Source organism: Anticarsia gemmatalis, chromosome 12, assembly GCF_050436995.1.
Source record: "Anticarsia gemmatalis isolate Benzon Research Colony breed Stoneville strain chromosome 12, ilAntGemm2 primary, whole genome shotgun sequence".
NCBI classification, from domain to species: Eukaryota; Metazoa; Arthropoda; class Insecta; order Lepidoptera; family Erebidae; genus Anticarsia; species Anticarsia gemmatalis.
This window is the reverse complement of record NC_134756.1, coordinates 4,849,073-4,921,161: the sequence shown is the minus strand read 5'-3', so window position 1 is coordinate 4,921,161 and position 72,089 is coordinate 4,849,073. Positions and strand designations below refer to the sequence as shown.

The 72,089-nt window shown below is 35.0% G+C and overlaps 5 protein-coding genes and 1 non-coding gene across 13 annotated transcripts in view; 3 read left to right on the top strand and 3 right to left on the bottom strand.

Moving 5' to 3' along the window:
• Positions 1–24,049, bottom strand: part of LOC142976964 (homeobox protein unc-42) — a 26,818-nt gene extending 2,769 nt beyond the window's left edge. Inside the window, exons 1-5 of the mRNA XM_076120604.1 lie at positions 23,482–24,049; positions 9,882–10,051; positions 9,303–9,410; positions 5,135–5,302; positions 2,576–2,717 (exon numbers count right to left, since the gene is read on the bottom strand). Of these exons, the coding sequence (XP_075976719.1) occupies positions 2,576–2,717; positions 5,135–5,302; positions 9,303–9,410; positions 9,882–10,051; positions 23,482–24,004 (1,111 nt within the window). The 5' untranslated portion in view covers positions 24,005–24,049. The remainder of the gene's footprint in view (positions 1–2,575; positions 2,718–5,134; positions 5,303–9,302; positions 9,411–9,881; positions 10,052–23,481) is intronic.
• Positions 14,606–15,594, top strand: LOC142976967 (uncharacterized). The gene is made up of 2 exons (XM_076120613.1): positions 14,606–14,665; positions 14,856–15,594. Exons 1-2 carry the CDS (start codon positions 14,623–14,625, stop codon positions 15,458–15,460), a joined length of 648 nt encoding a protein of 215 aa, XP_075976728.1. The 5' UTR covers positions 14,606–14,622; the 3' UTR covers positions 15,461–15,594.
• Positions 24,050–28,159: 4,110 nt separating the features above from the next.
• Positions 28,160–28,232, bottom strand: TRNAR-ACG (transfer RNA arginine (anticodon ACG)). The gene has a single exon. It is a non-coding gene; the product is annotated as a tRNA-Arg (tRNA).
• Positions 28,233–37,154: 8,922 nt separating this feature from the next.
• LOC142976968 (multiple coagulation factor deficiency protein 2 homolog) lies at positions 37,155–41,746 on the top strand. The gene is made up of 5 exons (XM_076120614.1): positions 37,155–37,266; positions 39,704–39,860; positions 40,136–40,271; positions 40,364–40,454; positions 40,754–41,746. The coding sequence occupies exons 1-5, from the start codon at positions 37,254–37,256 to the stop codon at positions 40,885–40,887; spliced, it is 531 nt and encodes a 176-aa protein (XP_075976729.1). The 5' UTR covers positions 37,155–37,253; the 3' UTR covers positions 40,888–41,746.
• On the bottom strand, positions 41,747–70,375 carry LOC142976965 (uncharacterized). 8 transcript variants are annotated; one of them, XM_076120606.1, is made up of 7 exons: positions 70,044–70,375; positions 45,955–46,077; positions 44,703–45,822; positions 44,070–44,582; positions 43,591–43,714; positions 42,508–42,688; positions 41,747–42,225 (listed from the first exon to the last, which is right to left on the bottom strand). In XM_076120606.1, the coding sequence occupies exons 4-7, from the start codon at positions 44,418–44,420 to the stop codon at positions 42,114–42,116; spliced, it is 768 nt and encodes a 255-aa protein (XP_075976721.1). In that variant the 5' UTR covers positions 44,421–44,582; positions 44,703–45,822; positions 45,955–46,077; positions 70,044–70,375; the 3' UTR covers positions 41,747–42,113. The 8 variants fall into 8 exon arrangements, with proteins under 8 accessions (XP_075976721.1, XP_075976720.1, XP_075976724.1 ...); XM_076120605.1 differs by having other exon boundaries at positions 45,959–46,077; XM_076120609.1 differs by having other exon boundaries at positions 44,094–44,582; positions 45,959–46,077.
• On the top strand, positions 54,295–56,300 carry LOC142976963 (uncharacterized). Its single transcript, XM_076120603.1, has one exon. The coding sequence runs from the start codon at positions 54,400–54,402 to the stop codon at positions 56,035–56,037; it is 1,638 nt and encodes a 545-aa protein (XP_075976718.1). The 5' UTR covers positions 54,295–54,399; the 3' UTR covers positions 56,038–56,300.
• Positions 70,376–72,089: the final 1,714 nt, after the last annotated feature.

The following is a 72,089-nucleotide window of genomic DNA, read 5'->3' as shown; positions in this document are numbered from 1 at the left end:
TATTGACTTACAAAGTTATCGACTTATTTACGCGTCAAATTGTACACGAAAGAAACAAACGTCTACGATAAACTTTGTTCAATAAGACATTAGATATAGTTAGCTTGACTGGTACGTATTAAGAGTCTACGAGAGTTCGTAGCACTGCGCGCACGTTCGGTCGACTCGTAGCAACCTCGTAGCTATATCTATTCGATATAGGGAGGAGGGCAGGGAAGCGAATAGTGAGGTACTGAATCGACCCTCGCGTTTTCTCAAGATGCAATCTCGCCGCAGGAAATAAGATATTTGCCAAGACGCCGCGAGGACGCCCGCCAAAGTAAATGTAGTGGAAATTTTCTTATTAGAATATCTACGGTACGATGCCTCGCTTCCATTACTTGCTCGTTTTTTCTTACGCAGGAATCTTTGCGCCCGCGGCCGCCTCGTATTTCACGGTTTATCGCGTCGCGGCTTTTTCACATCTATTTTAAAAATAGAGTGTATTAAAGGGATTACGGTGGGGGAATCCTAACCTACTGATTTCGCTTACTAGGATCCGATTTGATACTATGTGATCTGTATTACAAAGTTAGCGCATCCAGAGTGAATTGAGCCTTGCAGTAGAATGTAACGTCCGCCCTCTATTTGTAAATAGACTAGCTATTTGTTAGCTACATTTTCGATAACTCTGTTATCTAGCGATGGCTCGGAGAGTGTATGGATGACATGTTATTTACGTAGAACTCTTGCTACTACCTAAATATTCTGTGCTGTAGGTAATTTCAGTGACTTGAAGCACGATCTTTGATGATATTGTGATACTTATATGAATGTTGGATTGGATTATAAGTAAGTCATTTTAAATTGAAACGTAATTTTGTTTTCCACTTTCAATAAATGTTGGAGATATTATAAATAATCTTGACCTAAACGTGGTCAATAACATAAATAACGAAGCACTGCTGTATTTACGAAAAAAAAAACATTGACCGAACATTTAGTTATAGAATAACTACATCTTATATTATCAGGGAATTTATCTAACTAATTCAAGAAATTAGTTCATATTACCGCGTCTTGAGTTGAGGATTGCAAATGGATAATCTCCGGCCGCGTGTCTTAAGGCCTAGTCAATTAGACAACACATACATCTTTGAGCCTGAATCTGTTTAATATAATAACGATGTATAATCAACGTGCTATGTATATTATATAGAACGACCACCATTAATACACATACGTACCTACATTTAGGCGCGCAGAAGACAAAAAGCACGAACAACAAAAAGCAATATCGGAATACCTCTGTCCTCTATAGAGCACACAGTGTTTTCATAAAAAATATTCCACTAGCTATAGGACTTTGAATAGCACAATCTGCGAATGAAAATACTGTTCATTTTCTAAGTGACTGTAACAAATATAAAATCTAACATGTGCGCTTGATTGCAAGCAAACGCAAAAGTTCAAATATTTTTTTAACCAATTTCAAAATGCGGAAAATCTAAGTCAATATTGTACAAAGACCAAACATTTAACCACTGACCCACTTTTAACTGCATTACAGAGCTCGCAAAGAATAATGTGAACCGGAGCGGTGATATTAATAAATTCTAATCAAGTTTTTTTTTCTTTCGCGATCATCTGTCGGAACTGAGCGGCTGTAGGGTGGGAGCAAGTTTTCCCATTATTACAAGGGATATTTGTATAAAAACGAGGCAGTGCGATCATCTTCGCTCCAGCCAACTTTATAATTGCCTTGACGGCTCTAATAGAAACTTGATGAAAGCTGCCGCCCGCCAACGTCTACCGCTTTTTGTTTTACGCTACAAACTTACATTTTAGTTCTTATCGCTCTGAGTAATTTGTTACATGAAAATATTTTCAACGTTGTTCCTTTATTATAATTGAAATTGTTGCACATTTTCTTTATATTTGATGATTTATGCTACATTTTTACGGAAATTACGAAATGTTGTGCCAAATGAAAAATAAAAGAAAACGTATAAGCAAATTAAAAGCATCGGCGTACTAAACTGAAGATAAAAACCAAAAAAAATTTAATCGTTCTAATGGCAGTTTGTCGATTGTGTTCAATGTACGTACGTATGATCAAGAAATACATATTCCCGGAATAATGTTACTCTACCTCGATTCACGTAAAAATTGTTTCAAAACGTATACTATCTATCTAGTTTTTCGTGGAAAAGGTCTTGAATACATAACAAGTTTATGTACAAAATGTTGTGAAGAAGTGTTTGTTTATTTTTATGCGATTTTGTATCTATGAATATAACGAGGATGCAGAGATTGTAAATAGCAGTTTGAATTGATTAATTGCGAAAATCGCTCCGTATAACAAGACAAGCTGAGTGAAATGCCTTAACAATGATTATGTCTTTCGGCCTAAATAGACAAAAAGCACATGTAGGCCAATTCTCTGAATTCTCGTCCAAAATATCATTCCGATCTTTTTTCATTCCATTGATGTCGTTATCCGCACACCTTGATTCAATAAATAACAAAAAAATTACATACGCTTCATTTAGGGTTATAAAAACACCCTAGAAAACTTAAAATAACAATTGCTTACCCATGGTATCCTGTCGCATGCCGACTGCGCTCATGTTGGCGCTGTGTCCCATCGAGAAGCCTTGAGGCATGGGATATGAGCCGCCGCCCATCTGAGACAGCGAGAATATGTCCTTCTGCAACTCCTCGTAGCTGCCGTGGTGCTGATTCAAAGAAAGAATAAATTAAAGAAGAGGCTTAAAAAGATTTTCTTAAGGGGTAAACAACATTGTAGAATGTAGAGCGCAACCTTAGATATTAGCAAATCTTTTCTGAAAACTATACTTAACGATACAAAACACATCAAATAATATTAATTGCAAAGTACAAATGTTATGGATATCTTTCTTTACACGAACTACAACGCGGGTAGAAGTTGGTACTTAAATCGTTAAAATGAGAAAACATACAGATTTAATCAAATGACGTTTATACATTAATAAACTGATGACAAAGGAACTACTAACGCCGCAACATCCTTCCTATTACATAAACTAACACAAAATTATACTGTCGTGTTTGCAATGTATTAAGGTTGTAGAGGGCCGCTCAATATCTCATTGTACCGGGAATCATTAGCTAATGCAGCATTTCCGTAAAAGGCGCGGTTAGAACTTACATCCGATTTTAGTTGCGATGTATGTTTAATTTAGTTTCAAGTCGCAATCCGTTGCTTCGTATGTTATATACCCTTAATAGCTCTGCAGTGTAACATTTCTCAACAATATACAAAAATAATTGGATTTCAATTTAATTTTAAAAATGAACGCATATTTTACTCGCATATAAGTAAAACCGCAACGCAAAAACTACTATCGTCTGATTGCGAAACCTCGTGATCGCATTACCGGCACGCAGGCGACGGTTGCGAACATAATGATTTTTCCCGCCCTGTTTTATGTTAATCGCGTAAATGAATCCGCGGCTTTATGTTTTATACCGATTAACACTTTCGTTAATGGGATAGCGGTGCGAAATTACGTTAGGTCACCGAGCGCGCGGAATCATGGTTAGTGCGCTTTATAACTTATTATTATGTTCTCTTGTACAATTCATTTATGTTTTTGAAATTAAAGTTTTATCTAAGCAACGTAAACAATTTTATTTTTCTAATGAACTGAGTTAAAACTGATAGATTCTATCCTCTCAATTCTCTATGAGAAGTTATTGACAGTAGGGATATACATATTGTTCGTCTCGGAATACCTGTACCGACCAAACTATTATGGATTACGTACTGAGTATAGAATTAAGACTCCTACATATTTTGTATGTACACTTGCAAACACTAAAACAGTTTTACCACTCAAACCCAATTAGGCGGCTATGAACTTGCCTGGAATTTCGAGCGATTCTAATCAGAGGCCTAGACAAGTGTGTGACACAATTCTGCGTATACAGTGTTTCTCGTTTATAGCACAGTTCGGGCAGGATTTGCATTATTTTCGGGCCGTTCGGTTCAGCATTCCAATCACATTATGGCGTAATCACAGCGACTGATTAGCGCATATGGTAATGAGCGGGCAAATTGTGGCGAAAACGAACGAGGCTCGTGTGCGCTTTTTAGTTAATCAGCGTAATTATTGTTCGGCCAGTTAGGATTAGCGCAATATCACTCAATAGCGTTGCTGAGATAACGAGATGCATTCGAATATGTTCGTACGTGTAACCAATGGCAGCAATTTTGGTAAGTTATTTATATCACTGTTATTTTGCATTTTAGTGCGTTTTCTTAACAACATTATTTCTTTTGAGTTAGGAAATGTAACGACCCCACTTAGTTGATTGTATTTAATACTGATATTAAATTACGTTTTCCTGAAAACGGTAGTTTATTCCTATTAATTGATTTATGAATTAACTTTTAATAAATATTATTAAACACTTTATAGAATAATTCACTTGATTTACAGCAACGCTAAATATTTTCATCTGCTGAATGATTTAAAATGTAAATTGTTCTTTTATAGTAAGTAATACATGTATACTTGGTCGTTGTTTCGATTGAACCAGTGTACAACACAGCCAGCAGCCACGACCCTTTGTCATTTACATAGTTTCATAAAGGAGGGATCGCCAAAAATTAATATCGTTATTCGAAAAATTTTACATTGCAATAATGCGTATTAAATGCACTTTTCGCTTCGCGCCGATGAAAAAGTTTAAAGCAGAATTTTTGACGATGTAATTACGGCGCTTTGCGTGGTTTAATATTGCCAAATAATTTGATATAACGCCGTGCCAGAGTTTTACGTGAAAGGATCTTTGTTTTATTTAGCCGTTTTTTTACTTTTGAACGTCATATGAGATTGTCTAGAAGCTATTTTACGAAGTTTTTAAATGTGTTTGAAATAAAGTCTATAGAGATTGAGTACGTTCAAACGGAACACTTAATTATTATTTATTGGAGAGAACAATGAATAGCAGTTTTTACGGATGTATTGTGTATCCCCGATTATTATAAGATTAACTTGTATTGCGACGATTTAAAGTTCTCAAGTAAACACTGTCAAGCCGAAACATAAAAAAAATCAATGCGAAAGATAGAAAACAAATAATAGATTGTTTAAAATATGCTTACCTGTGGATATCGATTTATGGTGTTAGGATGTGGATAAGGCTGGTATCCTCTGTAGCCCTGTATGTTGCGCATCATGCCGTTGCAGCCAGGGAGCACTGCTGGAGCCAATGCTTTCTGCAACTGCTTCTCTTGCTTGCGGTACTTGGCGCGGCGGTTTTGAAACCATACCTGTGTGAATGATGATAGAGTTTAATTTTGCTTGATAGATTTCGTTTGGATCAACGTAAAGCTAGCATGTCCTGTCAACTTACTGTAATATTTACTAAGGAGATATACAAAAGTAATAGTTGTACACAGTAGTTTTAATAATAACCGACTCCAACTGTTAGGAAACTAAAAAGGTTCCACACGCTTTTCTAACGATTATGTTTTATATGTCCAAACATATTGGTTCGAAATAAGCGACATGAAGAATAATATTTTAACGTAGCATAGTTAATAATATGTAGAAAGAAAATGCTCTAAATCTAAACTGAGGATCTAAACAAACTATGCATACCCATACGAATTAATTATGAAATAAAATGTAATTACGGTCTCTTGTGTTCATCATTTTGTACATACATAATACATATAATGACAAAACAATGGACAAAATACACGAGCCCCTAATCTGTGTGTTGTCAACGGGAATGAAAGCGTGCGTCGTTTGATATGGTGATTAGAGCTGATTAGAGGGAGAGGGTGGAAAACACCCTCGAACCTCCCCCTCGCACCCACCGCACGGCCGGAGGAGGGGCGCTGCGCCCTCCGTACGCACTCTCCATATAAATAAACCGATATACCCTATACCTAACCGTCAGTGAACCCACCCTATCCAAAATATATATGTTGTAGGTGTTTTCTATTTGCTTTCCCAGCAATTTTCCCTTTTAATTCTATTGAAAAGCAATTAAGTCTTCAAAAATAGAAATTTCACTAAATTTTTTCAGTGTCGTAGTTTCCTAATTATACCTAACATATTAAGTAAACTAAATAGACATACATTTTTTTATTATAACATTAATTACTAATCCTATCGTCAGTTACCTGACAACAAGAGGAGACTGTTACTTGCTACAAAGTTAAACATCATTGATAAATGTTTTCAGATACCATAATCAATTTAATATTTATAGAAAGTACCTACTAAAAAGATTTGTCAAAGGCGACATAAAACACTCTCAACTCTTGGTTCAACTCATCGCCAAACAATTGCTGTAGGTATATATTTTCTATTTTCCGAGCAGGGGTTGATCCCCACAGATTGAGAACCGCTCCCACATTACATACGTATAGATAGAGGGAGGAAACATAAATGGGATATTAGTTTTTTCGCAAAGCTACCCAACATCCGCCCCAAGCGCGTTGTAATGAAAAACGTAGCAATTTCCTAACGGTTTAAAGAAACGTATCGTTCGTAATGCCTATTCGATTAGGGTGAACATATCACTGTGCCTATTAAGTTAATAATAATATCTGAACGGCTTACATTAGGTTGACGACGTAAATTTAGGTTTAAAAGAGTTTACCTTCAAGGTTTAACTTGAATTCCCGACTGAGTTAAGGTCGCTTTCGATCTCCGCTTTGTTTATTACAAGTGAATAAAGCTATAAAGCACAAATCGTTTACAAAAGTATGCAGTTTAATACGCATATTATATGCATCAAAAATTCCAATATCAATCCTGAAGTCTCATGGTTTAAAGTGAGTTTTCCTCAAGATTATTTGTTCTGGGAACAGATCAGTAGGTGGGAACGATCATCTTCGATTTCAAGTAGAAAATAAATAGCTTAAGTACAATTCGCTATTTGTAATTAAAAAGTTATGATAAGCATTTGGTTTCCTTGGTAAAAATATAGATTGTGTAATAAGTAGACCGCATAGTGACTTTTTTGATAACTAACGTCTTTAACACTAAAGTTTTTATTTAAAACAGGATCGAGAGTCGAGACTACTGAACCATTTTTTTTCAACGTTTTACCTTTTCTCCATCCTAGTCTATTTCTAGGTAAAGTAGGTGTAATGATTTGGATCCCGCAATAAACTTAATCCAATGAAAATGGGAAACCTTTTCTAGCCGGGAAAGGGTTTTCATGTTGTGATCTTTCTATTTAATAAAGTTTTATTCTTCCCTCGACTTAGAATAAAGATAAAAATAGTGTGAACTTCGACGTCTAAAATACTTGGATAATCGTTTTAAAGGAATTAATAGGAGAATAATTTTGATCTACTTTAAAGATAGTTTACTGTTTTTCTAAAATATATTTTTTTTACATAAGTTATATTCAAAAAGAAAACTATAATATGCGATGAAAGCGGAACAGTGTATCACTGAATCATTAATTATCGAATAGTTTAACTAGTAATTTCTATCCCAAGATTCAAATTAATAGGTAGTTTTGTATCGAATAGTAAGCTGTAACCTATTTGATAATTAGCGAAAATAAAATATTTTTATGTTCCAATATTTTAATGTTTTGGGTGATTTGGATGTTTTGAAGCTGATCGTAAATCCATCTTTAATGGTAATTTCTAGTTATATAATTATATTATATGCCGACGTAATAGATCTCAATGTCGCAAAAAGTAAGTCAAAAGTACAAAACTCTTCATAAATAAAGAATCAACAAGAAACAATTTCCAGATAGAGTTAATTCAGTGAAGATCCTTGTTCTAAAGCTCTTTGTAAGACAACATCAATCGCTACCTATAGCTATCTAACATCGTGACAGAGTACCGAGTTATCCGAAGAAAACGGTCGCCTTTAAACTGAAAAAGCACGGGATCCAACAAAACATTTTCTTATTTCCAATTGTAGAATTCATTTGAGGGCAGAGACAATGTCGAGAGGCGCGCGGGGAGGATGAGCGGCTAACTTCGTTACGGATCCATTTGATGGGATTGCAATGCCTCAGGGGCCACCCCCTCCCGCCCCGCCTCGCCTCGACCCTCGCACGCCCGGCGACGTTGTATTTTTATATCGAAATTTCCTCTAGAAGGAGGGAGCTCGACGTCGCTGTCGTCTTTAACGTTTACATTCTTATGTAGCGTCGCCTAAACGTTAATAGCCTCCTACGGAGCGCGCGTGCACGAACATACAGAGCTCGTGTACACATACTACACATACGTACATGATGTACTTAGACGTATACATGAACATGTACAGATTGTACAGAACAGTGTGCGGGCATGTGTGGAGCGTGGACTCGCTACACAAGTGCGCCGCGATACACGCTCGCCTACGCGCATTTCACGTGCTTTTAGCGTCGCTACCGACGTAAAAGTATGAAATAATGTCGTTTCGTTCAACCTTTCATTTTCTTAGAAAAGCTTCATCATTCATTGCGTTTGAAAGAAAAGAGTAATTGTCCTCCTGATGGAGCGACAGTGAATAAAATATCACTTGAGAGCTACTTCATATGTATGACGGTTAATACTTTATGATTACGTTACTTTTAGAAAGACTTTTATTTTCATTGAGGTGCGGTAATAGCATTCGACATTCGAAAAATAATTCATAGGTAGACGTAACTTTAATAGAGGATGCTAAAAGTCATGTTCTGAATAAAACATCTAAAGCGGCAAATTAGGTGCTCCGGGGACAAATCAATATCGAGGGTCCCGGGGGATTGAGCAATTTTAAAACTGAGATAAAGATCTCTCGCGAGTTACTGTAAGCATTTCGTATTCATACGGTCGAGGACGACAGATGGCGCTTTAATTCAATCCGCCTCCGGCCTACGCTCCAAATTGTATTATCCGAGTATTCGCGCATCATTGATATTTCGACAATTCCATCCAAGAACGACTGGCGTGATACTATTGTGCTGCCTACAATATTTCGTTCTGTGTATTTTTTTATTCGCACTGCGGGTGGTCCATTTTCCCCTGAATTCCTGTGTACGTTAATCGACTTTATATTGAGTATGAATATTTCCATAATACAAAGGTTAATTTTATGTTTTGTGAAAAGGAATTGACTTTTGTTGCTACGTTGAGAGAAACAAAGGTAGTCAAGTTTTTATGAAACATTTTAAGGGAACATTTATAAAATTTTATTTTTTGGCATAAATATCCTATGTATTATTTTTATGCGATTTTGCAACAAAATTAAGATTTTTACGGTAATAGCGGGAAGTTATTAAATATTCAACAGAAAATAATAATGCATAATCGGGTAACGAACCTGTATCCTCGCCTCGTTGAGTTTGGTCGTCCGCGCCAGTTCCTCTCTGCAGTAGATGTCGGGATAATGTGATTTGGCGAATGCCGCCTCTAATTCAGCTAATTGTTCCTGCACCAAGGTAAAACACAATTTAATACTTATTTTTGACCTGCTTATGCTTATTTGTTAAGCAAGAACGTTTTCATGGTCATTATACATGAAGAAAAGGTTTGAAGTCTTCAATGATTCGGCATGCCTTAGCTGCCAAAATGTTATCAATTTTTGTTTTCATACACATATTGGCTTTCTTAAGACGGATAAACTGTACCGATAGGACCTTCTACTCTACCACTTAATAATTAATTATTCTTACAAGTGGGGAAAGTAACCGCTGGCCGTATATTGGTATCGTAGTTCGTAAGATACAAAATGATTGCAGGTTCGACCGATCAACGATTAACCTGGAGTTCTTTATATGGCTAAGAGACATCAAAATGTAATATATTTTACCTATTATAGAGCCAAGTGAAGACTCAAGAAAAACTATATTACAGAGATTTAAGAAGCGAGCTGGTTCAGAAATAAGTGCAGGCTCCATACCTGCGTAAAGGTAGTCCTGTGTCGACGTCGTGCGGGCGTGGGACACGACGCTGTGGTGGGTGTGTGGCCGGCATGCTGTGGACCAAGTGCTGGTGACAGGGCTGATGCTCCACCGGACGCACCGCCGTTCCCACCAGGCTCCGGCTTTAATTTTTTGAAAGCACCTTCCGCTGTTGAAGAAAAGTCATTGTTAGATTGTTTTTATACTATTTCTTTGTATGTCGGTTATTTTCGTTTTAATGCTGAAACGGCAAAACCTATTTATAGGTTGGGATGATTATAGCTTGGTAAAGGACTTACCTGAGTAGGTAACCTTTTCAAATAAAAATCAAAACAACAACTTTTGAGTAAAGAGTAGATTCCGCTCCGATTCTTTCGATTGTAAATCGCTTGTTTTATAAGATATTCAGCCAGAAGATAACACAGAAAACAGTACAAACACTCATAAGTATCATTTCCAATTGTATAACTCCTTCAAACATTTTTTAATAAAAATAAAAAATAAAAGGCGGTCCCCATCTTTGTTCGTTACCGCTAACATCGAAGTACCTTTACGTCGTTGAAGCAAACCGCAATCACGTCCACTCAAAGAAACGTTCTTATTTGCATAGCGGGCGTTGCGCATCGACCCCTTGACGTAGGTCAAGTTCGCGCGGCCCGCGTAATTGTAATTGCGTTGCTTTAACTAACGCTGTTAAGGAGCTAACGATTCGACACCGAGAGGTTCCCGCAAACGTTTTGTGTTGGCCTACTGCTTCACTGAGACTGTTTGTTCTACTGATAGTTGCCTGACTTGGGGACAGAGAGACAGACAACTATTTGGGGGTACCTAAATTATGAAATCTTTTGTCTTTTTTTTCTACGGAACATAAGTAGCTAAGGGCAGAGACTCTACTTTTAGAAATGTTACCATAAATACTTATTTTTTTCTTCAGTTAATTCTAATTCCGAGTCTTACGAGTTTTGATATTGTTATTAACAAAAAACAAATCTTAGAAGGGTGTCATAGTAAGTTTACACAGCTTTACTTGGGCCAAAAAACAGTAGAGTCCCGAAAATTTTGGTAGAACATAAATTGTTTTTCAAAAATATGAATATATTAGTAGTAGATGGTAAATATTAAATTATCTGTTATCACATTAAAGCATGCAAGGTTAAGTTATGTATGGGTTTATGTTCAGTATATTAGATCTTGACGGACAATACGTTTATATCAATTAAACTGCATTAATCTCATCTGTCATAATCCATTTCCGATTATAGTATTAATCGCGTACTATTCCATGTCAAAGCAATCCTATTATCAACATTAACTAACAATAACTGTGAACTAAAGTCTTTAAAAGAGTATTTTCAGAAAAGAATCGAGTTTCGTAGACGAGAGATGTGAATAGTGACAAAAAGAGCGCGTGGAACATAAAGTACTTAATACTCATACCGAATATCAAATAGGTGTCCTTAGCTCGTTTTAATTGTGTTCCCACATGGCGTAGTATACCGAGATGCCTCAAACGTAAGTTGATTTTCGTGAAAAATTCGCATATTGGCGACATAATCAGTTTACCTTCGGTTTCTCTGAGCTTCTGAATTAAGTGGGGGAGATTTTAAAAGCACCGTCGGAGGTCGGTTTGGGAAGTATTCATGCATTCCCTTTGACGCTGTTCCCGGCTACTTACTAATTAACATGGAGCTAAGTGTTTGCGTCCGCGGTAAACGGGGCCTTTTAACGTTTAAAAGGTTGTATTTTTTTATTCGCTTCTATGTTTTTAGGGGCTTTGATGGCGAATATATTGGTTTCGCTTTTTACCTGACATTTTTCCGAGATGCGATTAAGCCATTAGAGATAGAAATTAAAATTTTATTTTTAGGATGTATCGTTTAAAATGTTGGTTTTTGCGTGGTTTGGTGAATAACTTCGCAAAAAAATATTTTGACTGAATTATATTATCTTATTTCACATCCAATGTTATAAGCTCATTCAAAATGTTTTCTTCATATAAGTAACAAAGTAAAAATATTTCACTTTCCAAAATCACCCAAACAATTTTATTTCGGCCGAATCTAGAGGGGCGCGAAATTAAGAGGTATTGCGACAAGTCAGCGAACAGTATTTATTTGTGAACATTTGTTCGGGGGCGTAAGAGAGATTCAATGTAACATGTCATTAGGGGGCCGTAATCCCCTAATTATGACGATTGACATGAAAGGTACATCTGTGGCCGTGGAGAGGTGTCGGGTGACTGCCCTCGAGTGTCGGCTGTCCGATACTTTTGTGTAAATTGATTCGTAGTTTTGACTTTTTTGTTTTTATTTAAACTTGGACTTGTTGGTTAAGAATACAGATGAATGCTACGTGTTTTGTATAAAAATAAAGCTTATTTTGTTTTGATGTAGTGCTTTGAACTTGCGTTACATAGCTTTAGTTTAGTTCAGTGACTTAAGTATTTCAGACCAAATATGTTCGTACATTTTAAGTGATCCTGAAGTTGTTATGCTAAGTTAAAATATCTTTATTATACTAAAAATTGGAAAGGACCACTTAATTTGTGGTAAACACTTGTAATAATATAGACATTTTTCATTTACGTATATATGTATAACGTATGTGTATTTAACGGGTCATTCTACTAAGATTTTTCTGGCAAATTGAACTTAAACCAATCAAACAAAATTCGCAATCAATTCTTTATAAAAACTACATTTTCGTTTGAAATAAAAACTCTTATTTGGGCACATTGTGAGTGAGGACCACCCCGAGCGAGCCGCGGGGCACCCCCCAGCGTCCATATGTTGTTCGCGATAATGCACTTGTGATAGAAGCAAATGACGCAAACGCCGCAAATCCGACAGATTGAACTTTAATTGTTCATTTGTAATGACTGTAATGAGGGATTGAGTAGAATATATCTCAATTATGGATCACAGATGACTTTTATCTGGGCTAGTTTGTCCTATTTGGTAAATGCAAGCATGTACGAGCTTTTAATGTGAAGAAAGAAACTGAAATAAACAGACATAGACAAACAATAAAGAAATATTTGAAAACTAAATAACGATTACTCATGAGCGGTAGATCACTTCCAACTAAGCTAGTTTGAGCTGCTCGGCGAGTGTAGATAATGTGAACCTGAGTTTTCATGTGTATCGGTACTGATTTATAGTTTTCCAGTATTTGATAATATTAAAAATACTAAGATACAGATTAAATGAGCACTAAACAAGTAAAGATAAATTGCTAAGCAAACAAATTCTATTATCAAAAATAATTACAGCAAAAAAAATAACAAAAATCAAAACGATCGTAAAATATGTCAAAACACTTTCAAATCATACATTTATAACCCTTTAAATAACTTTTTCGAGTGCCAGCTGATTCGGAGGGGGCTTGATGTGTCAATGTGTGAACGACAATAGGCTTAGCGGAGTTAGCGCGGGGTGCGCGCGCGCCGGCAATCGACACTCCATTATGTCGAGAGCCTCTTACAACCAGATTATTATGCGCATATTGGTTAGCTGTTTAGGGGATTAAAGAGAGTTTTTTCTGATGTTTTTTGCAGAAATGTGCGGTGTGGTTTAGCGACGTAGCGTTGTGATTTATTCTTTAGGGAACTATTTATGAAGTATTTATATGAGTTTTTAGTCAATTTATTTCTTAATGATTACAATATTTTTGCTCTACAGGAAGTTATAAAAAAATATATTGAAAAAGTATTTCTGCTGATATTTCAGAAGATAGAAATCTGAATATAGCATATAAAAAAGAGTACATGAATAATTTAAAATTTTTCAGCTTAGTCGTTTAAATAATCCTATAGGACAAAGTTGCAGTTAACAATTTTAGCCATCAGAACTAAAAATATTTCTAGAGTCCCATAGTCCACTTATTCTTAAAGCATGAAACCATAACGGGTTAAATTTTAAGCTCTTTTACCATAAAATTTCGTTCTTAAGCCTGTAACAACGATTAAACATCTGCAGTCAGACAAATGACCACATCCGGTTTATTTCGGACATGTATGTAATGTATGTATGTAGCAATACGACAACAACAAAAACGGACAGGTGTGAAGTACGCGCGACCGACACGCGTCACGCATTAACCGTGATTAAACGTTTATTTTGTCATACATGGTTTGATATGAAACTTTGGGTTGTATAAATATCATAGTCTTTGCAATTTTACAATTTTATTTAGCAATTGTAGGTTTCTTTCAGTAGATGAAATCTCATTACAGGATGTTTTTGATGCTTCGTCTGGACTAAGCAGCGTTGTTGCAATTGTTCTTTAAATTTTAGTTTAGCTGCCATTGCTTAGGAATAAACGATAGTTACTTGAGTTATTAAAAGCCATGCTTTGCATTAAGCTACCACAGGAACATGCAGATATAGAGTGTAAATTAAAAGGTGAATGAATCTGGTGTAAATAGGGAAGATCGAAGACGATCGGTTAACAAAAACCTTTTTTTTCAATCTTATTTTTCTATTGCGAAACTAAAAGGTAAAATAGAATAAAATATTAACACAAATTGAGCAATATTATAGAAAGCTATACTCGACTTACCAATAAATTCGATCACTTAAAAATAAAACCTTTTCCAATAATTTTGATTCCGGTTTATAACGTCAACAACAAAACTAATCTAGCACTCTAATCATAATTATAACAGCAATTAATTTCTAATTTAGCAGTAAATAGTATTGTCATTGTATCAGTATGTGTTAAAACTCTGATGGAGTCAGTATGGAATCATTTCTCTTGATCGTTACCATATTAATGGTGTTAGGTAAGTGTTTTTTTTATTCTAAAGAGTGTTTCGCGTATTTATATCCCAGGTTTTTTTCAAGAAGGGAAGTAAGAGAACGTAATTAAAGTCAACTATTTTGTTTGGCACAATAAGAAGTAAATGTATATTATTGGTATTAAAAAGTAACGTTTTATCTTTGTTGTATCTCATTATAGTTTTTAATTTATAGGAGGTACAATACCTAAGACCGAGGCCGGTATTTTTGATCCAATCAGGAACATATTCGATCCAGCAGTGCATAATGAAGACACACCTGCAAAAGTATTTAATTCGTTTCTACCGCCTTTCCGTAGCAGTTCTGAAATCCAAGGATCTCCAACCCGTCGCCCTAAAGGCAGAAGTCTTAGGAATTCTAGAGCTTGGTGGGCAATGGATTCCACTCCTAAGGCGCCGTTGATACAGAACATATTCAACGATCCGTCAACGACTACACCAGACTATGATAAAATAGTAGCTGAACGTTTCCCCGAAGCAACAGATTTGCTCGAAAAATTAAAGGAATTGAACAGATTAAAGGAAGAACAGAAACAAAAAGAAATTGCTGGTGGGAATGAGTTTGGTAGACCAACGAGCAAACCACCTATTTTTGGTGGACAGACTACTCCTCCTTATGATAATGGCAATGGGGGGCAGTCGGCAGAGAAAATAACACCAGACGGAAAGTTAATAATGAGACCAATAACGAAAAGACATTTTTATTTCCAAGCAGTGCCTGTGAGACCTGAAGGAGAAGATAACAGTATTAGTGAAACTATTTACTATGTAGATATGTAGAAGTAAATAGTGGTGATATCTCAATATGCTCGAAGGAGACTGTCGATATGTATCTACACAGACTACAACAATTTTCGAATAGTGATAAAGTTTTATTAAAATTATGTTTTCAATGTACAAGTGTTTTCTTTATTAAAACACGTACACCAATATAAATTTTATATAACAATTTTGTGTGGTTTTGAATAATTGGAGTCTCAATTACTATTTTCATTAGTTCGAATATAACGGGGCCTCTTTATCGGTTTATTTTGATTGTAGTAAATTTATTTTGTAATTATTGCTTGTTGATTAATAACATGCGTAGTTCAGTTTCCATTACGGTATCATTGACATTAGAATTTATCGCTATATTAAAACGCCAATATCATTAATCAGTAATTTGCCATCCGACATTTTGGTTTTATTTCGATGAGGAATGTATTCACTTTAGTTTATAGGGCAATATATGAATAATTAATTAATTTAATCAATATGTATACTATTTCTTTTTTATGCGTGGAAATGTTAGTAGAAATTTTCAATAATGAAATAAATGTCAGTATTTTATTGGAGGAAAATATAACAATATAAAAATAATTGCAATGAGTTTAAAATCGTGCTACGCATACTTTTACGACTTATTTTCGGTTATTAAAGTATATCGTAGCAATTTTTTGTTTTGCTGATTTGTTTTTTTCAGTAGTTAACGCAGGAAATATACAATAGATTTTATTGTTTCGTATTTCATAAAAGAGTTTCGTGTAGTTGTATTCAAAGGACAGTGTGGAGAGCTGCCATGTTGCACGTCCAGCCATTGTTAGCGCTCACTACGTGACAAGCTGCCCAGGACTGGTACAATGTGTGTGTGCTTTTCTTTTATAGCAGTACATACATAACAAAAATTTGAAACATGTAATGTTAGATTTGTGTATAACAATAATATGTGATATCATTGAAAGTAAAATGAGTGTAATATTTGGTTACTAGATTATAAATTTTCAGCATTCCAACAAAATAATGGAATGGGTAAATCAGTATCTTTGCAAATACGTTTAGACGGTTTTGACTTGATATAGATGATTGGTAATTTTCAAGGTATTTAGAAAGTAAGCAGTTAAGCCCGCTTCAAAATCGAATATCATATTTAAATTTCGTACAATATAAGCTGTGACATACACGACCATCTATAAGTATGTCAAACACTTCTCTGAATAGGGTTAATCAAAACCCTTTAACTATATCCCGTCGACGACAGTTCGAAAACTTTAAATGATAATTTCCCTGCGCCATACATACATAAATACCAACATATTACCGTGAACACATTTTCGTCAATGTTACAATTATTATTCAACGTACATTAAACGCGTAGAACGTATATTCAGCGCGGCAACCCGAGCCGCTTGAAAATTCAGGCTTCGCTCGCGGCCGGGGGCGCGTCGGGGCGGAGGGGGTGTGAGGTGCGGGGTACGCGGGGAGTGCAGGGGACGGTCGTTAGTGACATTTCGTATTCATGACGTCACCCGCGGGCCGATTGTTTGCAATATTACTCTAATTGGAATTGTAATTATACGCACATATCCCGTGTAGTGGCTACCTACGTGCTCGCCTAGTTGCTTCACTCGTTATTTGAATATCACTGTGCTATATTATAGCGACGTGACTATGTTTCCATATCCATAGTATCTGTCTATATACATAATACATATTGTTATTCAATATTCAGAGAGTACTTTGATGTAGTTATTTTTCATATTCGAATTCTCCAGTATCTATGTCGATTTAACGTCGTTATTGGCATTGTTTTCTAATCGAAAAATTGTATTTCAAACCTCTGATACGGAATGTAGCTGTCCGGCAGATAGAGGCAATTTTCATTTTCCAGTGTCAAAAATCGTGTTAGGTATACTTGAAAGTCCTATTTAAAAATGTCATGTGCTTAGAACAATATTCACTTTTAGTATTTAGTTAGACATAAAGTTTTACTCTCGTTGTTCGATACGAAGCTTCATAAACAGGTAGTTTCGATTAAACAATCTTCATTTCGTAATTATTTTATTTTGGTTTCAATAAAATTTTGGAATAAATGCAATTGTCGAAATACCGAGTAATTGATTACGTAGAATTCTGATTTAAGATTTATTAGTCTTCTGTATATTTATAGCTCTATTATTTTAAACACGATTTATAAATCAGAATGATGGACGGATACTCTTGTACACCTATTGAGAGAAGTTGTGCCGTATTTAATGTCTTGGCTTTTGTTATATGACTTGAGATACAACTAGGGTTGCCAGATGGCCGGGATTCCCGGGATAGTCCCGGAATTCTACGTGCTGTCCCGTGTTCAGTAATTTTACTTTGCTGTCTCGGATGGATAAATAGTAGGTTTTAACAAAGTTACTATCCTACGTCTGCGAAAGTCAAACTGAAAAACTATTTTTTTCATGAACCTATAATTCTAGGTGATTCCTTTTATTTTTTATCATTCTTACTTAGTGTATACTCGGACCGGAGACCAAAAGAAAAACTCAGAAATGCCCCGGAAATAATCAGCTTGGATCTGGCAACTCTATGCACAACCATAGTGATATCTATCACTAAAGTTATATAGAAACTAGCGGACCCGACAGACGTTGCCCTGTCTTCACGTCTTTAATTTGAAAATTTTAAACTATTTTTAATAATCTAAACCATTCTCAGATTCCCTTGAACACACACAAAAAAATTCATCAAAATCGGTCCAGTCGTTTAAGAGAAGTTCAGTGACAGGAGTTACGTACTAAATATATGGGTCTAATTTTATGATCAGAGTTATACATAGTATTTATTTTTGGACTATTGATCGCATTTAAAAACCACCTCAGTATGAATTTAACAACCCCACAATTAAACCGATCTTACTACGAAATCATATCCAGCTTGTACCTTATATTAAATCAATAAAAAATAAGTTTTATTTTACTTTCTTAACTATTGGCATATTATACCATGCTTGGAACAAATACCTATTGAATTATGTAAGTTTAATCTAAGATATAAAATTCTCGCGTCACAGTTTTCGTTACCATACTCCTCCGAAACGGCTTGACCGATTGTCATGAAATTTTGTGAGCATATTGAGTAGGACTGAGAATCGGCCCACATCTATTTTTCATGCCCCTAAGTGACACTTCTTTTTTTTAAATTTTTATGGCAAAACAGCGTTTCCCGGGTCACCTAGTCAATTATAAAATAAACCGGCCGTTACTACTCTTACTCATTTTCTTCTTAACAATTCTTGTTTTTGTTTAAAACTCCAGACATCAAAACTTAAAAGGTCTTTATTAGACCTGAATCCGAGTTAAATTTCAAGCATCGTTTGGTTTCCGTCCTATATTTAACCTGTTAATAACAGACTTATGTTTAAAGTTAGAAACAGTGGCTAGTATTTTATAATATAATTCTTATGATAATTTTATTAGCATGATATTGAATAATTTCTTATCTTTCTGACTACTAAAGATTGGCGAGGATCAACGACTGCCATTGACGCTGCCTAACTTTAAACAATATTCTGAAACTCGAATAGTCACAACATGATACTCAATTTAATCTATATTATCCTACTACCTATTTATCCTACTACAGGCATGTGATACAGGCTTTTACTTAACATCTTCAGCGTATCTGTACAGCACCCATACAGGATCACTTTTGTACATATTATATCTGACAAGATCTCTAATTTCGGGTGCACTTTAACATAATCTAGTTCAAACTCCACGGCTTCTAGAAGTTATGTTAAAAAAATACTTTTCAAGCAACGCAGTATACCTATGCCTTGAAAAAAGCATATTTAGACTATCAAGAAATTTAAAACGGATTAGGTTCTGTCTGTTGGCTTAGAACTACGAAGGTCAAGTAACTTAGCTATTAGTACCTCTACTTATAGTTTTAGTTAAAGTAAAATACCATGAAATAGAGATCAACGTACATTGTCCACAATTGTTCCAAAATATTGTTATTCTGTACGACGCATAATATGAAAAATATCTTATTTTATACGGAACCCTCGGTAGACGAGTCACGAGTCTATTTGTCTTATTTAGTTTTTATTTTTAGGGTAACTTGATAAATATTGAATTCTATATTCTTCTATTGACAAATTTTATCATGTGTGGCCTGTATTCAGCTAGCAAAGATTTTTATGACACATAAATTAATAAGAATAACTAGAAAACCTTCAGCAAATGAAAAAAAAACTATCATATTAATTTCTATCTCTATATCGCCTTACCTTGTATACAAGTTTTGCGGGTGAAGGAACACCCGCAAAACTTGTATACAAGGTTTGTTAAATTTAGAATTTAGATCATCAGTGACTTGCAGACTTATAAAACTGTCTGTGGCCTGCCCGATAAAGCTACTTCATTGTGATAAATATACTTGGAAAAACGCAAATTTTAATTTTAATTACTAGGCCTACTAATGCGTAGGACCACAGTTTTGAGTGATTGAAGGTAATAAGTAGTAAATAACATCATAAACTACATTTTCTTTTCTAATTAATTACCTAGGTCAAGAGTTTTCCAATAAAAAATAGTTTCCGGTGAGGTTGAATAAAATCAATAACCTTATTAATCTTATTAGGTGGATGAGTTTGTGGTAATTTATTAAGTTGTAAGCCGATCATCTTTTGACCACCGCTAAGGATATCATTGCAGACTGACCATTGAAAAACCGTTCAATAATTTGAAATGAATGTTCCCTGCCGTTTGGTTTTGAATGATTTCATTACCTATCACGAAAATAAAAAAAAGTATGCTGTTTAAAATTTCATCGCACATAGGTAAATCTTGAGCGACTGGTTTTTGCTTGCATTTAAATAACTTGAATCTTCATTACCGTTTTATTTACTTGCTAAAAATTTTATTGCGCCGACGGATATTCACGATAAGACGCTGCGCCGACGCGACGGACGGCAAGTAGTTATTTTTTACGGGCGATTTGTCATACTCGTATCCGTTCCGCCATAGGTAAACTTTATTTTTCATTTATACATTTTGTTGCCTACAGTCAATTCGCTCTTTGTCAATGTATTAATTGGTTGAACAAATCTCGTTAACTTCTAAAATATGGGCCATAATATTATTTTGTTATTTCGACAGCTTCAGTTTCTAAATAGTATTTTGCGATAAGTATTGATACGAGAAACTCTTTCATTGCGAAGTTTTATCAACGTTAAAAATTGTGAATAAAATTAAAGAATAATTTAAATTCCTATAATAGAATATGATCCCAAACTATGATAATCCAATTTGAATACAGTGTTATGCTAGTTAACATGGCGGGTCAGAGCCCATTCGTCCCCTAAAATTCGTCCCCTAGTATAAAAGTTGTAGATTCGGCCCCTACATAGGTGCCCATTGGTCTCCTGGTAGGGGACCAATTAATATTTTAATAAAAAATATTATTTTTAAGGTACCCATTCGTCCCCTCCAATATATATACAATATAAGTTAAAGATTCGGCACCTATTCAGGTGCCTATTGGTCCCCTGAGATAAAATTAGCTATATTTTACATAAGAAACGGTTAACATAATACACTTGTGAACAGTTTATTAACGGAATTAATTTAATAAATCATAACAGATCATTGAAAAAAGAGCTATGATTAATCCTGAATCGATTGAAAATGAAGCGAGAATAAATCGCATAATTAGCCAATTTTTTGAAAATCAGATTTCACTAGGCCACTGCATGGAAAAGCTATGCATATATTATTAATTTAAAATGAAAAAACAAATATAAGATTAGTTTTGTACTAAAATAATGTTGATTTGTTTAATCTTCAATAATTATTGTGATTTTAGTCATTTTTTGTTATTGTAGTTATAGTTTGTTAGATTTAAGTTATTATGATTTTGCATGTAGTTGGTAAATATACAAAAAATACGGTGATTTTAGCCAATTTTTATGTAGGTTACTTCTAGTTACAATTTATTAGATTTAAGTTACACATATACATGTACTTATATTAGAAGAATGAATAAAAATAAATATTCTTCAGGGGACGAATGGGCCCCTCAAAAGTTCCAGGGGACGAGTGGGCACAGGGTGCGAATCTTAGGGGACGAATGGGCTCTGACCCACATGGCAGGAACTCAAGGTATTATCATGAAATTATATCTATAGACAGATAAGTAGTCGATATGATAGTTTTAGGAAGGCTTTGGTTTAACATTTTTTTCAGAAACTCGATTATCAACCCTGTATAAGACATATTCGTTGCCGAACAACAAACAATTGAACAGCAGCGGATTATATGCGATCTATATTCGGTTCTGTCGCGTATCGAAAATTATACATTCAAAATGTAGTAAATAGTCAAAATAGTTTTTACGTCGCCCGTTAGAGGCGCTGATCAGATTTTTATACAAAATTTCTCTATGATAAGCCGGTTGTCGGTAGTCGATAGTTGTAGAGAATCGAGCTGCAGAACCAAATATTTTCTCGAAACTTCTAAAGATGGAATTGGTTATGACCAATTCCATCTTTAGAAGTTATGTTCTATTTTAGTATCTGATATGTCAGATAAACAATGATTCTCAACTTGCTAGAAATTTGGTATATGTCTAGTCTATCGCATAATGCGTCGAACGTTGATAGGTACTGTATACAGAAGAAGAAGAAGAAAGCAAGAACTTTATCATGGTTTGCATTACTCAGTTATAGATTGTTGCAAGTTAATCAATACTAAATTTACAACTGTACCGTATCTCTTAGTTGCAAATCTTAATAACGCGAATGAATCTTTATTACTCTATCACTAAATATCTTTATGCGAAATGGTTAATACACGAAGTCGCTAATAGAAACAATGGGCGAACAATTATCACGAGTTGCTGAAATACTTTTTTATTTAGCTGATGTGATCCAATTTTTAGAAAGTCCTAGTAATTATAATATTTATTAAAGTTGTAGTAAACCTAACGAAGAATCGATGTTTCAATCGACTTAAAAAAACAGCAGAGGTATTTTTAATAAACAACCAACAAAGGCTATTATAACAAGTTTTAGAGACTAACGTCATACCATTTTCAGCTGTTAAAAGAGAGGAGATACAGGTTTAGTATATAGACCATGACGTTTCTTGTCAAAAATTCTGGAATTTCCTTGGCAAATGAGAAGGATTTTAAAAATATTATGAAACTATAAGATTTATACATAAAAATGACGGTAGGTATTTACATGAATCAACTTCTAAATTGAGAAAGGCTTCTAAGTTGAGGAATTTACAAGGCATTTTTAAATTCATATTCTTCTTACATGTTTACATGTCGTTTAACGGATTAAAAAACAGCTGCTGAAACTTAAAGACACAATAGCATTGTAGAGATCTGTATGTCATGCAGTTATTCTAAATAAGAAAAGCAAAAATGTTGTTGACGGAGTACCATTAAAGAGACGCTAACACGCGTTCATTAAATCCAAATCAGAGAGCGGTTCAATGCCGAGGAAGGATGCAAACTTCAATAAAAAGAGTCTATAAAGAAATATTAATACTTGGTTGAAAATGTATTAACAGAAGAAAAATATCCGTTTGTTTAGTAATTTTGCAGCGTAAAAGCTTAAAGTAAGGAATAATTACAAAAACAAATAGATATAATGAACAGATGATAAGAAACAATACTAAACAGTACTGGGATGACTAGCCAATTGGGTATTTGAACTGTAGAGTGGAGGAATAAGCAATTATGAACACACGCAATGTTAATATTACTTGAGATTAGTAGGCAGATTCACCGCTTAGTACTTACTTAAAATATTTAGAGAGGAGTGTGAGATGAATAAGGTGTATGTCGAAGCAAAGAGCAAAAGAATATAACATTTATGGCAAAAATCAGCTGATTCTGAACGTTTCACAAATGACATGCCTCTATAACATCAAAAGACAGCTCTTTGTTAATGTTCTACATAGCGTAGTGATAGATTAGGACATTTGAAGTGTTTAGGAAATGTCATTTGATCAATTCATATCGAAATGAGTACATACCTGTGTTGTCTTGTAACGATCGACTTAGAGGTGGCGCAGGCGGCGTTGCCGCGTGCTCTCCTCCGTACAAGCCGCCGAACTCCTCTGCTGATGACGAGGACGCGTTACTGCACTTCCGTCCCTTGTCTGGCGTGTATTTACTCTCACCACCGGAAGGCAGGAACTTGGCGTCTGGCTGGTGCTCGTCTAGAAGTCCCGGCACGCCGAGTAGGCCGCCCACGAGGTTCGGTCTTAGCTCCTCCATGATCTTGGAGCCCTGGCCGCAGCCGCCGCCGCCGCTGAAGTTGAGCTGGCGGCTGAAGAAGGCCGGGAATATGTTGAACTGCTGGGGATCCGGCAGCGCGGCGAGAGGCGGCGCGGGTGGCTCTGCGGCCCCCGCGCACGCCGAGCTCTTGAACTCCACCGTGCTGTGGCCGGCGCGTTGGCTGAGCGACCAGCGCGGTTCTCCCGCGCTCCTAACCTCGTGCTCCGTACCGTCGCCGTCGCCGTCGGCTCGGCCCCGACGCTCACTGACTAACCACATTATAGTGACGTCGCACGTCGCGCGCCGCGCACCGACCACGCCGCCCCGCGCGTTAATTGTTCGCGACTGCGCGAGAGGAACTCACGTCGCCGCCCACGGGCGAGACAGAAACGGCCTGCTCCCATACCCCCATAATCGATGTAAAATCTTTATAGGGATGCTGCGTCTCATTCATCCGCGGCGGGAGCGCGGCCGGCCGGGGCGGGCCGATGGGGCGGCGGCGAGCGCAGCGCGCTGATTGGCTGGCGCGAGGCACCGCGTGCCGCCCGCCTCGGTAACGCTCCGGGCCAGATACGCTTTTCTTTGTTTTATTGTCCCCACGGCTCCTCGTCGATCTTGCGTTTAAAGTTTATGCATTGCACTATGTTTTGTTTCACAAAACGCAAAATCATGTATGGAAGTTCTTGAGGTAAAACGTGAAACAGAGAAGGGTGGATGCTTTTAATGCAGCGAGTGCTTTGTGCCGGTGATTGTGTCTGTACGTCTGGCGCCAGCGACGTACGCGATGACAAATCTTTGTTAAATTTTCAGCGCAATCATATTACGTTCGCTTGTATAGTCATGTTGGTCGTACTTTAACACAGTTCTTAACTTGTGAACTGGTACCTATTGTCTTGCCGCCTGCTTTAACATTAAATATAGTTCATCATAGGTTATTTTTAAGTTTATTACGATAAAGTTGATTGATGTTTTTTATTACATTGAAAGTATTTCTATTTTAGGTATGCTACTGACTACGTTTAACAGGATCATAAACTACCAAACTACATTTTACAATAAAGAGCTAACCGCATCAAATGTTACTTGACCACCTACTTCCTTAGAAATACCTATTACCTACATTTCCTTAAAATCTTTGATGCAGCATCTTGTGGTCACGCACAGGCATGCAACACAGACCTGTCAGCTTCCTTAAGCTTCCGTAATCTGTATGTAAAGAATTATACAAAGCAACTATTACCAAAGATACCTTAATGCATATTTCAAATGTGAGTTGGATCCAAACCTGAAAAAGTTTTCATAACTATCAACTTTGATTAATTAATCATAATATAGTTAGGTTACTAATTATAAAGAATATCTAGAAAATAATATCTGTTTATAAATAAGCTTAAGATGCCTCTGATAGTCCCCATAATTCTCGAATCCTAAACCACATTTTACTATTATTTGCGGTTTGCATTACGCAAACTTACAATAAAATTACTAAACTACCATATGGATATAAAAAAGTAAACTTATCTCTTAATCTTGTGAATGGAGCAAGTGCGTTACAAAAGCCTGCAACCCTTTGCATACGACCCCACGCATCGGTTATGAATATCATTACAGATATCAAGTTTGAAGCCGATTCATTACTAGATGAAAGATAGTCTAATTGATATTCAATTTCAGATACAGATCACTTTGAGCCCCATCTCACCGCTAAATGATTAATACTCGATAAATTATGCTCGAGATATGAAATGAAATGTTGTTAGTTGCATTGATTTGTTCGGGCTTATACGTTTTGCAGTTGTAAATCTAGGTGCTACGATTTTATTATTGTTGTACACATAATGGTTAAGCTGGTACTTTATCAAATATCGATTTCATTGTTTGTGTCGATAGAAATTACTTAGAATTTGTACATAATAAATATTATTTTCTTTTCATTCTCGCTGCTTTTTGGCGGACTTCCACAAATGAACTTAATGGGGCTTTACGTATTTTACTTAGTATAGTACTTTTACTTTTACTTTGCTTGAGTAATTTGACGGTCAATACGAACTTTATACTGTATAAATTATGTTTTTATAAAGGTTAGTCGTTGGAGCCCAAAAACTCTAACTTACTGCACACATACAAGTAGTAATTTTGAAATAATAGAACGTCATCTATTTTCTGTAAGTACTTAATAACTGCATATCGTTATCTTTATAAAATGTTGCAAGTGATATCTTATGTCACAAGTCATGACCTTTTATTATCTCGCGTCTATACAGAGATACGCCTATAGATAATGCATTTAAATTAATATGCAAGTATTTAAATTACCTCTACAAAAGTATTTCCCCTTATATCTAAAACAATTCGTGTTCCTAATTAATTTGGCGGAAGGCAAAGCAAAATAGAATTCATCTTATAAACTAAAGGGAAGTTTTCGGCGAGTAAGTAGGGAGTAGAGTGAAATGTCTTAGAACTTTATTAGTAGTTTTAATTGATTCCCCGCTCCTTGAAGTGAGACTGGGAGCTTTGGCTAAGTTTCTCTAGGTACACGATGTATGTGTGTGAGTTGTTCGTAAGAAACGGAAAGTATACAAAGGTTAGGTGTTTTGGTAAATAACAATGAAGTTATCTTTGATGTTTTGTGTTAGAAGGACATTATATTGATTTGGTTTCATGAACACGACGTTTTGGTTTATATAAACATGGTACTCGTTATTTTAACCTGAAGATTTAAAACTCAGTTCTATTTTATTCATTGTCGAATATTGTATACGTTTCTTTGTTGTCTTCGCTGTTCACTGTCCAAAACATACCTACTGTAACAATCATAAGTGAAAAGTTGTAATTGGCCGTCTTCTACTGTTTATACTTATGCATTAATGTGTTAGCTGTAAGTTTTCCAAAAATGTACAAAATAAAAAAAAAATCACTGAAATAATTATTAATGAGGAGAGATTATTACTTTATGTAGGAACAACATTGAACAACAGTGGTTGCTTGTGCGATACTTCATGATAAATGTAGTAGTATTGCACATGCAGCTACAATGACAGTAATATCAATTTGTTAATAGTCAGCAACTCAGCCAATCTCTAGGACATTTTAACGACAGGTACTTACAGCCTGTAATTTATAAAGAAAGCTTTAAAAGAAAGACAAGATTCATCTTCAATAACCCTACAAATTTTAAATGCAAAAGATTGTAAATATAAAACGACATAGGTAATATGTATGTTTGTTACTCGGGTCCGAAAAAACTACAGGATGATTTTAATCAAATATGGTACACTTATAGCTGATAACCTGGTTTAACACATAGGATAACACAACACATGGGACCTTTTTCATTGGGAAATCTTTTCACGCAGATGAAGTCGCGGGCAGATGCTAGTAATCAATATGAATGAAATCTCATAACTTTTAAACTCTCGCGTTGCATGTTTAATGTATAATAGAATACGGGAATTAACACGTACACGCATTTTACCTTAAAATGCCTATTTGCATTTAAAGGGCCTAGGCATTTTAAGGTAAAATGCGTGTTCGCGTTAATTCCCGTATTCTATTATACATTGAATGAATTATCTCCAAATCTCAAGCCGTCAAGTAACGCGCAACACATGAAGCAGACTAAAGATTTGCCTTAGCTATTCAAGTAAGGACAAGTTTTAATGCCGCTTCGTTGCTTCCTATAACTTCGCCAAGTGTGAACGCTTCGTGTGAACACAGTCTTATAGTAAAGCCTTTGTAAAGGTGAGATTACATGGCATTTTTATGAAATCTTGTCTCTTCTGGTTTGCGCTTTTTCATACAAATCTCTTGACGAAATAAGTTATTTTTATAACTCACACTTTTATCAGAAATTATGGTATTTTATGTCAGAATTAATTCTTTACATTATAACACAATTTTTAAAAACAGGCCGTTCTCTTATATTTGAAAATTTTGAAAAAGTAAGTAGAATAAACGCCGTTTATTTATTTTTTATTTACGTATTAAGCTAGAGCAGTGATAGCCGAGTGGTATAAGTTGATACCTCCCACGCATGTGGTTGCAGGTTCGAACCCGAGGCAACACACCAATGACTTTTCGAAGTTATGTGTGTATTATAAATAATTATCACATGCTCCAACGGTGAAGGAAAACATCGTGAGGAAACCTTGCATGCCTAAAATTTGTTTAATACATTTATTGACGGCATGCAAAGTCCCCAACCCGCACTTGGCCAGCGTGGTGGACTCAAGGCCTAACCCCTCCCTCATTACGGGAGGAGACCCTTGCCCAGCAGTGGGACAGTAATGGGTTAAATTTATTTATTTATTTACGTATTAAAGATATAGTAATAGAAGTCTTGGATCATTTAAACCATTTAATAATACGTTAGCCAAAAATATGCCTAGTTTATAGAAAAAAAAACGTAAAATACATTATCAAAAAGTACTTTTGCGACCCTGCCAGGATTCGAACCTGGAATCTTCTGATCCGTAGTCAGACGCGTTATCCGTTGCGCCACAGGGCCAGATGTCTGTATTACAGAATCAGCCGGCATAATATATTTATTCTATTTATAACTACTATATACTCTTAACATTTAAAAAAACTAGCTGATTTTTGTCCGACAACGGCCAGCAACAATCATAACAAACTGTTCTGTCTTCTGTCCCATTCAGTTATACATACTAATGGTATTCATTTATGACGCGTTTAAAAAACGATAATTCCTATTTTTAAAAACAAACTACGTACATACAAGTAGACTGGCTGGTAATAACTTCCTATGGCTTTTTATTTAAGGTGTAAGACTTGTAATAAATAAAGACCAGTTTCACAGCTCATGAATAAGTGTCAGATAAGCTATCTGCTAGATAAACTGACGGAAAATGTACCTAAAGAGCCATCTGATACTTATTCAGAAATTATGAAGTCGGGCTTAATTTGAAAAGTGTCGCATCACCTATCGGATAGAGAAAGTGTCAGTCGATGTTTGAAAACAACTAAAAACCATTCTACCTGATGAGACAATCGATTCTCCGTCAGAATTGGTGAAACCAGGGTTAAGTCTCAAGAAGAATAAGCAAACCTTGCTGGTATTTAAATAAATTCATGACTAGATGCATATTACACACAATATGTTTCCATCTTATTAACAAGCGTCGCGTTTAAAACTTATCCCGCAGAAACTATGGCGTTTGCTCTCTTCGATTTGCTTTCAGATGTTGTGTATGTATGTGTATGATGTAGAATGTTTTCAGATTGCATAAAAAAATATAATAATCCATAGGCAAATGGGCAATACCAATGAAAGAACCAACTCTCCATTTCCTTTTAAAATGTAGGTATAAGTATAAGACTGTTTCGTGGTTAAAACCATAATTTGATGAATTGTCATTCAAAAGAAAGAACGAGTGAATGTTAACTTACATCGTTTATGACATCTCATCATGTTTAACATGTTTATGCTTGAAACAACAAGACAGAGACCTTTATCCAAGACAACGTTTAGGCATTCGATGGCAAGAACAACGAGTAAGATCTGAGTCCGATCTGACCTTTCAGAGGAACAATTGCAAACGATCAATGCATTAAACAAAATAATATATATCTTTCTTGCCGGATGTGTTTGTACTGCCAAGTGAGAATTAAATACTAAGAACCGGTGGGCACGTATGACAAAATACCGTCAAAACAAAGGAAGTTTCCATGGATCATACGACCAGCAAGAGGCAGGCTATGGTCTCTTGGTTCCTGTAAGAAAACGAGTGTATATTTAAGTAAGTATTTATTACACTTTGTTAACAGAATTGATGGGCCAGTATGCTTATTATGTATCTCAGTTGACAGCTAGTCTACATCATGCGTCAGTTTGAAAGCCACTATGCAACACATTGCTACTTTGACTTAACAAATTCATAGTCATTATTTTATCATGGAAACAATGTACAGAAAAGTCGCTATCAAATCGCAAAGGGGATACAAATTAGTCTCCTCGATCTGAATGTATACTTATTTCTAAGTTTATCACTATAGGTCCTTGCCTCAGTCAGTGCAACGTCACTTACATGCAAATGTCTATAAGTTCGTATGTATACTATGCAAATGCTCGGTCTATCTTCAAACGGCGAACACGCACTCTGATTCCCTTGCGTCTAAGATTTGTTGAATGGAGATTACAGATTCTTTCACACTTTGTAAACAAACGTGTTTTAAGTTTGAACTTATTTGTAACGATGTAATAAAAATGTACTGTGTTCTATTAATCCAATGAATTCTAATCGCTTACACAAACGTTCATACGAGCAACTCAGAACAGTCGTTTGTGTATCCGAAAGTAGTCAAACAAAAAGTGTCTAGCTCTTTTTGAATGCTGCCACTGTAAATGGCTTCTTTTCAATCAATTTGCTTTCTGTAATATGCATTCTTATCACGTAAATGATTGATACAACATTACAGTTTCTTCTGTATGTCCATAACTCATACCTATACTTACTGAGTTTTTATTTACCTGACTGTTTTAATTCAATATTAAGTATTTTTTTAAGCTTCTTAGCAAGTCACTTAATGCATGGGTTTGTCTCTGTCTCAGAACTACATAAAAAATCAGAAAAGAGTAATTTTGATAACATTAGTATAACATAGTCACCACTGATTGATACAGTCAAAATATGATATTAGTAAATTCGCGACATTTGTTCGGAACATGTGCACGTCCCGCCCTCACACGCCCCGGCCCTTACGATAATACTATGTAATACACGCTACAAATCAAAAGAAATCATAGCTTGGTGCCGCGGATAATAGAGGCAAATTGCATAGCTTTCAACTCCAATGTTTGGCGATATGCGACTTATACCGAATTGTTTTTTGTCTAGTGAAAGGAAGAAAATCTGAAAATATTGAGATATTGCTTATTTATAAACTTTTAAAAGATACTTACTTAAGTGTGAAGCTAATTTATCAATGTAAACTAGCTACAATGTAAGTAGAGCTCCCATTTGTATAAATTGTATATTTAGATTTATTTTATGTCTGATATTTTCTTGAAATATATGTATAAGACGGAACGTAAAGAAATCGGTTGTATTGTCAGCTATATTTTGTAAACATATTTATAGACTTTTAAACACCATCATTATAAGAAATGAAAAACCAATGTCAATATAGTAACCAATAATGGTACCAATTCCAAAACTAACTAGGTACTTAGAAAGTAAATCTACTAAGTAAATAAGTAATAAGTAATCTACTTCTCTACCACTATAAATTAACTCCGTGCATTGAATCATTCAACCGCGTAGCTCCGATTTCCCTGCAATTTGGTCCTAATAAAAATCACTTCAATATTTTACTTATATCTGTTGAAAATATAGTGAATAAACTCCGTGCTGGCGCGTCGACGACGTGACTGCTTCCTGTGGGCCCCGCATCCGCGGCTTCCGATCTTGCGGCACCCGCCGACGGACGCCGACGTCTCGCTTCACTTGCTACCAATATAATAATATTTATATAGACTACTTCAGAAATTGTGTGTCGTTAAGCATGTATACGAATTGCAGAGTTAAAATTAAATATAGTTTTCAGAAGTGTTCTTCGTGATAATTAGTTTGCCAGCTCTACATAGTTCAGTTTTGCGGTAGAGTTATTGAAGGAATTTTAACAAAATAATGCAACATAGAATCTAGTTTCATTTAAGATCGGAATTATAATAAAATGTTATATATTGTTTATTGACTAGGTATTTATTATCTCGTGGACGTGGTTTTGATTTCGTTATAAGTTACCGTAACGTTTATTTCTTAGCTTACGAGGGACATATGTATTTATAACAAAATATGTCGCAAAGTATTAAAATGTAGAATAGAAACCAGAATTGGATATGAATATAACGATATATCATTGTTAAAGCATTAGTCTTAACACATAAGTACAAATTAACTTAATCCACGTTTCTTTGACATAAGAGTGCGCATACAAAATGGCTTCAGCAGCATTATTATAAGTGTACACTACAGGCGACAGGTGGGGGCGGTGCGTCGGGTGATAAAGTTGGGGAGGCACGAGTAATTGCTCGAGATGATGTTTAATAAGTTTTTAATGGCTGTGACGGTGCGGACCCCGCCGTTTAACCATGCCCGAATACATCAATTTTTAGAACCAGTTTCACTTGACACCTCAATCTCCGAGCTATTTAACATTTTCTGCCTGAAACTGGAAGCTCCACAGATCACTTTAAGTTGGACACGCGACTTATCTGTCGTTCTTAGAAACGTTTCAATTTTACTTTATAATGTACCCCTTACCCTTTAACTTTTCGATTTGTTTTCACGAAATTATTGATGCTCGTGCTTTATGTAAGATGTCTTTTATTTTAAGAAACCTATATTTTGTCTCATCGTTTCTTGCACAATCCGGGAACATTAAAAAAATACTACATTGACTTTTTTGTTGATATCATTTTATTCTCTTATATGTTCATAATACATCTTAGTACACAATAGTATGAAAGTTTCATCAAAATATATCACTGTTGATGTAAAACTTTACTATAAGTCCACTTATGGAGTATCCTTTTACTGCGAAGGGACTGAATTTACCCACGACTGAGTGTAGGCGACCCTTGAAAAGGGTGCCTTCACCTGCCCTGCTCCTGAAGTGCAAAAAGAGACAGAAACATCGTGTGTAAAGCTCTTAAAAGCACACCCTTTTCGGTCGCCACGAAACGTTTGAGAGGTAATTTTATAATTCATCCTTTTTGGACCATTTTCACTGATTAATAATTTATTTAACGATCCAGATTTGTTAGGCAGGTCAATTAAGGTAATGAATTATTTCTGTCCGCCGTTGAAATATATTTTTTAATGTTGACGGAGCCCGTTACGTAAAAGGCGTTGAACATTTTACGTGAACAATAAAAGTAACTATTATGCTAATTGTGGTTTTGTTTTGTTATTTGAAAAGTGGGTGTTAAATATTCCTATACAATGTGAACAAGTCAATTGTTTGCAAAAATATTTTGACAAGGAAATTCTAAGTTACCCCGCTGTCAAAATTGCCGCCTAATTTGGCGCGCGCGCTCAGTTACGCCCACTGTTAATTTGAAATTAGAACTCTTAACTTTTTTATTGTAGCCACGTGGCCTGGCACGCTGCCATTGTGTCTCGATATAATTCTTTTCAACAAGTTTTTTTTGGGGTATCATTATTGACATAGTGTTAACTAAACAGCTACGTCGTAAAGTGTTCGTTTTCTATTGTTTTAAAACGTAAACGGACATTGAGATTCAATACTCTATTTTCGAAATTTTTCATCGTGCGTAGTTTGCTACAGCTAGTCTACAACAAACTTAAAATAAAAAAAACATATCTGCAACGATTATCTTTCAGTTTGATTAATTATTCACCCATTTCTCTCAGAATGACTCGAAGTCACGTCTAGAACAAGCCCATTTCATAATTTTACTTGCGTAAAAGTAAATTTCACAAAAGTCCTAAAAAACTTTCACATGAATTCAGCTTAAAAAAGCGTACCTCAATTTGAGTAAAGAGTTTTTATGCAAACTCAAACGGCGACTGGCCGGGCGATATTTTTTATTTGTTTGTAGTTATTTTTCGCGGCAAAACGGCTCCATATTCGTTTTAGTCGTCGGCAGTGTACGGACGACGTCAAACGAACGCGTGGCAGTCTTAAAAGCTCACCAATTAGGGGCTAAAAGCACCTTCGGGCCCAGCTTGCTTGGCGGCCGCGTGGTTACGTTCCCTCATCAATTTTGTACGTAGCTCTCTCGCAAGTTAAAAACTTTACATTCTGTATAGAAAAAATATGTGAAGCGAGCTAAATTGAGCTTTTTCCTTTGCAAAACATGTTGAAGGTTGAAAGAGATTTGACTAAAAGGAGATATCCAAGGTTTTTGTCCTAAAATCGTTACGGGTCGCCTGACCGCACTCAGGTTTAATACTTTCAACGATCTCAAATAAGGCTGAAGGGAAACGTCAGTGATTTGTTATTACTTCTAACCGGGTAATAATAGATATTAGGATCTTTTTTTCGCTTGTCTTCTGTTGTAAGTACTTACTAGCATCAGAAAATCTCTTAATAAATTATTAATGTTGGTTCGTGTAATGTACCTACTTCCCGGTCATGTTAGCGAAATAAGAGGTAACTAATTGTTGTAAACAGGTTATCCTCAATTACACATAGTCGCCCTTGCGTAAATATGTGTAGATATTATGAAGCTCATTTAATTATGAGTTAATTATTTCAGTTTCTTAGTATATTCTAAAAATATCACATGTATTTTATAAAATCAAAACCCATTTACATTCGTATATTTCAATGCTATGATATTTTCTTATGAACTTCGCTCTAATTACATTATCCAGGCGCTTGGTACATCTTATGTAAAATATATACTTTTACGAGTCAAAGAATTTCCTTATATCTGCTTAAATAAATTAGGTTTCGTAGAATCTTTCTCTGGATAATTTTAAGGGCACGTGTACTTTATTCATGTTGTTTTCGTCGTAAAGAGGCTTAAAACAAAAAGATGGCGAATCCGAGAGCCACAAGCAAACCTTAAAAACTTTCCGACATGAAAGTTTAAAAGTGATCCGGGATGGGGGCAGGCGGGGAGGTCGGCGAGGGGGGGTGTTGCCTAGCAACGCCGCCCACTACCGCCCTACGCCGCAAATCTCCGTTTGATACAGAAAACCGAAAATTTATTGTTCCTAACATACAGATTTATGATTCATTTGGGATATGTGTACCTACTATTTATATATGTATGAAATTATTATACAGAGTGGATTTCTCTAATTGGGGTTATTTTAAAACGTTCATTAGTTTTGATGGAGTTTGTGTGATATTTTGGTATCGCGGATCTTTTTATCTACCTATGCATTTATACGTTTGAATCTTGAATACGTCACATTTGTAGTAGGTTTGGATAGTAAAATTGTGTAAGGTATATTTTTGAGGACGGTAATAGACTGTAATAGTCAAAATGTAGTAGGAATAATGTAAATTGGCAATTTTAGTCATAATCTGGAAAACAGATTTCGAATAACCGATGTAATCATGAGTTTGTGGTGACTAAATAGCAATTTCAGTTAGTTCAGTCGTTGTTGTTGCTAATATTAGTAGATTGTTCTATTTGTTGAATTACGTCTACTGAACAATTTACTTGCGTAAAATTACTTGTGTACGTATATTTTTCGTGCCCAAATTTTGTTGTGTAAAAGTAGTCGCTCTATCTATATATAAAAAAATGAACCCCGTTTTCCTTAGTCACGGTATCACGCGTGAATGGCTGGACCGATTTTACTAATTCTTTTTGTGTTGTATTTGTTATTATTAGGAGAAGGTTCTTACGTAAAAAAAATATTTAGAAAATCTTTCAGAAATATTGAAACATAGACATTTAATTTTGCATATTTTAGGCGGTACGAAGTTCGCCGGGTCAGCTAGATTAAAATAAGTATACCATCCCTATAAAAAAACTTAGGATATTTTTTTTCAGACATTCTAGTGTCATGAAAGTTTTTAGTAACATATTGTCTGAAAAATAAAGAATGTTATGCTCTCCACATCTCTGACTTGTTAAACAAAATGTTTAATTCAAAAGAGGTTTTATCCAGCTCACTAAGCTGTCGTCTTCACAACGCGGGAAGACGTTAATTCGTCTCAATTTACGTCACACACGAGACAAAAGGAACGCTCCGAGTGGAGAAGTCAATTAACATGCAAATGTAAGAAAACGACCATTAGGGAGGCCTTCAGTACGAGTACCACGCAGTCCCGCTCATGTATTGATCATACAATCCCTCACACGCTTACATACACCCGTCTCTTTTTAACTTCCCACAACAGATCGCTATAAACATAAACATTTTCATACTGAAAAGCCTTCTATTGATGCTCGTTTCAAACTAATTTCAACCCTATTTATCTATCACAAAGATCCAAAATTTAAACATGCTTGTATGAGAGAATTAAGACCTTTTATCCGCAGAAGAAAGCCTTGTTGTGCCAGCAAATTCTGTTCCTATCTTTAAAGGAATAAAGATCTATTTCAAAGTGGAGTTAAGAGAAAATGAATCGTATATAGAAATTTCAAAGGTGATTATCGACGGGTGTAGCAATGTGTTCAGTTTCCAGTTGTTGACAAGTGTGCAGCTATAGTGTGTTGGGGTGCCTATGTAGGACCAAGACTGAGGGTTGTAAACACCATGATGAGTTGCGGCTTTTATGTTAGTAGATAACGCTGTGTTTTTCACATATAACAATAAGTCATTGACTATTTTACTTCAATGAGTAAATATATCTATCTTGTAATTACGTCAAAATTAAGCTGTTCCAAATGTTCCGAAAAATATTTGATCCTTTTTTTACAGTTTGAGATATAAAATATCGCACTGCGAAATGAAGACAGATTAATGTCGCGTGAATTCAATTGATATTAGTATTATACAAAATTAAAAAAGAATTAGCACGCAGAAGAGTTTCAAAAAAGTTAAACTTTTGTTAATTCATATTTGTTTATCATTAGACATTACGATTATGAAGTCTTTTTTGTTGTTAACTAAACAACAAAAACGCCTTCAAACTTCGTCTTGCTTAAGGAATAGCTTTTAGTTTATTAGGTGCAAGCTATAAAATGTGAATTCACAAGAATAGAAACAGGAATAAACTAACAATTTTAAACACAGGATAAAAAAATAGGCATGGAGGGAAATGCTATTTCTTCGAAAGGAAACATACTTTTAATCTTTTCGAATAACGCACACATTGTTCAATGCACATATAAACGGATAGTGAATTTCAATACCCTCCTCGCTCTAGAAGTGAACATCTCTATACACAATGATTGTAATAGAATTGACTTAATCGTCTAACTATTTCACGAGAAAATCTCAAAAATCAGCAAACAACACAATTTCTTAATGGAAACTTTATTTGATAGGAATTTATGTATATAGAACTGGTGTGTTAATAAAAAGCTTGACGATATTTTCCAATTCTGTGTTCAGGTAGAACAATGTCTCCCGGGGTTTTTCTCATGTCTTATATTATCATGAATCTTCATTAACGCCAAAATCTGGGAATAAGCACCAAAGTCTTTAAAATCCGATAAGTGAGTTTCAATTATTTGTTAAGTTTACAAGGTGATATATGTACAAGTAAGTAAAGTGGAGTATCTAGCAGGGCCTCTTTATCAATGTCCCGCATCGGTGAATCAAAGCGTTGCGAAACAACACATTTAGCTTCTTACAAAACACCTACTGCCATCTTGTGAGGGGTAACGTAAACTTCAACAGCCTTCAAGAACGAAAATTGACATGCGCCAATCTTAACTAATATCACAAGCTAAAATAGTCTTTATGCCTCAAAGCTAAAGTACAATTTTCCGCGAGCTGTTTGCGCGTGCGCTGTTAAATTGATTTCTAATGTCAGCCCTTGACAGATGCGAAAAACGTGCTGGGAAGAAACAGTGATGTTATTTTGTTTTATAAAGATAAATAAGTGAGAAAATAGTGATGCTCCAGACATGAAAGTAGAGGGTAAGATATTGTTCGTATTACTTCATAAATATGGTGTAAAATGGCTGCTTGAGCTTGTATAACGTCGTTTGATTCCATAATGATTCTTATGATAAATTAGCCGGAAGATATGCCGAAATTATTTCAATATTTTTGGTAATATAAAGCGGTTTGCACAGTTCCATTATCTGTTTTTAATATGTGAATGTCTGCCGAAGGTTTTGTTTTTCTTAACCATTTGGATGAAGTGGAACTGTAGCCCAACCAACAATAATCAATTAAATAATAATCGAAGTATCTATGGTAACTATTGGCAACACTAATATAAAATACTTTCGAGTTGCAATGTAAAATTGGAACAGTAAATGAGAACAAGAAGAACAATAATTCATGGTCTACCTTGTAATTTTTATATTCTATAGAAAAAAAAACCAATTAAGTACTCTTAAAATGACTCATACTTGCTTAGAAATCTAACTACAGTATCTTGATTTAAAACAACAAAAATTACTACGACTTATTTGAACATTGTGCGTTTTATCATTACTATTTCATATCACAACCTTCATTTGTCTTTCTATGTCGAGTTTCCTATCACCAACAGCCACTACTACTGCGTAAAGCTCTTAAAGGTATTAGAGTATAAAACCAAAATGTAACCAAAGCTTTGAATAAAGGAATCTGTGACCCGCTGATGGATCCATTGTAATCGCATGGGATTAGGGTGTTATCACGCGATAATATGACAGGACGGACTACAACCAACCCCTGCTTCGTTCATACGCGTGACATACTGGCTCTTTGAATTGACAAGCTTTAGTTTGTAGAGCACTGTTGGTAGTTTTTGTGGTATAATTTTTAGGACGCGTCAAGATATTTTTTTGGACAATTTTTATTGGTAATTGAGCTTTTTTAATTTTATTGGCCTGTTTCTTTCCTTTTTTACATAAGAAGATGATGTATGAAATATTTCTCGTGATTCTTGTGCATATGTCGGTAGAAAACATGAGTCTGTTACAAATTTTGCGATTGAAAGTTAAGCAACTATACGATATACACATACATTTTCAACTTTTTATGTGTCAGAGGTACAGTGTGCAAGAATACTACCAATCAATTATTTAGTTCCATTGCACAATAACTTTTAACGTTGTCCATTCTTCTCATCTGTATGTCTACACACTCGGGCACTCCGCTTGCTCCGGACACCCTGGCATATGGACCGCGCACTTGTCGCACAGCGCATAATTTGTCCTCCATTACGACCCTATACTGCCCTATAATAAACCAGGCTCCGATTAAACACCAGTCTCGTCTTTCGCTCATACCAACTGTTCTATTTTCCGTACAAAATCGAGGGGACAAATAAATTATTCATTCGATACATTGAAAGTCCTTTGTAATAGATTTTTTATCTAAAGGGTGAGGGCACCTGACTCTTTTTGTTTTAGAAAAATAATCTGGTTTTTATTTGGATGTGTATTTTATTTGTTTCATGCTCAAGGTACGAGTGGAAATAAAATGTATATCTATAAAATTAAATAAATCTGTATATAGCAGATTGAAGTTTCAACGTAATTTACTTTGATAAGTAGAATATACATTCTTGTCTGATAATGTTTTAGTTATTACTCTGTACTAGTTCTAAAAAATACCTTTAAACATTTTTTTTTACCAAGTTTCAAGTTTGGTTTGACCAGTCTATTAAACTCTTATAATCACATGTAATTATTTATTTGGAACGCATAGATATTTTGACGCTTTTTAACCAAATATTATACAATAAAATTGTACAATGTCAAACATACCAAGCCAATTGACCCACCTCTTTAACATAAGCCATTCATATTTAAATCTAAAAAAACAAAATAAATCGGCTAATTTTAAGCTACTCAAAATATTCAATTCGTGATTTGAGTGAGCGATGACAAATGTAATGGGCAGGCCCTTGTGAAATGAGGTGTGAATATTGTGTCCCTGCGGGGTACAGCGGGGTACAGTGGGGCACACTGGACCGCATGGGGTACCAGCTGCGAAATACCCTTTTATGTAGCAAGTACAATGCAGCACAAATTATAGACAGGTATTAAGTACTGTTGGTCTCATGATTGTTATTTGACAATTGTTGTCATGTATTTATTGGCGGCGCGTGCAGTTTGATTTTCAAAAATACGGAAACTTTAGCTACATTTTATTTAATCGACCGTAAGGTCATTTTTAGTTTCATTGAGAACTTAAGTGGATTATTCGAGACTTAATACAGTATCTTCTTTATAGTTAACACATTGAAACTGTAATAGACATTTTAATTACAGGATTTATTACAATCGTTTTTTGAAGATTTCGTTTAAAGAAGTAAGTCTTCTATAACACTAGATCTCTATAGGTCTACTATAAAGATGAAGTGGCTAAACTTCATAGAAGTTATATTGGATTAATAAAAATGTATTTGTTTCAGCATGTCTAGTCGTACTACTGAACGCGATGACGTTCGGTCTCCGTCGCGGGCCGCATCACCCGCACGGGCAGACCCCGGTTGAACACCAACATCATCACTACAAGCCCAGAGGCTCGGAGTCACTCACTGGAGACGCACAACTTTTACATGACACTAAGTAAGGACACTATCTTCGTATAATTATTGTTCTGTTTCAAATATCTCAAATTCATATGAACTTTATCTAGAGCTTTAACACTTCTGCCTGCTTTAGAGTAGGTGTAATAAATCAGCACAGTAGAATATTACGGTAAATTTAATTAAAGATGATATAGGCAGTCAAGATAAATTGTCGTTGACAAAACCTGCCACCTCACTGGCCCGAATCAGTTACTATCATTGTTATTTTGCTTTGGGTTAAGAAGTAGAGATATGAATTTCTTTTGTTTTCAGACATTTAGAAGAAGACACAGAAGGTTTAACAGCCGAAGCGTTGTCAAAGATGACGCCTGAAGAATTAGAGTTCCATTATTTCTCTGCTCACGACTTTGACAAAAACTCCATGTTGGATGGCCTAGAGTTGTTGAAGGTAATAAAGTCAAATACTACTTTTCTTTGCAGTAGCGATGAAGTGGATTGCACAACTGAGGAATATTTATTGTTAAATGTTTCGATTTCTAGGCAGTTTATCATACAATAGAACATGAAGCACCTGATCCGGATGCTGATTCATCGATAGAACCAGAGGCAAATGATCTTGACGCATATATTGGTAAGTAGATTTTTATTTCTCAACATTTTACCCAATACAATTAGGTATAAAAGAGAAATACACTAAAGGCCTGTTTCATAGTTTGTGTATATGCGTCTGATAGCGAGTCTGATCGATAAAACAACAGAAAATGGTAAATAAAAATGTTAAAACTACCTAATAAGTCAACTGATTTCACCACTTCGGAATAGGTATTAAGTAGGTAGGCTAAAATTAACAAATTACAACAAATAATGAATTCGCTCTATTTTTGTATGCGAACCCTTTAAGATATTATTGATATTGTTTTTCTTTTCCAGCATTGGTAGATAGAACTCTAGAATCCGACGACAAAGATGGCGACGGATATGTGTCATACGCTGAATACCGAGCAGCGAGGGCCAATAACCCTTCAGAACGTACTCCCAGAGTCCTTGCAGCTGATACACCTTAAGACAGTGAAGACAATACTGGCGCTGGTTTTATTGCATTGCAGATTAAACTAGCGTATTTCACAATATTTTTTCATCTCTTTTTAATAGGGGCTAGAGTTTGCTACACAAGTCATATTCGGCATTAATCGGCCTACCCGGCCTATGTGTAGGTGAACCCGATCGACACTAGCCTAAAAAGTGAGTTAGTCGGTTTTGTTGCTCGATAAATTATTGCTGAACTGAAAAACGTACCTAACCGAAAATGTGTGAAGCAAGCCTTATATGAAAAGGACATCACAGTCCCACAATTTATTGGCTCGTTTTTATACCGTTGTCTTCTGGTACTATGTTGAATTTTTCTATTTCTGTTGGCTTTTGAGCATTATCTTAACTATTTTATTTAAATGATTGCAAGAGAATCAGCGCTATATCATGTAAAGTGATTTCAGTGACAGTAAAAATGCTGTTATAAATAGTTAGAAAATCGAAATATTTGTGAATAGAGTGTTGTATTTGGAGTGATGTGTGATCTAGACTGAGTAAAGAGCGTTTACACACTGAATAAAAAGTTTAGGCGAGTAATTTTTTTGTTTTTGAAATGTTGTGTTCTGTGACGTCACAGGTGCCATATAAGACTAGTCACGGATGGGTGTAATTGTATGGCATAAATTGTATGACGCACAGTAATGCTAAAGAGTACTTATTGTAGTAATCTACTTATACTCGTGTCATAAGATCCTCCTTTTTCGAAGTTCAGTGAGTAAACGTTCTAAGAATGTACAAAGGGACTAACGTTTTTTATATCATCGAAATTATCTTCTAGCTTTAAGTGAAATCGAATAAAAATAAAAATATCTGTTAATAATAAAGTACATTTTTCAGAATTATGCTTTATTTCGACTCAAAATTATTTATTACTACGACTACATCTTACGCATCTAAAGATATACTTAAGACTATAAAAAACTCAAATTCCATCGAGTGCCTTCTATTCATACATACACACATAGTAAGTTTGTAAATAGATAATACCAGCTACCTTAATTCCAAATAAGCATATCATGCTCTCCTTTTTTAGACGAATCATTAAAAAAAGAGGGCACAAAGTTCATGTTTATAGTTCCTCTTAAAATCTTTTTAAATTAAATAGATATTTCATAGTAATGACAGGCCGATAATAAAAGTCAAATTTCCTGAAATATTCTTGTTAAGTAAACGGCTTATCGTTATATTTCCTCAGTACATTTTATTCTCCGCATTTGTATCGTGTCTCGCAGTTCATTCCCCGTTCTCCCCATTCGGAAGCTTGCTTGATGCCTGTCGATATTTCCGCGTAAGGTTCCAAGTCTATACTATTCCTGTAAAAACCAAAACAATATCATTCTCTAATCAATTTAAGATGTTAAAGTGAAACACGAAAGTCACAAAGTTATGAAACATTGCAAAGTTTAATTATGCACAAAGTTAATTAGATTAAGATCACCTAATTAAGTGATTGGCTAGCAAATAACTATGTTCACGCAAGCAAAGATGAACGAAAAAAGTATGTAATAAAACATGTCTTAAGTATAAGTCACACTATTGATCTCTGAAGACATTTAAAAAAACCTTTGACTTTTCATAATGCGTGATCAACATACCCTTGGAACATCTTAACGCCTTGGAGCAGTAATTCCGATCCTGAAGAATATAGACCAGCTTGCTGAGGCCTCTGACACGATAGTAGATACAGGCAGCCGTAGTCCTTCTTCTGCTGGCCGGCTAAGTAGCTCAGGTAAAGCAAGATCTCGTCTTCAGTGATGTAGGTTGCGTTCTTGTTGTCTGCACGAGTTTAAAATGTTAGTTATTTATTGAAATGTAGTAGATATGTAACTAATTTCCTAGAGCTAAAAAATGTCTTATACCCAATTCATTGAAAATCTGATTTGAAATGTATCTTATGATACTGATAATTTTACATCATCTCATTAGAAACTGAATAAGTTATCTAACTGTGTACTAGTGTGTACCAAAGTCTAGTTATTGGAAAAGAGTTTAAATTGTTTTTTTCACAATAAAAATACGATAATTAACTACATTGTTAATGTAAACATTACAAACTAAATCAGACAGCCGACGTAACTGTCAACAAATTAAAAAAAACAAAACACGACAGCTTTCCGTTGCCATGTACGGATTTAAAAAAATATAAACTTTGTGAACAGGATCCATTAGTTTGATACAATTTGCTGGTCATTTAGCGATCGTAGGTGGACGACTGTTGGTCCTGATAATCCCTTCACAATGGGATTAAGTAGCCGGACACGAGAAACGCATCAGTCCTGCGGATTGGATTATGGAATGGTCAGTGTGTTTGGCACGTGCCCTTGAAGGAAGGGATGGCAGATGGACGGCCATTTCCTCATCATTATGTATTGTCCTGTCTGTTTATATTGTTAGTAATGACTGCTAATAGAGAAAGGGGTTAAGTAACAACCATGTAACAACTTATATCGCACAGCTTTATCATGCTTTGTTATGGTGTTTAGATGGCAAATATGTAGCGTGTGTAGGAGAAGACGAAAGAATCGACAGGTCAAAAAAAGGTTTCATTGAAATACTAAGATAATTAATAATAAATAATGATCAGATTAAATTAAAAAGAGATCAGCTGATTATCTACAGAAGTTACCATCGTATATGCCTTGTTTTTAGTAAAAAATAAGTTCATATTATAATCTTACCATCGAGACTTCTTCCGTAGTAATGCCCTCCTTTCCACGCACCGGCGCCGAAGAACCCAGCTGCCAGGATTAAAGCTTTCAGCACAATCAGTATCACCAGGTTTGTTAAGTTTAAGCTTAGTACCTGCAATAATGGAAGTGTATCTAATAATTAGGTATTTGGGGCTATTGTTGTCTATTTGCCGGTTAGTTGAGAATGAGAAGAGATATCAGTTAATTGATTAACGACTATGAAGTAAGTTTTCAAATATAAGCTCATAAGGTCCTTAAATGTCCTTGAGTCCTTCACGGATTGTTATTGCATTTTAACTACCTAGATAACAATTCACAGAAACAAATCGTCTGAATAACAGTTTCTTTGAAAAAAAACGATAACATTTAAAGGACCCTTGTGACTCATATCTAAGGAACTTTGTCAAAAAGCATTACTCATGCAACAAACGCGTGCAACTTTATATCTAGGTGCAATATGTACGAACCTGAGAAACGCAGTCAAAACCAACCTGACTGCTGCCCGTGGACCTCGCGATGAAGTCTCTTGCTATGCTGGTCACCACCTGACCTCCTGTACCGCTTAAGAAACTTCCCGCCGCGTCCAGGAACGAAGACCTCCCGTACTGAGCCGTATCATTCCCGTTATCAAACCTTGCTATTGATTCTTGGTCATCTTTGAAATTGGTCGGCGGTTTCTCTCGAGGAAGCAGCGCGTTTGTATCATAACTTTTCTTAGGGTACATCTTCTTCGCATACTGAGGCGAGGAGTACGCACCGGAGTGTTCGGCGGAAACGATGAAGGCACTAGATAACAGTAACAAGTAAATTGCAACCATTTTGTCCGGTGGTTGAAGTGCAACTGCGGGTTGGAACAGGTAGTGTCCACAATGGCTGCCTCTAGTTTGTGGTGGTTTGTCAGTGTTCCGTTGTTTTATCTCTTCCCGGCTTCTTTTGTTTGCACGCACGATGACATCTCGTAATGGGTCTATTGTTGTTGCCTTTTAGTGGCGAAATGACGAATTCGAATAAATCAAATGAATGGGTAAATGTGTGCACTTACATAAGTGTGTTATAATAATGTCTTTGTTATAATATTAGGAGTATTTTAACGTACTTACCTACATTATTAACATACATAGTTGCTGCATGTTTGATAACAATATGGTACACCTTTAAACACGTCTTTTGTCTTGCAGAAACCTAAACACTAAAAATAAATAGAGACTAAAAAGACGAGTTAAAATAAACAAGACGTTTAATTCTTACACAACTCAATTACCACATAACCAAACAAAAGTGTCAAAAATAGTAATGGCATTAGTTGCATTCATAGAAACCAAGAGTATTCTGTGTTGTATGTAGGTGATGACGTTAAACGTAGTGGAACACCTTTGTTTACGTGTTTTAGTTCCGTAACACAGACATTTGGGACGCTGCTGTAATTGTGACATAACATAAGACATACAAGACATCACGATGTTGATATTGACATGTATCTGAACACATATTGTTCCTCGTCATGCACTGATTTGTTGTAGTATTTATTTCATTGAGCGTGCAAAACTTTTTAATTGGTAGTGAAGCGTGTCGATTGTCTTTTTTAAGGTTAAAGATTAAGCTAACACTAATTTATGAGAATTAAATATAATAAATATTCTATTTTTGGTGCGTAGTACTCTTATGGCAAGATGTAAGGGTGTGAGCGAAGCGAGGGTAGTTTTTAAACATCGTATCATGTGGCGTTCTTTGGCCTCTGTTTACACCTGTGAGTTAAAGGCGTGATTTAATGCGTATTTTAGACACTTTTAGGACATTACCGGGCACTATTATGTAAGTTCATAATTTAACTTTCAAGATTTCTTGAAATCTAAGCTTATATCATTAATAGGTAGAGTCATTTAAGCAAGTGGCTACATTCTTTTCCTGGAAGTAAGTACCTACCTAGTATTATTTTTCAATTGCTTTCCTTATTTCAAACTAAGTTACGAGAAACGATGAGTTATGTTAATACAATAAATGATTGCAACAGTTTAGTAGCGGGAAAGTGAATCTGTATGAGAAAGTCAAATTGACTATGATAGCCGTTTACAATGAAAGAGTAAGTAAAATGCACTGAACAATGACGTATACACTTATCTGTAAATGCTTGATTGTTATGCCTTCTGTAACTTCAAACAGTAAATCGACGTCATACTAATGGCAGTAGCACTGCGATTCAGTGGTTCCACGTTTCAAACTCTACAAATATATAAAATATTTTTTTAGGGTCAATAGAAACAGTACCTAATTTGCGTATATTTTGTAGAGCATTAAGCTAAAAAGAATATTTTTCTCCTCTAGATTTGTATTCTACGTTTAAGGAAAACTTACTTACTTACTCCGTTGGCTCAACGACCCAAAATGTGTCTTGGCCTCCGACACGAGAGAACGCCACTTTGCCCGATCTTTGGCCACTTCTTGCCAATCACCGGCTTGAAGCTCCCTCAGATCCGCCTGTTTAAGGAAAAAAATACATTAAATTATTGATCAGCTTAATCTTATACACGCAATATATCCCTTTACATAGATCTATCATTTTAGTAGGAGTCTGACTAAACTATCTTGTTTTAAAGTCGTGCTGACCTCTAGTGGTGATTTTAAAAACCATTAACTATCACACAATATTATCTTACGTACCATAGACATTTAGTAGTTCGAACAAGATATCGCAGATGGCGCTAATTCGACCCTGATGGTACTGGTAAAAGTTTTATGAACCATCAAGAGATGGCGGTAAAAGCAATGTATTTTTTATATTCGTTTTTTTTTGGAAAACACAAAAAGAATTAAAAGGTTTTTTAATAGTGGTACTAACCATTGACTTCCAAAATCGAATTACTTATTTCATCTATGTATCTACAGAGCATAACTCGATAGACTTCAAAATATTTCGAGTCATTAACGATTTTGTTAATTTTACTAGAACCTTCAATTCACTCACAAGTGTTTCAGAAATTTTTTGACAGGGTTATTGACCGTAGCGGATATATATTCGAATTTGCCGGATCAATGCGCTTACCTGTCCGAAGACTGTTTTTCAAGACCAACATTAGTAGCTTAACTTACCTATTTTACGGATATAAACAGAAAAATATACATATGGGTGGCTACCCTTCGTTAATAAAGTGAGCTATAATTTGCTGAAATCCTTTGTGTAGCGGACCGACTTAATACTTGGTACTTTCCTCATTACATTAATAGCCTGTAAATGTAGGTAGGTACTATACCAAACTCATATTTGGCTTTTGCATCAGTCATGTGAAAACAGAAAACGTTAAACTTAATATCTAAACAGAATTCCTAACCATACATTCAGTAAGTACAAAAAATCGAAATCCTTTACATTATATTTCCTACAGTACTGTCTAAGTACGTAATGCATTAGCGGCCGATGGTCGATTAAAGTAAGAGTAGTGTAAGAGAGAGCGTCGATAAGCATTCGAAGTTCATCGGTCGTGTTCACGGTCACTGCAGTTGTCATAATGCGTTTAATATTATATTAAAGTGCTGTGCAAGGGTTGACTAGTGAAAACTTTGAAGGTTAAGGTCATTTAGCCGCGGTTTTAACACTTATGAATAGGAGTGAGATTGCCTTTCTTGTTCTGCTACATGAAGTTATAAGTAATGCATGAAGACGACTGTAAAAATGTTGCCCAATTAGCTATCTAGTACCAAGCCAAATGTATAAGACATTCTTTAGGTGAAGGAGCACTTAAAGATAGTTGAAAAACTAAAGATAGGTCATTAGGTAAGTGTTAAAAAAGATGATCCGTGCCATTTTAATTGCACTTAACTAGGCCTGTTAATATGAATGAATGACAGAAGTAACCAACTGATATGAGTTGAGACAAATTAGATACTTACTTAACTATTTATGGGCATTATTAATGAACAACTAGATTGACCTATAGACACAAAGGTCAATAATAATCATAGACTTACAAATAATAAATAAACCCTTACCTCACAAGTGCAAAAATAAACAAGGAAAACCCAGAAAATGTCAAACAAATCCCAAAAAATATACCCAAGTGACCTTTAGCCGAGGTTAGTTTGAAAAGTTCAAAAATATCGGGCAGCCCTAAGCTACCGGCGCTGCGGTGTGTCTGCGGTGGCCGTGAGAGCGCTCGGTGAAAAGTACCGGAAAGTGAAACCAGGTACCGAGCCTTGACCGTCACGCAGTCGTTTCAACTCAAATTCTAAGTCATAAGATTGTTATCTAATGCGAAGTAAAAGTGTCATCACTGTTTTGAATCAACTTTATGACATTGCGCGAATTATGCACGGGTCACTGCGATTGTGAAATGTAATTTAGTTTTCTTTTTTACGATGCAACAGTTTGTTATAGGCTGTTTCCAGCTCCATTTTCTTGTTCTTTTAAGATTACCAATGTAACGAAAGTGAATAATTCCTGGTAGTTCTTATTCAAACCTTGGCTATAGTGGCCGTCACTGGCCGTCTTCTTCTTATCGTATGATCAGTGGTCAACCTAGTGCCAAAGTTGTTCAAGCTGCTCGAAGGTCTTTGACGTGGCTTAACGACTATTATTTTAATGACAACAACCAGGATCGACATTTTACGTTTTTACGTGTCCTCCGAAGTACGAAGACAAGTTCAAATACCACTTTGCGGTCACCCATCTACGGAATGACCGCGCTAAGATTTGCTTAACCCACAGATCGGTGAGCGCAAATGGCGGTGACACTGGGTTAAGCTCTACCTCTGAGATTTTTTTCTACCAAGACTCTAGGTTCTACATAAGAAATAGTTTTACTTAAAATTAAGTTGAATTTAAACTATAGTATACGAATCTATTACTTTGATAATTTTGCTTAGACTTACAAACAAGATTTAAGTATCTTTGATGTTGAAAATATTGTAAGTAAGTAGCTTAAGTTTGTGATTCTAGCTACCGTTATCGTTAAATGAAAATCGTGTAAAACTCGTTGAAAAGCTTTCACAAGTTGTGTGTAAAATATTATTAATCTTATCTAAAATATGGTATACCAATTAAATAAATTAATTTACAAGAAGCAGATAGAAGGTTGAAAACTTTGAAACACTCTTCAAGTTTGTTTACTTAACATTTTAGATCAATAGATGTTTTATCTATTATACAGCTGTCGTAGTTTTAACTTCAAAGATATTACATCTATATTCTATAAGACAGATAATAAATTATTCATATAGTCTGACAACTTAGTAAGAAGCTTGGTGTTAACAATTTAACTAAACCAAAATATACTATAATGATAATAAATTTAACCGAACAATGTCCCACTGCTGGGCAAGGGTCTCCTCCCGGAGTGAGGGAGAGGTTAGGTCCCGAGTCCACTACGCTGGCCAAGTGCGGTTTGTACACTTTGCATACCTTCTAAAACTGTTCTCAGGCATGCTTTCAGGTTGCATTACGATGATTCCCTTCACCGTTGGAACACATGATAATTCTTTCAAATGCAAATCAACTGCACAAGTTCGTGGGTTACTGTGGTTCTAAATTCTGTATTTTGTGTACCTTTGCCAGCTGCGGTCCTTGCTAAGACTCTCTCTAAGACTAAGTTGTTGGACTATACGCAGTTTTGACAGTTTATCGCTATCATAAAATTATTTTAGTATTTAAAGTGTTACTAGAAATACAAATTAGAGTATGATTTCAATATTTTATTTTGAAATTATGTGAAATACTGGAATTCGCGCATTTCATTCATTTGATTTATCATTTTTATCGTTTCTCGAAATCGAACTAATGATTGTATGCTTCAATAAATATTATTTCATATTTTGTTAGTAAGCACTATGTTATTATATACTAAGTTATGTCCACGAACTCGTCTGCGTGAAAAAAAAACTTGATGAAAAAGATATAAGCTATCTCTGTACCATATATTATGTATCAAAACACTATTATAGTTTTGACGTGATTGAGTAACATACATCCATAGGCCACCCAAAAATCCAAACTTTCGCATTTAGGTAGGTTAAAGTTCTTAGAAGTATAGATTTACATTATATTTTGTTGCTATGTACTAAAATCTTTCTTTCATTATGTTGTAACAGTGAAAAACAAACAAGACCTCATCTTACTATTCAAATAAAACATCCTACAGTTTCATAACACTACAATCACATCCTGAGATATGTTCTCACAATTTATATTTCGGTGGAAAGTGTTATTGTCTCTTACATTTGTAACAATTACGCTTTCGAGGCGTATCAGCCGTGATGCAATTGTATTCGGCCAGTGTAACGACCACTACGTAATAACCGTTAGCTTTTAGGCTGAGAACACAACCGCTTACGGCTTACCGCACAGCTTACAATGAAGCCGGAAGCGTGAGCGAACAATTGACAGAAAGTTTATTGTGATAGTGTAGTTGGTGATAGTTATGATCAAAATAAAAGATATATTATATTTATTTCAGATAAAATAGGGTAAGTCTTATCCGCTAAATTTAGGCCCAGTCTATGTTGCCTAGGGTAGGCATATGGGATTTGATCACGGGGTAAAGGCCAGTGTTTTATTTTTGTTTAAATGTTTTAGTTAACAGTTTGAATCGATGTTAATACAATTATTCATATCTACGAGAAAAAATATATAATATTAATTTACCTTCTTACTTTTTCATAACTATATTGCACCGCCATTGCATGGAAAATTTACCGGAAAGCGTAAACTCAACGTCTGTAATCATGAAAATATGAAAATTTAAAATACAGCAGTGGACTACCAATAACACAATTAACGCTTAATAAATACTTCGGAATAATGAATTTCATTGGAATTCGAATTCCTGAAAATTTTGCACCTTCCACACGTTCATTTACTGAAGGACAATAAATACTATTTGCATTGAATTATTTCGTGTATTGTCATTTAAAATATTTTGACCACAGAATTTTACAAAAGCATTTACGAAGTCAAGTTCCAGTAATTAAATTATAGTCTTTAAACACAAATTATTCACAGGAAAGTTTGAAAGAATTCTTAAATCAATGTCAAAAACAAATACCAATATGAAAAGTAAAAGATTATGACTGAATAAGAAATTATACAAGTTATCCTGCGTAAGTTTGTATAGCATAACATCATTACAGAAAATCTACAATGAATGGCCGAAGCTTCCGGTCGCTATTGTGTCCTATGCTCAAGATTCGCAAAGAAAGCGAGTGCGCGGGCGCCACAACAATAGCACAAAACATAAACAATTCACTGCAGTAACCGCTTTCTTTCTTTTATTTACCACAATAACTATTACGTGCACTGACAGATACGAATACACAATATTCAAATGCATTTGTTTTTATTTAGAGTCAATTTGAATACTGAGGCTGGTACTTAGAAGTATGCTTTTTGCTCAATCTAGAAAAAAAAAAATGGTTTCTAGGATTGATATTTCGTTTGTCAATTTAAAACGTAGATGTAAGATATTGTAGTGCCCACAACACTCAAAATTGTAACCGTAATATGATCTTTTAAATAATAAAGTATTCGTACCCAGATACTCAGACTTATTAAGTTTTTCGGAGGTTGTTTTTTTACTTAAGATACTGAAAGAGTCTCGACTTATAATATTTTTTAGATACTTATCCATTTCGATGCAGTGTGTTGCGTACAAGGTGTGGGGTTCTGTAGTCTTCAAACTAGACAAACAAAACGAAAAACCCTGCTAAATGTGATCAACAAAGATTGGTGTTCAAGCCTACGATTTTCGAGCCTTAATTAACAAGCACTCGTGACTCTCGTATATGTCCTGTAAAAAGGGGTAAACGCCCCTTCCCAATCCATTTATTATCAACCAACCAGTCTTTGATGACTTTACCAGACATTTTGAAAGCATTAAAGTTTTTAAACTATTGCGGCACATAGTATCAAAATGATAATTTTAAAGGTCCGAAACGTCGGGTATTTAATTTGTTACCCTACGTTCCGGCTGACTTACACCACCTTAGTCGCGGGAGAGCATTACTGAGAATTACTATACATTCCTATGTGTATGAGGGTTTTTCATTCGACTAAGGAACTCCAACAAACTTGGTACTATGTACCAGCTCGGATGGTGGCAAGTTATCTTCGGTCACGGTCACGCACCCGACACTTCTGCCAGTCTCATTTAACGCCAGCCACTCCTTTATGCTTTCTACAACTGCAAACGACGACAATATGATTTCTAAATCATTTGTTTAGCTCATTACTGAGATTAATTGATTAGGAATGTTTTAATCACTGCCTCTGTGTTACTGATCACGAAGTCTAAGTTTCATTCCCTTTTCTAATTTATATTAGAATGTTTAAGTAATAGTAGTCCGAAGTTTGGTAACGTGCCCGGTCATGGCAATGGACTCAGTCAGATTGTTAATTTCATGTAATAGGTACATGGAATTAACAATATCAATGGCGAAAGGTGGTCTTTTCTTTGTATCTTTCATTCATACATCTCTGACCTCATCTTCGAGACTAACAGGCGTGATATTATAAATGTATATCCCTAATTATTTTTTAAATACTTGATACAAGTGGTTATTTTTACTGCATTTTTCCTCCTTTGGCTTTATCTTCATCTACTTTCAAAATCAGTGTTACTGTTCTAATTCGATAACTAGTTTCAAGACGTTATAAAGATGCGTGTATCGGCATAAATCTAAACTTAATATTGGATCTCATTATTTTTAATATCTTCGCTAATTAAGCTTGTGCCTAAATAAAATGAATAATTATTCATAAATATTTAATTAGATTTAAACTCATAAAGCTGGTTTTGCTTAATTATTTTTTGCGGTTCTTGATATCTCGGTCAATTTCTAGTTCACCCGATCTAGGACATAAATATATGTTACTCTTGCATTTAAATTACTTGAACATTCACTGAAACTATCCAGTTTATTGAACTACAGTATCCCTTATAAATAGAACTACATAGTAAAATTGATTTTCAAGGAGAATTGACGTCGGCCGGTTGTAAAAAACCAGCCACACTTAGCACATCACAGCATACAAGTAAAATAGCTGTACTGACGTGGAATGAGGTGAAGACTATGATGATATAGACCAATAATGAACACAGCTAGAAGTTATATTTGTAAGTAGGTATACAAACATTCCGAAGTAAATGACTGGAGCTATTCTTAGTAAAATCTCCGTACGAGGCTCAATTATTGTACAATGACCCACTACGGGTAATTAAGTTTTTTGCTCGCGTGTGATCAATGTAATATGACAATATACGAAGAAATTTCTAATAACCATACGATTACGTTGTTTTACTAGCAGTTCCTTTCTCCAACATGAAGTTTTCTTATGTAACGATCAAAATAACGCCGGCTATTTGTTGACTCTGTTTGCTAAAGTGACCACCATTTTGAATGATGATGACGAATGATGATTAGCGAAACTTCTTTTATTAGTCTGTGACCGAAAGCCGGCTTTAACACTATTACTTTAATGTGTTGTTGCTCTAATGTTGGGCAATAATCGTCTTGACTGGGGAGCTTTAGTATTTGACAAATTGTTAGAAATTATTTGGGTTACTTTTAAATTTCATTTAGATGGTTTGATTTATGAGAATTGGGTAGTGACTATCCTAGATTTGAGAATAATTACGCATCTCATTTTTATTTATAAATCATTATTGTAAGTATGATAAAGCAATGGATACTCTTGTACACTCACTTTCCGTAAAGTTGTAGTGTAAGTGAATTATTCGATGAGAGATCGGTTTGCGCGTTACCTGGCAAATACGCATCAACACAAATCTCACTTTACCCGTAACATTAAAAATGAAATGCTTCAATTCGAACCGGATGTCCTCGATTCGTTCTAGATTACATTTTAAACGTCAATAAATACCGGAGAAAATGTTCTATTGACGATATTTCATATCCACGTGTAAGGAGTCCGGAGTCCGGTAAAAGTGCAGTGTACAATTAGAGCGAAGTTGATCCGTCTGCAGATAGGGATAATAAGTGGCTTCGCTATTATGGAGAGAGCAAACACGACGTGGGGGAAATAGACTACGAGAGAGTAGATTTAGGTCAACATACGTTTAAGAAAGTTTGCCTTGTAAGATTATGTCAGACTTACACTGAATTAGGCAACTTCGATGATAGAAAGGGTGTGCTGGGTTTATTTTTCGGTAGATTGAAGTTTGTATTGTTCCGCTTGAATTTTAAGTCTATTTGGCATTGTTGACATTGAAAGAGGTTTCCTAAAAGTGAGTACTGATGGAAATTAACAACCTCACAAAGATTTTTTTTTTAAGTTCGTTGTCCTAATAAATTGGAAATTATTTTTGGCGTCGCAAGTAAATATGGTCTTTTAACAACGCGGCACATAAATACTCGCAAATGCATTGCTTTTCTCCTAGATCGTTCATCGAGATTTATTATACATTATTGTATTCATTTCTTTTGTAGTCATTGTACCTTTAGATAAAATCATAATTTCACTGAGTCGTGTGTGAACTGCAAAACTTTCCCATTTGGTACCTATGGAGAAAATATCCCATAAAATGAAAAACGGTTTCACCCGAGCGCGGGTCACGGAGCCGAGAGTCGCGATAGTCAATTAAGATTGTCGTCGGCAAACGACAATCGCCACATAATTATCTCGCTCATTCGTCGTGACCGTACTGAATCAGCATTGCATTAGAGCGCAGGGAGGGTTAGTGTGCATCCACTATCAAAACTATATCAGTGGGCTGCGGCGACCGCCAGCGCTCAGTACCCGCGCGCATTGCCCGCGCGCCGACACGCGAACAAACGAAAGTGAAAATAAACACGATGAAAATAACAGTGCGACTATTTGTTTTTTACGTTTTTGCCCTTGCGCTTACCAACTGCGATGACCCGACACAGATAGAGAAATATGACAAGAAAATGAAAACATACCAGCTCGATGTACCCGGAAAAGACCCAATCACGATCATAGAAAAAGCTCCTGATGATGTAAAACCTGGTCAAGATAAATGGGAGGAGATCGCTTTTGAACATAACAAAAATAAGGACGACGTGGAAATGAAGAATCTTATGACTCATATTGTGCACGACTTGGACGGAAATCGACCCAGGTGTTATGGGCCTTCTTGTCAGGATGGTTACAATAACGAGGAAGATGAAGCATTCGACGATTATGTATTGACAGCCGATAAACTCAAGGATTACGGAGATTTCCCACAGGACCGATTACAAGCTATTTCCGCCCTCGCTGCCAAACTGAAGAAGGATAAAATAAAAGCTGATCGTTATACCTCGATGAATAGTGATATAATCAATAACGAAGATCAAAGTGGTAAAGTTTATACTACATGGAATCGGTTGAAAGTTAAACAACACAAACATCCCTATGATGATAAAGACGGTTGGGTGACTTTGGAGCCAGTTGCGTGGTCAACAAGTAAGATATCAAAATGGAAACCAAACATTAAAAAACAAAAACCAAATCATTGGAACGACGACGACGACCGTTTCCCGACTGACGAGGACAGATTTCCTTCCAGTCAGGAATCTGGGAATAGTTACAGCTATCCTCAAAAGCGGCCTGCTGTACCTCGTCCTGGATACATTAATAACAAGTTACATGTGCCTCAGGAATACGATTCTGAGATCCCTTCAAAGCCAACCTGGAATAAACCTCAGCAAGCGACTTACCCGACTTCATGGGCTCCCGATGAAGGAAGACGTCCACATAGACCAAACTGTGATAATCATGACAACTATCCTAGTGATGATACGGTGTTCTACGGCATGTCAGATTCAGTTTTGACTGATAACCGACCTCCTAACTTCCCATACGAGTACGAAGCTCTCCACCAATCACCAAGTATGTCTCAGAAGCGTCCCTTCAGAAAACCAACTCAAGTAGTTTATGCTGGACCGCCTGATTATGACAATGATCGAGTCTCTCGTCCACCCTACGGTGATGGCCAATGGGTATTGTTATCTACAACTAAAGGATACAGGAATAAGAAGCGACAACGTTCTTTAAATCCACCGCCACCCCAAGCTGACGATCGTGCAGACTTATCAACTATGACATCACATCAAGCTGTAGCTTTGACAGTATTACCTGTAGATAAAGCGCATACAAATATGACGACATCTCACGGAGGCTTATTGGAAGTAGAAAAAAGCTTTCAAACTGTGGAGGAATCTAAACGGGACATGGATAAAAGGCACGACTTAGATGTTGCTGCAACACAGTTCAGACCTGTTAAATCAAAGAACAGGGTATTGAAGAGACGTGTTGTATCTAACGTTTCACCAGATTCTTCGACATTATTAGCAGCTGTTGGCGCCGGCATGGTGCCCGCAACCATGGCAATGGTAGTCCCCATGATGCTTGGTAAACGGCGAAGAAGAGAAATAAGTAGAACAGAAGATTCGGAAATAGACAATTTATTATATAAATATCGACGATAAAGTTTAGTTACATAAGATATTTATTAACTATTTAATAAAATATAATTTATTTTGAGTGGATTGTAAACAAGTTGTCTTCGAGTGATTGAGTTAGTACGATTGTGATGTAAACATAGTTTTGTAAAATAAGTTTTAGGTATTATTAACTTATCTCACTGTTATTTGTAAGACCGTTGTGATTCTCAAGTTGTGTTGTTTTGTATTTATTATTTATTTTATAAATAAAGGTGTCTTTGACTTACAAAATAAATGATTTTAAAATATTCCTGTAGTCTTTTTTAAACTTGTCACATACTTTGAACACATTAGAAACTTCAGAATACGATCTGATACAGATCTTAACATTTTGATAGCAGCTTTTTTGGATTGGTCCATACATTAACTGATGACTTAGATTGATAGTACGTTATTGCAATCTATGCTATCAAACTTGACATTAACATTTAACTTTCATGTCACTAACGGTAATTTTACAGTTGTACAGGATACAAAATACATTTTGGCACATAATAAAACGTAACTTGACCTTTCATTTCATGTTAATGTTCTTCTTAATGTTTGCGAGACTTTAACGGTCGCCAAAATTTTGTTGACGACTATAACTTTTTTAACATCATTATTATTGAAATTACTTTTGTGTACTTGAAGTGAGCGTGTGACGTAACATTTATGGCCAGTTTTACCACTGTCTGACAAGTTCCTATTAAATGAATAAGTCAGATAACTTATACAAGTTTTGTTTTAATTTTCAATTAATCAGAAAGATAAGCCATGAAACTGGGTGGTACCCCCGGTTTCTGAAGTACATTTAGCGGTAGTTTATCTATTCAATAGCGTTTAAACTCATATAAAAAATCGCTAAACCGGGGGTAATTTTTACTATTAGTCTTATGCATAACAAGTAACATAGTATAGAAACAGATCTTTGAACTAATCAAATTGTAACTAACTTCTTTACACAACTTATTATATTTCATAAAAGTTATATTCTCCACAATGAAAACATTTGGTCCACTTATATTAAAGTTCAAAAATAAAACAAATAAGTATCTACACATCCGCAATCACAGTATAAACATACATATATTGATCACTGAGTGCTTGTGACTTGTGTCTTAGAGAGAATATTAAATCAATATGTGTAATAAACTTCTCCCGGTCGACAGTAGATGTTTCCTGTCCGGATCGCTTCCATCAGATATTTGACGCTGAACAGACAAATTATCAGGAGCACTGGAACAAACACACAAATGTATTAGAGCTTACTTCTATATCTTTATATATATAATTCTTCTGTAAGTGTGTATGTCACTGAACTTCTCTTAAACGACTGGACCGATTTTGATGAAATTTTTTGTGTGTGTTCAAGGGGATCTGAGAATGGTTTAGATTCACAATTTTGTCCGCTGGACAATGTTTTTTTAATTAATTTTCAATTTATTAGACAGGACAACGTGTGTCGGGTCCGCTAGTAGGCTATATATATATATAATTCTTCTGTAAGTGTGTATGTCACTGAACTTCTCTTAAACGACTGGACCGATTTTGATGAAATTTTTTGTGTGTGTTCAAGGGGATCTGAGAATGGTTTAGATTCACAATTTTGTCCGCTGGACAATGTTTTTTTAATTAATTTTCAATTTATTAGACAGGACAACGTGTGTCGGGTCCGCTAGTAGAATATATAGATTGAGATTTGCGCACGTGGACATCATTTACCTATTTTTAAAGTTATGATATGTTTACCGGCCTCAGTAATAAAATTATACGAACAAAATAGTTTCGCTGTGTTTAGTGGGAACAAGATCGCTTTAGTAACATTATAGGATTTCATCTGAGTAACAGAAAAAATCGAGCATGTGTTAATAATTTTTGAATGTACTTACTTTATAACAAGCTTGGTACAATGCTAGCATAATAAAATATTGTTGAATACATATTATGCGGAATTATATTTTGAGTTTTATATTGCTTTATGCAATGAAGCAAGTAAGAGAAACTATGTAAGGTAATTAACAGTGATTATTGTAAGGCGTTTAACTATCCGATAGTTCCTTACTAAAAACATCTAGTAATTATGGGCTACGAACTACGCAAGTGTTGAACAACTTCTGAATGCTTCCCGCACTTGTGCAATATGGAAATGGACTCACTGGAGTAGAGTTTTAGAAAATGTACCTAATGAAATCAAATTACTAACTAATATCTTAAACATGTACCCAAAAATGTTCTCTAGTCTCTGCCTACCCCTATGGGAAGAACGCGTGATTTTATATATGTATGTACTATGTAGGTATGTACTACCATAAAAATCCATCTAGTTATTTTAATATTATTTCAGGCCATTAGTCGAAAACCTTCCAATTTATTTAAGCCTTCTTAAACTTGAATTCGAAACGAGCAAATTGTTCAACGATATTTCCCGTGCACAATTCCAAGATCGCCGTTTTAGAAGGACCTAGTTCGTTATGATTGTAATAAGAAATGGTAAAGCCCATTCAGTTCACGATCAAGTGGAAATTTCAATTGGTAGCGGATCGGAATGAATTTCTATCGGATTTGAAAATTGCAGCTAGAAAGACTTCTATTTCATAATCTTCATCTCGAGAAGAAAGCGTTAAAGCAAAAGAGCGAGAAATTAGATATTAAAGTGATTATGATTACACTTTTTCTGCAATCAATTACCGTCTAGATCTTGTTGAAAAATAAAAAGTTAGCTGCATTCAGATTGCAGTGTTTATGTTTGAAAAAAAACCAATCTTTGTGGTTTAGAATGTTGATAGTAACAACCTAAACTTTCAAATGGCTAAGATCTTATGATTAAAACGTATAACATAACTAACGTTCCTGCAGTCTATAATATTTTTTCGAAAATATCTAGAGTTCTGAATAGGTTTACCATCTATTACTTAAGTAGTATTTATACACTCAAATATAAAATCAAAGTTAAGCATATATTGGTACTTACAATCGGACAGTGCAATTAATCCGAGTTGTATCCAGCCAGCAGATAACGCCTCCCACACGACCAATATTATAGAGAAGAACAAATGAAAGAAGCTGTACACGAAGAACGTCGTCACTAAACAGTGGTTTGCCTGCAATAAAAAAAAAAACATCAATGCATCTGATACTCGATTTTCTCCTCCATTTCATTTATTACTGCGTACGGAAATGGCGAGCCGTTTGGATCTGCCTTTGCTAGTGCAATACAATCTCTATCCAGATGTTTGAAATCAATACACTGTTGCATAGCTTATACTCTTCTAGGATTTGTTTTGTGAAAACAAGTCCCGTTTATTGGTATAAAAGTATTTATCTACGTAATTGCCCGCTGTTTCATTAAGCTATGCCGTAACACCAATCTTCGAAAGTATCATCTAGTCTAATAGTAGAAAATTTCTAAGAAAACTAATTTGTCTTTTAATTTATTTCATTTGATTGATATATAATATGGCCTCTCTAATTCCGCAATCTGTTACATAATATATTCGTTTGGTGCGTGCATCGCTCGTATTATTGGCTGAGTACATTTCGTGCTGTGCTTCGAATCGTATCGAGTCACGTCATGGTATAAAAAAGCTAAGTGGACCTACGTCATGTACAAGTGTACTTGCTACTTCAATCGAAGTGGTATTATGTCACTGTAAAATTACGATTTCTTGTGTTCACTCAACTGTGATGTCTGTATATTGTGTTATGTTAACGATATTCTTAAAAGATTTGATTGATTTTTTGTAAAATAAATGGTAAATTTCGGTGTTTCCGGGTTAATCTTGGAAACACAGTAAGTAGGTAAAGTGGTCAGTTCACTTTCCTAGGAGTATTAGTAAGAAAACCTGTGCTAAAATGTAAAAAGCTTCGAGTACTTTTCTTAACTTCTTTATATTTTACGCTGGAAAATTCCCTTGTAAAAATTTAACCAGTTAAAACTTTTGAAATTTCAAATTATACAAGCAAACTACGGTCCCGTACAAACTCGTAACTAGTTGATATTTTCTAATCAAACTAATGGATATAAATTGCGATTGGCCAGATGTGTTAGCACTTACAATTTACCCGCAACTGTTGTACAAACTTTATAGATTCGATGATATTGTTTACGTTGTGTTACACGTTTGTGTTTTCTGTTAACTTACTAACTTTACTGAGCTTTTCGGTATTAAGGCGTCAGATTGTTTTATTACGTAGTTGAAATTTCCTCACAATGTAATTATTACGATATAAATAATGTAATTGGACAACCCACCACACACGGTTATTTGATTCCAAACTTAGCAAGTTGTACTATCGTAGCTAAATAACTAAAAAAATACCTACTTATATACTTCTAAATACATAATTAGATACAGGTTAACAACCAGGCTCAGAACAGATCATCAGACATATGTCCCTGGTAGGATTTGAACCCACCCTATGGTTATTGCGACGAGGTGAACTCGTTAACCACTGTCTAACATGCAGTTAAGTTAGTTTTATTTATTAACTTAACGAAGCTTTTCGGTATTAAGTAAGGCGTCAGATTGTTTTGTTACATAGTCGGGATACAACGGGTGAAAGTAACTGCCATTTTGGTTTCTAGAGCGACCGCCTTATTGCCGTCATTGCGGTTAGGGGTTGGTTTTAAGATTGTGTAGTATTATAAGGTTTACCTTTAAGGAAATTCTCAGAGCTGTTTTGTGCAACTTAAAAAAAAGAGGAGAATAATGTTAACAAATATTGAATGCTCTTTGTTCGAAAATAAGTGACGTTGCCTTGACCGGATGTTTACTTTATAAAGCCTTAATGACTCACTATTTTCTTATTTAATTAGAGTACTTATCAACCCTTGACATACAAACATCGAATAACATGGAGTTGTATAATATCTGGTCTTTCGGAGAGCACGTAAAGCCGTGGGTCCTGCGCCTGACATATAAGTCAGGTAAGTTTAGCCGTCTCACCTATTAGAGTAAGGGAATAGAGAGTGGACCTGTGTGTTGTGCACACATTTAGACACCATAGATATAGTCCCGCAAAGCTGGTTGGTTTCAATGAAACTGCACGTCGTAGCCGAATTTCGGCCAGGAGGATATTATTGTGCACACAGTAGAGACTTTACATAAAGACCCGCACATTTTCCTGGTTTGGATAAAACTGGCCGCTGTAGTCTAACATCGGCCAGGAGAATGTTATTAATATCTTACCTTATAAGCACCACAAGTGAACATAATTGCGAATAGAAACAGGAACATTGCTATCGTGATGTAAGTGAGGTAATATGTGAGTACTATGATCCTCTCCAGCGATTCTTTTGATGAACCGAATATGTTCTCCAAGTTTTGAAAGTTGCTGAACTTTTCAGTCTTCTGATAGTAGTCATTGGTCAGGTTTAATAATAACTCGTATAAGTGGAATGCTACAGTTGCTATCGCTATTAACTGAAACAAAAAGGATTAGTTTGATTAGAGAATTAGTTTTGATTAGGAATAATTTTCGAACTCATTTAATTAGTCTATAAAGTTTACTATTAAAATTGAAAAGTTGGAATTTAAATAATATTGACTTTAAAATTCGTTTGTAGTTTTTTTAAGTAATATAATTATAATGTGAATAAGTGAGAAAATGGATTTAAAAACTACGAAATGCAAGTGATTGCTACACTCTAGGTAATTGAAAATTGAATAAACTATCAATTTATTTAACATGGGTCCTATTATAATCGTATTAAATAAGTTAATATTTATTGTTAAAGCTTCAGGTTAATGCATAAACTAATAGTACATATTGACTTATCAACGGATTGCGGTTAAAGCGCCTGCAATAATTATTACAGCAAAGCCGCAGAACGTCTACATCTGGTAAACAATAACCGCTAAGGCGTTAGCGAAATAACCTACATCTTGTACCACTGTTATAGATAATAGCTACTATAGTCAATCGATTTTTATCTTAGTATTTGAAAACTATCAGTCTCTAATAAATGTCATGTAAGGTCCGATTGGGTATATAATGTTTTGTCAAAAAATTATATGACTATTCAACTTTTTGGTACGAAGTTTACGAAATAAAGTATATTTTGTATTTGAATTAGCCTTTTCGCTTATTTACAGTTTTAACATTAATTGAAAGTCACAAAACACTGTTCAACTAATATGTGCTTACACGATTTTTATTATTAAGACAGCAAGGGTATTAAATAAGCTTTTAATATTGCTTAATATGAATAACACATGAAGGAGTTTCCTCGTACACTATTAAAATTAATATAAGGAGGAATCTCCATAAAGGTTTACTTCTTAGTAAAATTCCCTTACGATATTACGCTTCACTTGCAAGAAAAGGTAATATGATTTCCGAAATGAAGGCACTCCGTATACATGCCTAAGTAAATAAAGCAATACTTACTATCACAATGTATCCAAATATTATATTCCCAAGCCTAAGGGGAAAACAGAATAGAAACTTTCTCGTCATCTTCGCATCTATGTTTCTGTAAAAGAAATATTACTGGTAAAAAAATGTTCTACATTACAACAAAATAAATAAAACAACATACATCCTCGTTTAATTAAATATTAATATGTATTGTATTGTCTGCCTTCTTTTGTTTCTTTATGTATATATTTTTTTGACATTTTAATCAAATTGTTAGTTTGTCTTTTGTTGTAAGTAATTTTTGTTTTCGCTTATATCTTTTGTTGTCCATAATTTTATTTTTTTATTACCCGTTAGTTGCCTTTTTTGCGTTTTATGCACAATTCTACATTTTAAACTTAAATATTTTTTCAGAAACGTAACATTAAATATTTGTTTGATACCATCTTTAAGTTTCATTATGTTCGTAGGTATAGGTTTGTTGTTTACCTTTAGTACAAAATACGATAACTCAGACGCAATCCATATAAAGTCACGCAGTAAATCCCAATTAAACACCGATCGTATCACACATAATGATCTAAGATAACAAGATTATGTTCTTCACTCAGTAGTTATAATTTTCACACTACATTTCAATGTTCGATATCCACTGCCCTTTTAACACAGCACGCACGCAAAATCCTCTATACAAAACTACCTTTGCACAGCACACAACCGAAACGTTCGCTATCAAAGCACGATGTGCTATTTCGGTTGCCTAGGTACAATAAACAGCTAATCGTTCCGATATCTGACCATTTAAATTAGGTCTATGTTGTCGTGGGCTTATAATGAGTCAGAAGGTTCATTAAAGGATGGTTGTGGAAGCATCGTCACAGTCCGTTGAACGCTGTAAAGGTTAGTATGTAGGGAGAGGGGTCCCTGCGTCGGGCCAAGGCCGGGACTGAGTTTATAAAAAGGCTGCACGACCTCACCAAGTAGCTACTAGATAAAAGGTGTGTCGGCCTTCCTCTACTTTATATGCGATAAGAATTCTAAAGGGAATTCGGACGAGTCTTTGTAAGCTGATGAACACGTGTGTTGACTTATTTCAATAGATATTGTAGGCTAATTTGCTTCCTAGTTATAAGTACAAATAGGTGGCTTATAGTACTGCCACCGATAAGTACAAAAGTTGCCCAGACCTTTGGTAAACATGAGATTCTAACTCATAAAGATCACAGGGATGTTTTTATCTAACTGACTGACATATACATTTATCAGTTAATACACAATGTGCCATCTTCGAAGTCAAGACTATAATAAAACTTTATTGTTATCTCATAACACATGCAGAGAGAAAATATTGAACTACTAATTCTGCTACCTAGAATAAGACCTTAAGTACCGAGGCACAGAACCGTTTAAATTCTCAAACACCTTACTTGTAAATATTACACATTATACCATATATGTACCATAAAACTGAGATAAATATGTGCTGAACAAACCAACAGTGAAACGTTTGCAGTGAACTCTTACACGTGTGTAAATACTACCTATTTAAAACTCAATTCACGCTTGACAGATTTGCGGGCGTTACACCTGTTGCCCATTTTCATCAAGACACTTACTTCCGTAAGTAATGTTAAATTTTCCAAGAATTTGTTCTGGCATTCGGTGAGAAATTGAACCAGAAATGTTATTAGGTACATTGTCTATTAAACTGCGCTTCGGTGCCGCTAGATGTTGATTAACTTTATATTAAACTACCCAATTTTCGAAGAAGAAATTCAATGGCAAATTTATTCTGTAATATTTTTACGAAATCGAGAATTTTTGTTCCCTATTTTGTATCAATTTTAACACTTACCCCAGTTTAATGTTTAACGCAAATATTTGCGGCTTAAGCGATATAATTTTCTTCAAGATCAATATTTTACCGATACTCAACCTTACTTTGCAGATATTATGATAAACGTTACTATCACAGAATAAACTTTCGCTTGTACGTTTTCGAATAAATTTGCAAAATATCATAAAACACAACAATCTTTACCTTCTGCTTAAACAATAAAATGATCATCCTCCTAAAGTCGACTATAGTTCAACTCGAAGCTGTATGAAGTGTCATCAAACTATACAAATTTTAATCCTTCAAACAAAGTGTCTGTACACTGTCGTCCTATTTACATCAATTCATTACGTGAGTACGCTTAATGATAAGAGTTCGTGTACTTCGCGTCATAAAGCTAATACGCGTTGTAACATTTTCATAACTAATTTTACTGCCTATTAACATTCTTTGAAACATTAACTGGGTGCTTCGGGGACTATACGACGACTTTGTTGGAATAATATTATACTTTCAAATTTTATAACGGCGTTTTGATTTATGGTGTCTTTAATATTACACCCCAGTGCCACGATAGCGTAAGAACGTATTTAAAAAAAAATGTAATGAATAGTAAAAGTAATGCTAAATATGGTTTTAAATGATAAATCTATACTAATATTATAAAGCTGAAGAGTTTGTTTGTTTGAACGCGCTAATCTCAGTAACTACTGGTCCGATTTGAAAAGTTCTTTCAGTGTTAGATAGCCCATTTATAGAGGAATGCTATAGGCTATATATCATCACGCTGACCTTTTGTATTAAAATTTGCAAATAAATAATTTGAAAGTTTAGAATTAAATGTCAGTTAATTTTGTTTTTGAAATATTTCTAAAATTATGCTAAATTGATTCAAAATTTACCTTTAACTGACGCGACGTGATAATTACACAATGTAACAGTAAACAATGATAATTTAGATTTTTTATGACAGTTTGCGTTATTAAATCCACGTATTTGATTAAATAAAGCACACAACAGAAAACGCGCCATTGTTTCGGTGAAAACCTTATTCAATCACAGAGCTTGACATGAGAAATCGTAATTGCAGTAGTTGATAAAAAGTGTAGCGCGGTTCCCACAGGAAATAACGAGAATAACGGTTTATACTGAGCTGTGGAGGGTCTCACATACTAGTATGAAGTAGTTATTTTACTTTGATTCATTTAAAACTAGCCGCTTACATTGCCCTGTAGATATTAATTAATGTGTCTATGCCTTCGGGTAATAGTAGTTTCCTTTGGTGATTTATATTTACTTACATCTTCGTTCTTGCCTTTTATTCTAAGGTTTATTTTAAACGACAGTTTTGGGATGATACTGTTAACATTTATCACATTTCTCAAAATAATGATTTAGGTTTTTACTCTGCTAACAATCAATGTTTATTTACTAAATAAAATCAATAGCTACATTAGAAACGTAATTTATTGTTTCCTTCCTCAACTCTAGCTAGACTTATTTTTGTTATATTTTATTTAATAACCGTAATATTTAACCTACTACCTATTTACCTAACCAGCACATCGATCAGAGTGTGCATCGAGCTATGAACACACACTCATTTAATTACCTTTTTTTTATTTTTTACTGCCAGCATAATGCAGGACAATGATGACGACACAATGCATAATACATGCATCATGTACAGGCAGCGACAGAAATACGCCACCACATTTTCAATCGCGCTTTTTTGTATGAAAATCTTAATGTTATTATAGCTATTGGTCAAGAGACAGTACAAAGTGATTGTAAATTTATTTTGAAGTTAGCATACGGGACATTTTCTTTGATAAAAAGTAAGTAGGTACTTGTAACCGGCGGTCCTGTATGCCATTATGTTTGGATGTGAATGGGGCAAGATAAGTTTGTAGGAATCGTACCAAGTAGCGTTCTTTATCCTCTGCATGCTTCTATAAAAAAAAGGCGTGATTTTATGTAAGTAAGTACATACGTAAATATGCTTTTGAATATGTGACAGTGGATACATATTGTTGCCTCTAACCGTACACTTATGTGTATATTTAGTGATGCACATCACATGGCAGGTGCATCGTGTGCCAGTGCCATTTACATGACAATATGAACATCTGATAGCAACTGAGTCAGTCAAGTACGACGGGAATGCAAGGTAAAGTAATTATGTTGAGTAAAAGTAAGACAGGTGTGATGTCATACAAAGGTCTGCGAAATGGTAAACAGTAGCGCGACTACGAACCTCTCGTACTGAGCATTTAACATTTAAAGAAATATTTCAAAAGTTACTTCTTAAAAATACATGCCGCTTATAGTAAGATGATAATATAAAAAATTGGCCTTAAACTAAAGTGATTAGGTATCTACTATTTAGTATTGAGCCAGCTAAAACAATTTCTATATGGAAAATTGATCACTGTCCCTAGTGTATTTGCAGAAGACTAATTTGTCTAAGCAGGCAATTTTAAATGTCAAACGCTCGATACTCAGCTAATTTTCTATCTAACGATAGTATTGGGGCAATGTTGTTCGGATGAAAGCGTGTTATCAATATACGTTTTGCTGATATGACACTATATTCTGTCTCATATTTCGGCTTAATCCTTTAAAAATTACGAATGTAAACACTATACTTTTGCAACTTCACAATCCATAGATCGTAAAGTTGCTACCCTGTTACTCACTAAACATAATATAGTTATGTTTATAGATATATTATGTCTTAGCATTTGTGTGTTTATCCTCGTTGTTGTTATATACATACGTCTTTACATAGTCGTTGTTTATTGCATATTGGTAAATAGCAAAATTCTAAAGCTAATTAGTTACGTCTGCAATGCGAGATTCAAATTACTATTCAAGATCTATGTGCATTGTAAATTTTGAGCACGTGTTAGTCTCATAGTGTGTATTACACATTGTAACTTAGGATTTGTAAAAGGATATGTATCTTATCTTATCTTATCTTAGGGGTGGGGGTGCCAGTTAATGCCTGGCTGACACTTCGACCATTCCTGATCCTTTGTGTCACCCCCTCCTTTGCTACTCTAGACGTTGGGGGGCAGGGCAAAACTTATCAGTTTTGCTATGCACCCCACCGGAAGCAGCCTGTAGTCTTCTGGTTTAGGGTAACCGCATCCTAGAAGATCCATTCTTTTCCTTCCTAAAGCATCACACTCGCACAAAAGGATATGTAAAAAATGCCCTTTAGCGACATTGATATTTAACTGCAGCTTAAAATTTAGAATAGTTTGCCTATACATTTTCTTTATACTACTTGGCAGGAACAATTCTAAATTTTTATCCTTGGATTATTGTAATACTAAAAAATAATACAGGCTGGTATCCTTTATGTTGAATCCTATACAGCAAAACGTTTATTGCCAGACCCCAGTTTAATGTTCTATAAAGTAAGTTCTTAGACTTTTAAGCTCGAAGGATTAATCCAAGCACATATTAGCTAGAGTCTCGTAGAACTATACGTAAATGGGAAAGTGTGTTTACTTGTATAGATGTTTGTTACTTAATCAAGGCCAAACTATCAACAGATTTTGATCAGACCGTCTTTTCTTGTTTAACACAAAGATATTTTTTTGCTCCGGGAAATTCTTTCACGCGGGCAAAGTCGCAGGCAGTAGCTATTAAGTTCATATATATAAATACGATTATTGAAATAAATAGAGTATCTATACACTGGCATTAATAAAAAACTCCATCATATCTTCAATGGGTTTTAAAATTGTATGCATGTATTTAGAAACACTGCAGCTGTTTCATAATGAGGACTCAGTACGACATGTTCTTGTAACAGATTATGAACAAACATAATGATTGTACTGCAATGAGTTAATGATGTTCCCGCGACTTTAATGCCGTGGTATATTAGGATTATGACTAGCCTAGTTCATTGAATAAGACGCTATAATAACTCAGTTGCATTGATGAGCTTGAATTAGGTCGAATGCAGTAATTTGGCTATTAGTTTAAGCCCGTGACTTTATCCCTGTAAAACATTTTCCCACGGTAAAAACAGTGTCATATCAGTATTTTCTTATGCTTTTATAAAACTAGTTTCAAACCGCAACTTTTCCATTGTAAAAATTTACCGGGGATAAAATATTATCTCTAATAATTTAGATTATAAGCTATCTGTGTTCTTAATTTCATCTAAATCCGTTCAGTAGATTTGGGGTTATTGAGGAAAAAGCATATATTTAAACAATAAAACTTTTGCGTTTATAATATGGGTAAGATGAGGATTGCTTCTACGTCGGATAAACTATCAGAATATAAATATAATATTGCTAGGTTAATATGGAAGGATGTCGTTATAAAGTCATTTGCCTGAGACTTGTTTGCTGATATTAACGGGGCTTTAACGTAATTAGAATCTCTACCGATATATATTCATTTTTTGTAAAGGATACAAGGAAATTGCATATAATAATCATCTAGAAATCTATACTCGTCAAAATAATACTCGATGTTGTAAATGAAAAAGTTCGGATGTGTGTATAAATGTCACTCAATCATACCAAAACAACTACATGGATTTTGATAAAATTTAGCAGTTAGTTTAGATAGATAAACTCAAGGGATACTTTTTACCCCGTCAAATCTAGGCAGTCGAAGTTCTGACAAAAGCTAGTTATTTATAAGCAAGATTCATTAATACTGATAGTGCAATTACTCAACGCCGTATAAAATTAATTAATCTACAAATGAAATCAAATACATCTGTAGTATTTAAATAGCGTAATATAAGATTACGAAATGTCAAACTGTGTAGGAAAACTCTACGATAAAATGAGCGGTTTCAACATGACATCATTAAGACGAAAATAGGTATCCTTTCAAAATACTTATATACTCTGATAGATCATTTGAATAACTAGTTTTTCGAACAAACTTATTTTTGTAGAAGAAGTTACTAGGTAGTTGCTTGGCTACTATTTTTAAGTGATCGTGGTTAGAATCTAGATTCTAAGATTAATTTATTATGAATTTAATTAATTTAAATTTTACGATATTTTTATCATGTTTTTATCTTTTTCTACATCCTGTAACCTAAGCCATCTGAGAAAACCTGCGGACTACTTAACTGTTAATAGAAAAAATGTATTTTCTTACTACACTACTGATTCTTTTATACTTAATCAAGTATTTCAGAAACGTCTTATACAATAAATAAGGGGCCATTTTTGTGCAATTTTTTATCGTATTTCTCTTTTCTTATACTTTTACAGCCTTCATAACATTTCAATAGAATTTTGTGTACAATAGATAACTAACGTTGATACTTGCACGGCAGACACCAAAAATTAAACTCATTTATTCGATTGAACACTTCGTAATGTTCAAAATCTAATGAAGCACATAGGTAGCAACAATATGAAGTGATGATATTATAATTTTATTGGTAGTTTGTCTCGCCGACAGCCAAAGATGAGGTCGACGAACTGGTTTCATCTCCTATTAATTAATTCTAGACGTGTTTTTAAATATGAAGGTATATCGGAAACTGGATCTGCTTGAATAGTTAATGTTTTTCTATTGACGGTTTTCGATAAAGATTTCGTTAATAACAACTATTGTTAACTGAAGTGTTAAAAGGAAACTAATATCATAATAATATTACGTTTGCTATTCGTTTACTACAAATATAAAAATATAATGTTATCATAAGCATTGAATAACCCGAAATTAAATATGATTTCGCTGTCTTAACGTATTTAATATCCAAAACAAGTTAGTAATTACCGCTTAACATAAAGAAATACAAAGAAAAATGTCTCACCCAGTCTTAATTTACTCGAATGTGTCACTTCAGTATTTATATTTATTCCAACAGTCAACAAAACCGTGTCATCCTTATTCAAGTCACCTCACTATTACATCACCAAAGAATGCACTATTTAAAATCACTGGCCGAAAACACTAGGCTAAAGTAACGATTCGATTCGCGTGTTTAAAATTCGATTATTTAGAAGTTCGAATGCGGGATGCGCGAGCGCACGTTCGATATCTGGCTCGGTCGGTACGAAGACTCGGAGTCGCTTGGAGGCATACAGGTTACGTCATGGCGGCAAGGCCGGTCCGACGACGCAACCTACTGACTGCCCCGATCGGGGAATTAATCGTCACCGCAAGGTCAATACCGAAAATGGTACAATTTTATTTGTTCTGATGGAGTTCCGCCATCTTGTCGGTTAATTGCTCTGGACACTGAATACAAGGTCACGGCATCGAGTGCATCGAACTCCTCAGAAAACCCATTGTTTTATAAGAAACTATCAACGTTATCACGAAAACGCAAGTGAGGTTTACATTATTTTATTCTATTTCGTTGAATAAGTAAATGCAAGAACAATAGAAAATCTTATTTGTAGTTCTTAAAACTTACGAAGGATCTAATAATCTTCAAAATATAAGCCCGTTTTATACAACTGATAAAAGTAAACAGACATTATACTAAGCTGTATACAAAGATTGGGCAACAGTAATAAAACACAAGGAGATTAATCTTCTCTCATCTATAGATACGTAGATATTTGTTTCGTTACGCTTCCTAATTGCCCTATGAGCGATGCTTTGTGTCATCGCAGATGACCCCACTTACGTAATGTACTCGAATCAATAGTTTAATTCGTTAATGTACCGGAATAGAACATAAAGGGATGCATTTGACTGTGAAATTTAATGTAATACTCAATTTGATTAGTGCGATTAGCGTTGCATGATTGTACGTGAGTGCATTGACCTCCATGTCATCGCAATTAAATATAGAACAGTAGTCTTCCCTGAGAGAATATTATCTAGGTTCGTAATTAAAGTAACTTATCTGAAGTCACTAGTACATAGTACGACGCAAGCACTATTATGGCTCGAGATGTAGATTTCCTAGAAGCTACGGTCGACCTGGGATTTCCTTTGCCTTCTTTTCTCAGAAAACTTCATATAGACTACTAGAAAGTTTCTTGAACTACCTATATTAATTTGTCATTGAGTACTCTAAGTATTTCTTCCCTTCGTGAATAAATTTGCCGGAGCTCCGCAATAGGAAACAGATTTTCATTTCGTAATTTATAAGATCGTTGGATTAAAAGTTTGTTGAAATCTTTTGCCAACATCGTCATTGACCTTTAGAGTAAAGACAGGATTTGAGGAAGTTCGAAAGCAATCTAAAAATAATTTATTCATGTAATAAAGAATAAATTTTGGATCAGGGGGGCTATCATGTATTTCAGTTGACAACTACTTGAAAGCCACTTTGTTGTGCATTGTTTTCTCTCTTAGATTGTAAAGATTAACACGTTACGTTAAAGCAGCAATGTACTGAATAGTGACCATCAATTGACGTACACTAGTTGTCAACTGAGATACGTCTTAGACATACTTGTTGTTTTTATTCTTTCAAACATGTTTGACGTAGGCATATTCAAGTAAACTATTTAATTTAACCTACCATAAAAAGTTCAAGGTGAAATGCGCGCCCGCGATAATTCCCGTATTCTATTGTACAATAAAAATGCAACCATAAAAAGATTTGTACTGATTGTATATTTTTACATATACAAACATAATTTCATATTTAATAAGATCAATATAAGGTATTACCAGCCCGTTAATCCAGTTACAGGTAAAAGTAGCTTGGGTGAAACGAGTATAGCGATGGTCATAACTAACTATTACGCCCACCTGACCCTCGGCGGTTTAAACCAGGAATAAAAGGGTCTAGTGCTAAATAAGGTCGCGATTTCTCATTGGCAGCTTTACGACATTCCTTCGAGTTATTGCTAAGTCGATTCGATGGATACTTTCACATAAATGATTAGGATCGAAT

What these genes read in the sequence shown, in the direction of transcription:
- LOC142976967 (XM_076120613.1), top strand. Translation starts at nt 14,623, where the DNA reads ATGGAATCATTTCTCTTGATCGTTACCATATTAATGGTGTTAG. An exon ending in TACCATATTAATGGTGTTAG is followed by an intron (nt 14,666 to 14,855) that starts GTAAGTGTTTTT and finishes TTTAATTTATAG; the next exon opens with GAGGTACAATACCTAAGACC.
- LOC142976968 (XM_076120614.1), top strand. An exon ending in CAACTTTTACATGACACTAA is followed by an intron (nt 39,861 to 40,135) that starts GTAAGGACACTA and finishes TTTTGTTTTCAG; the next exon opens with ACATTTAGAAGAAGACACAG. An exon ending in TGATCTTGACGCATATATTG is followed by an intron (nt 40,455 to 40,753) that starts GTAAGTAGATTT and finishes TTTCTTTTCCAG; the next exon opens with CATTGGTAGATAGAACTCTA.
- LOC142976965 (XM_076120606.1), bottom strand. Translation starts at nt 44,420, where the DNA reads ATGGTTGCAATTTACTTGTTACTGTTATCTAGTGCCTTCATCGTTTCC. An exon ending in CTACGGAAGAAGTCTCGATG is followed by an intron (nt 42,689 to 43,590) that starts GTAAGATTATAA and finishes AAACTCGTGCAG; the next exon opens with ACAACAAGAACGCAACCTAC. An exon ending in GGCGTTAAGATGTTCCAAGG is followed by an intron (nt 42,226 to 42,507) that starts GTATGTTGATCA and finishes TGGTTTTTACAG; the next exon opens with GAATAGTATAGACTTGGAAC.
- LOC142976963 (XM_076120603.1), top strand. Translation starts at nt 54,400, where the DNA reads ATGAAAATAACAGTGCGACTATTTGTTTTTTACGTTTTTGCCCTTGCG.